At 38.3% G+C, this 61,702-nt stretch overlaps 2 protein-coding genes across 5 annotated transcripts; both read left to right on the forward strand.

Moving 5' to 3' along the window:
* The first annotated feature begins 12,673 nt into the window (after window positions 1-12,673).
* Window positions 12,674-18,631, forward strand: tmem209 (transmembrane protein 209). 3 transcript variants are annotated; one of them, XM_081364281.1, is made up of 15 exons: window positions 12,674-12,712; window positions 13,023-13,192; window positions 13,283-13,341; window positions 13,494-13,625; window positions 14,397-14,617; window positions 14,718-14,916; window positions 15,001-15,176; window positions 15,289-15,360; window positions 15,987-16,083; window positions 16,173-16,298; window positions 16,419-16,516; window positions 16,655-16,769; window positions 17,254-17,351; window positions 17,441-17,514; window positions 17,666-18,631. In XM_081364281.1, exons 2-15 carry the CDS (start codon window positions 13,056-13,058, stop codon window positions 17,718-17,720), a joined length of 1,659 nt encoding a protein of 552 aa, XP_081220407.1. In that variant the 5' UTR covers window positions 12,674-12,712; window positions 13,023-13,055; the 3' UTR covers window positions 17,721-18,631. The 3 variants fall into 3 exon arrangements, with proteins under 3 accessions (XP_081220407.1, XP_081220406.1, XP_081220405.1); XM_081364280.1 differs by having other exon boundaries at window positions 12,706-12,901; XM_081364279.1 differs by having other exon boundaries at window positions 12,706-13,192.
* Window positions 18,632-19,048: 417 nt separating this feature from the next.
* ahcyl2b (adenosylhomocysteinase like 2b) lies at window positions 19,049-59,079 on the forward strand. Of its 2 annotated transcripts, XM_081364284.1 has the most exons (18): window positions 19,150-19,225; window positions 19,310-19,473; window positions 44,084-44,192; window positions 44,421-44,564; window positions 44,962-45,062; window positions 48,323-48,425; window positions 48,514-48,608; window positions 48,695-48,801; window positions 49,548-49,664; window positions 50,168-50,231; window positions 50,774-50,862; window positions 51,860-51,930; window positions 52,486-52,580; window positions 52,711-52,809; window positions 53,355-53,423; window positions 53,647-53,725; window positions 56,981-57,101; window positions 57,802-59,079. In XM_081364284.1, exons 1-18 carry the CDS (start codon window positions 19,168-19,170, stop codon window positions 57,806-57,808), a joined length of 1,692 nt encoding a protein of 563 aa, XP_081220410.1. In that variant the 5' UTR covers window positions 19,150-19,167; the 3' UTR covers window positions 57,809-59,079. The 2 variants fall into 2 exon arrangements, with proteins under 2 accessions (XP_081220409.1, XP_081220410.1); XM_081364283.1 differs by having other exon boundaries at window positions 19,049-19,473.
* The last annotated feature ends 2,623 nt before the right edge of the window (window positions 59,080-61,702 follow it).

The raw sequence follows: 61,702 nt of genomic DNA on the forward strand, positions 1-61,702 counted from the left end.
GTCTCCGTGACATTTTTGAACATCCAGTGGGTACTGGTACTATTAGATTAGGATTTTGAACATTAGTGTGGAGGATCGTCTCTTTTCCATTAAACAAGGTGCTGACACTCCAGCTGATTATGCTCTTGCATTTAGAACTCTGGCCGCACAGAGTGGCTGGCCTGACACTCCGCTTAAAACTCTCAATTGGCACGGGTTGTCGCACTCTCTTCAGAGTGAGCTTGCCAGTCGCAATGAACAATTGTCTTTCCATTTGCATTGACAATCTGATACGAACCCGAAGCCCTATTTCCCTGCCATCGGAGCCTTGCACTCACAGTGGAAGTGATCTCTCAGCTCAACGCCATTACTTTTAAATTTACGTATCCCCTTCCGTTGGTCCCTTCCGCTCTAGAGTAAATGCGAGAAGCTCAGGTATTCACCAAGTTAGACTTGCGCAGTGCTTACAATCTCATTCGTGTTCGTGACAAAAGAAAGACTGCCTTCGTCACCAACACAGGCCATTATGAGTATCTGGTCATGCCTTTTAGGCTTTCTAATGCACCTGCAGTATTCCAGTCCTTCATGAATGAGATGTTCAAGGACATGATTGATGCACTGATACATTGATGACATTCTGATTTATTCCCCATCTTTAGAGAGAGACTCATGTAGAACATGTCAAACAAGTGCTGCAGTGACTGGCTGATCATCATCTTTTTGTCAAGGCAGAGAAATGCGCCCCTATTTTGAAACACCCAGACCCAGCTCTTCCTTTTGTGGTAGAGGTAGATACTGTACATCAGACACTGGAGTGGAAGCAGGTCTCTGTCAGCGCCATGGTTCCCCAACTAAGTTGTTTCTTCGTGCCTTCTTTTCCAGAAAGCTTTCCGCAGCCGAGAGAAATTATAATGTAGGAAATCGTAAACTGTTGTCCATGAAGGTTGCATTTGAGGAATGGCGGCACTGGTTGGAGGGAGCCCAACATCCATTTGTAGTACTCACCGACCATAAAAACCTGCGTACATTCAAGGTGCTAAAAGACTGAACCCTCATCAGGTTAGGTGGGCACTCTTCTTCTCTAGATTTCACTTCTCAGTAATCTACCGCCCGGGTCCAAGAATGTCAAGGCGGATGCGCTCTCTCGCATGTATTCTGGTATTGCTCTTGCTCTGAAACCCCTACTAGCATCCTAGCCCCATCCCTTGTGGTAGCACCAGTTCATTGAAACATCTTTAATAAAATTTCTCAGGCACAGCAGGCTGACCCCACCCCTCCCACTAGCCCAGAAGGACGTATTTATGTTCCTCAAGTTCTTCGCAACAGAGTCGTGCAGTGGGTATATACTTCGCTTAGCTCCGGTCATCGAGGAGAGAGTTGCACTTTTGATGGCCCTCCCTTGCATCTGATGTGACAACCATTGTAAAGAACTGTGCCATGTGCTCAAGTAAAGACTTCTTGTCTGCGTCAGGCAAGCTTACTTCATCCATGACCCATTCCCCATCGTACTTGGTCTCATTTGGGTGTGGACTTCCTCGCTGATCTCCCTCCATCTCAGGGAAACACCACAATACTTGTTATTGTCTGTCGATTTTCGAATGACTGTCATCTAGTGCCTCTCAAAAAGCAACCCTCAGCCCTTGAGACTTCAGAGGCACTGTCTGCCTGAGGATATTGTTTCGGATCATGGACCTCAGTTTACCTCTGTGGAGGTGTGGAGAGCCTTCTGTGAGTTACTAAACATTAATGTGAGTCTCACTTCGGACTATCACCCGCAGGCCAATGGCCAGGTGGAGCGCCTCACCTCGGTTCCAACCACAATCTTTCCTTGGTCTGGTGAGCCTTCTGAACTTCCGGCTGTGGATCATTGGCTTTGGCGCAGCGAACAGGTCTGGGACGCCACACATGTACACCTTCAGCGGGCTATCCGTCAGCAAAAGATCCAGGCTGACCGTCATCGTCGTCCATTTCCCACCCTCCGCCCTGGACAGTGGGTCTGGCTGTCTACCCGAGACCTCCGACTCCCATGCCGAAAACTGAGTCGCAGGTATGTCGGCCCTTTCAAAATTGTCAAACAAGTTAATGCTGTTTCTTAAAAGCTATTGCTGCCATCTCATTATCGTATTTCTCCCACCTTCCATGTTTCCTTGTTGAAACCGGCGGGAGGGCCTGGTCGGGGCGTTGGAGGATCCTGTTCCACCACCTCCTCTTGAGCTAGATGGCCAGACAGCATCAGGTCCACTCTCTGCTGGATTCACGTTTAAGGAGCTGACACATGTACTACTTGTGAGACTGGGAGGGTTACGGACTAGAGGAGTGTTCTTGGGTAGCAGTCAATGACATCCTGGACCCTGCCCTCATCGCTGATTTCCACGCCTGCCATCCGGATCGCACACGTCCCAGACCTCGTAGCCGTCCATGACACAACTCTGAGCGTTTTACCTTGTATTGGATTTCTCTGTGTTTTAAACTGTGTTTTCTGTGATTTAAACACTCTGCACATGGATCCGCATGAGCTATCTGAGTCTTCATCATTACGTGATGAAGGTGAAAGTCAGTTATGAAATGGTGTCTTGAGTAACGCCCTCATTATTCTGATGAATAGCAAATAAAGGTGTCTTTTGTGTTTATGTTTATAGGTTAAATGTGTGTTTTAAATGGAGCACAACCTCCTGTATCTCTGAAAAGAGACATAATGGTGCTCAGATGCAGAGATAACTGTTGTCTGGCATAGTCCATTCATGAAAACAAGATACACTTAAATAAAAGTTCCAAAAATAGGTGTAGAACCATTTTGGGTTCCCCCCCAAAAAAGCATTCTGTAAACGGTTCTTAAAAGAATTACCTTTTTTTGTTTTCCTTAGTAGAATATTTTAATAATCTGAAGAACCTCAACCTTTGTCCACTATAAAGAACCTTTTGTGCAATGAAAAGTTTAGATGTAAAATATTCTTGGAAACATCAATGCCAAAAAAAGAAACTTTATTTTCACACAAACTGCAAATTGTACAATTAGAGAAATATAGACAAAATAAGTAACTCTATAGCTCTAATGGATGCAGTTGATAAATGATTGAAACATTCATCAAGAATGTCAAGAACTAACATGGTAACTGAATGAGTCACAAATTGAATTTATTAAAGATGCTATTCAGTAGCATTATTCAAGACATATAGGCAGAGAGAGGGATGCTTGGCATTAGTTATCTGACTCAGTATCAGAGTAAGAGTAATTTATCACTTTTTTTGAAAATGCTTTAAACTACAACAGTGTGAGATCAGATTCGATAAGAAACCTGTCTCAACGAATGCAGATCTAATGCGGGGAAAAAAACTTCATAGAACATTCTAGGGGTCCTTTTTTTAAATGAATTAAACCGCTCGTAAACATACTTTATCACAAACAAACATAAACCCCATTAAACATCAAAGTATTTTGCCATCATTTAAGACATTTCTCCTTATATAGAACCTTTTTTGGTATAAGGGTTCATTAAAATTGAGTGTATGTGTGTGTGTGTGTGTGTTCATGTATGTCTGTGTCTTATGACAACATGTCAACCCACATCACACTTCACAATGGCACAAAGGTAAAGGAATGCTCAGCTGCCTGGGAAAATGTGTAGAAGCATGAAATTACCTTGATCCAAAGATTCCTGTTGCATGCCGGTTCTGCTGCCAGTAGACCACAGAGAGAGACAGACTGTTTGTCTCTTGTCTGAGACAGGTTAAATGTAATGTAGATCTTACTTTTATTATGGTCTTATTGCATCAGCAGTTGGCAAATTCGGACTGTATGTTGATGTTTTAAAGGAAGATACCTACTATAAGACAGAAACAATGCAGCAGCAGCCAGAAACAGTGAAATACACAGTTCAGTGAAGACATCTAGCTATTCAATTAACCTAATTCAATAGGCTGCAGTACTGATTGCAGTGTGTAGTACTGTATGTTACTCTAAAAAAGTTATTAATTACTATCTACTAATTACATCTTCAACAGTGTAATTACTAATTACTCTCTCTAAAAAGTGTTACTTATTACTAGTTACTTTCTAAATCCCATATCAACCTCGATCAGTTGAACAATACAAGGATAGACATGAAACGTTTAATTCTTTCAAATATAAATTGCATAAATTATTCTTAAACTGACCAAAGTATTTAAAGGGAGAAGGTTACATTAAAACTTTAGATGTTAAATCCACTATTGTTTTATATAGAATCGTTCTATAGTTTTCTATAGTATAATATTATATATGCTCTTAATGCAATTATATTAGAAGTAACTGTATTAAATTACAGAAAAAAATAAAAGTAATCCCTTTCTTTAAGATTTCAAGGGAAAAGTAATGAAATTACAGTAGCTAATTAATTACTTAGTAATGCATTACAGGTACTGACTGATTGTGTATCGGGTTAAGTTATTAATCTTTTACATAAAACTCACCCTTCATTCGACCAGGCTTCCTACAAGAATATCTCGAACATGACATGACATGTAGCTGTGCCAAGCATGTACTGAATGCATTTTTATGCAACTGTACGTTTTTTTGCACAATCAGGTTCGAGACAGGTGACTGAGTGAGTGAGTCATTGAATAATTCACTCAACACGATTCGTTTAAAGACGTTGGACGTTCGTCTAATGTTTTTTTTAAATGTTACTACTCGTACTACATTATAACTTAATGGGAACATTAGCAAAACGTTCTTAGAACATGTTTTTGTTTGCTGGGTATCTTTTATTTAACATTATTTATTTTTGATTTGCAAAATAAAAATATAACCATAATATTAATACATTTTATTGACATTTGGTCTAAAATATTGTTACATCTGTTGTATGAATAAAATCATTAGTTTTAGGAGATCAATGAAAGCAATATTTAAGGTCGTCCATCTTGAGTATATGGACATTACACGCCTCTACTGGTTTCTCCTTCTTGATAAGAGAGAGAGAGAGAGAGAGAGAGAGAGAGAGAGAGAGAGAGAGAGAGAGAGAGAGAACAACAGGGTGGGGTGTCCATACAGTATAAAGGGAAGCCTGGCTTCAGTCATAAGCAAAGAGTCACATAGGCTGGATTTCTGGAGAATGAGATCACATCCTGAATCTCCAAACAGAGGAAGATCAGTAGAAACTCACACGTGTTTTGAGGAAACACTACAATGTGAACTAGATCGCACTTGTGTGTGTGTATTTTAACAGTTTGGCTTAAGCCTAGTCCCAGACTAAAATGCATGTTTGAGCTGTCTTAACTGAAAGTAACTTGTACTGATATCAGTGCAAGTTACTTTCAGTTTAGACAGCTCAAACATGCATTTTAGTCTGGGACTAGGCTTAAGCCAAACTGTTAAAATATCTTAAAATATGTCAGTGCTTTTGTTTTGTCTCAAGATGCACCAGTAATGTTTTCTTCTAAGGTACATTTATAAAAGCTACTTAAAGCAACAACATGGAACTTTTCAACCTTCATAATATATTTCCAAGACCCTTGTGATAGTACATCGACTTACAATAGGTTGAATGAGACGTCTGCCAGAGCCTGACGGGGTCTGTATCGCTTTTACTGGCACTATGTAACTTCGCGGTGCGGGTAGTAACCAGAGCTCAAAAAGAACTACAAAATTCGACTGCTTTACGGCATACGTCACTTCGCCCAACACTTCCTCAAATGTGGCCAACCAGCGCGTTTGTTTTCGTGCGTCTGTTTTCGTCATGGCTGAAGCAGCAGCGAAACGTAAGAAGTCCAAGGTTTTGTCGGAGTAGAGTCGGAAGAGGAAAAGGGAGAGTGATAAACTGAAAGGCAGGACGAGGATCAATATTGGTCGAGCGCTTGCTCGCTGGCGTGAGCTAATGGAGGAGGAGTGTTACCAGACCGATGCTGACTTGGCCGTCATGCTGTTGAACTAGTAAGTAACTGTAAATTGCTTGCATACTATCTTTAGTTTTTCTAATCTGTTGTCTGCCTGGCTACGTTACGGAAACTATCTGGTCCTCCATTTATTTATCTTCATGAATCAGCTAGTAGATGAGCGAATTATCAATCTGGTAGCTAGTAAACACTAACATGCGTTAGTTTTAGATGGTTAGGATGCTATCGCTATTATTCTCGTTCAGATTTGAGCATTGTAATCGACATGCAAATCGCAAATGTTTGAGTTAAAATGTTTAGTCTACTAAATATGTATAAATTATAAAAGGAGGAAGATTAATAATATTATCATTGCCCATATGAAAAAAAGCCTACATGCTTCATATACAGTAACCGTAAATCATTTTACGACAGCGGTAATGGACAATTCCGCTTCCAACCTGTAGGGCGACCGCTGAGGAAAAGTTCCATGTTGTTGCTTTAAATGTCCTAATTGAACTAAGGCCTAATCCTAATAAGCCTTGTCTATGAAACTGGGCCATTATGTCTTTTAGACAATATAATAAGCGTTCAATCTCCATCCAGACCAAACCAATTTAAAACGAACTAAACTAGAGTGTCTGGTTTGCACTCATGTAAAGTTCACTTTCTAAGCAGAGGCCCCACTCGTGTCTGGAACATGAAGGATACAGTACAGCTGGAAAGATTTGATTAGTCACAGACTTCTTTGTGGGTGTGGTCCCATTGTAGCAAGCAAGCTGATTGGTTATAAACACCACTTTGGAATTTAGTCTCACAATAAACAGCACTTGACTCAAGGACAAAAAGGAAATGACCAGGAAGAGACTGACATTCAAACAAAAATCACCAGTTGTTTTCTAAACTGCGCTCAGATCAAAGCAAACCTCTGATTAGTCACAGATATCTCAATGCAAAACAGCAGAGGTTGATACAGAGGGTACATGTTTCTCAGCCCAGCGCTGTGTGTGATGGTGAGGAGGTCCTCCAGCCTTCCTCCACATAAAGGGCCCTCTGTGAGCCCGCTAGAGCTTTAGCTTCTAATTCTCCTGATTGGCTTATTGCTTTATTGAATTCTACTGCAGAATCCTTGAACTTTGCTGACGGCATGCGGCCACAAACCAAGAGGCCTGTCACCACTCCCGGATTCAAGAGAGCATTTTACATGAAGGCATAGCAGAGCGAATTCAGACTTATGTGCTGTTTCATCCAAATAAGGAAGAAGACAGTGTTACTTTTGAACATCTCCACATTGACACTGACTGTATACACTCTCACAAATAAAGGCTTTTTATTGGCATTGATGATTATATGAAGAACCTTTAGAATCCATAGAAACTTTCCATTACACAAAAGGTTCTTTATACACTAGTGGGAAAAGGCTCTTTAGATCAACTTTTTAGACAATTATTTGTATTCATTTTTGTTATACAAAGAAACAACACAAAATACAGAACAATTAAAACGTTCCCCATTCAAACATATTTAATAAAGTTAAATGTATTTACAATAGTAGCCTACATTTATATACAGTATATATTTACAAAAAAATATATTTTGGGGGTCTATTTTGCAGTCTTTTTCCTTTAAAAAATTAAATTTGATGAATTTCATGAATTTGTCTTTCTTATGGATTGAGAACACTCACAATCACCTTTTGTTTATTTATGTTACCTGCCCACATTCCAATTCATATCTCTGTATTGGGGTTTGATGATTACATAATCTCTCATTCTATTTAAACATTCCAGCGTTATCAGCAGGAAAAGGCATTACAAGACCAAGATCAAGATGAGAAGTTGATGACCATATCCTCAGCCTGTGATCTTCATAGGGATTGGTCTTTATTATGTAAATGGCTGGAGGATTCATGTTTTTCCATGGTAAAGATTAAAAATGAACACGTATGCACTAGTCCAGCCTCCAAGTTAAAACTGGAAAGTAAGTTTGTTGGGACAAACTTTTATGTTGGCTTGACAAAGCCTTTTCTGAATGTTGTATAAGCTTCCTAGCATATATTATCATGTTGCTAACAAGTTTTAGTATTATTTTGCCTTTTGCTAACATGTTTGTAGCATGTTTTACTACATTGCTAGCATGAATTAACATGTTGCAAGCATTTTTATTGTGTTGCTATAGAATTAGAATGTTACTAACATGTCTTACCAATTGTGCTAGCATGTTTTAACACATTGTATGTTTGAACTGTTGCTGTTTTAACATGTTGTTAACATGATTTAGCATGTATTAGCACATTGCTAGCATGAATTAGCACATTGCTCTCATGATTTTGCATGCTTCTAGCATGTTTTAGGACAAAAGTGTTGACCCCCTCAATGAAAGTCAATGGGATTCTTCGTGTTTTTGATAGTTTGTTTAATGAAAACCTTAAGTCCGATCCATTAGAAAAGGGATAAGCTAGCAACTCAAGTCAGACCAGTCTGAAGATCTGATCCAAGTTTGGTGGTTGTAGATTTAAAACTCTAGGATACTGACTAAATATTGTCTCATCAGAAGAAGAAAAAGAAGCTTAAATAGTAGGTCAGTATTTTGGCTTTGTATCAAGCCAACATAAGAAATGAAAACAAGAAATCTTGTCCTTTAGTTAACTATAATAACCCAGTCTGGAGCAAGGTCTCTGAGTGTGTGCAAAAACATCCAAAAGTCTCACTTCAAAAACTCATAAAACCAGAAAAATAATGTTATGTTCAAACTGGGTTCCACAGTGCCCATATACTCTCCAAGAATAGAATTCCCATTCCAGCATGGGCAGATCTGATTTTCCCATGATTCAGTGAAAAAATACTGCAGTGTTTTTGGCATAGAGCTATGAGTTATTCTGCATGTGTTATTCCTCCACAACATATTCATATTACAGCACCACTCTCTGATTGCTGAAGAAAATCAGCATTAATGGAGAGCTGATGAGAATGACTGTTTCCTAAGACTCAAATAATTCATTCCCACATAGATTGCTTGAGTTTATCTTCACAGATAGTCTAATAATAACTGATGCCCCTTGGAAAATCTCTTTTGACCTTCTCCGCAGGGTCAAGTCAGAGGAGGTTCTTGACCCTTCCCAGCAGCGACTTATTTTGTGAGGAGCAGCAGAGATGTTCTTCCATTGTTAATACTTGAATGTCTGTGAAAACTGGCCTGCATTGACCTACTCATACTGTATATGAGAGGGAGAGAGGGAAGAATAGCAAAGAAGAGAGATTTCCCTGATCTTGAGACGGCTCTTCCCAGGACTGTGGTGACCTCTCCTGGGATCAAATTCTCCAGCCGGTTCCGGACACAAGTTCCATATCTGGAAATATATAATTGCTTCCTCAACAGATATATTCATCGCTCTCTATAGTGATGATGCCACTTTTTAAAGAAACACATAATACGCATGACATCACCAATTTCACAAATTTGCGTTTTTGTAGTTGAAACGGATAAGATAACGGTGTCGTTCTTTAAAAACGTGCTCTTTGAAACCTATTTTCAAAAGTTTGCATTTTCAGGCTCTCAAAACGCCATTTTCGTGTAAATGAGGTGTTAAAACACATAAAAAAGTTTTCAGTTTTTAGTTGAAAACGACCCCTTAACTTCTGTTGTCTGGATTATCTTGTTCTTTGCCTGGATTTACTTCTGTTATTTTGTTTATATAATCTTTATTAGGCCCCGAGCACCGATGGTGTGAGGACCCTATTGGAATTGCTTCGTTTATACTGCATTTGGATCCCAAGTCCTGTATTTACTAAAACAGCCACGTCGCAATTTCCTACTCTACAAAATCCTTTTTTGAAAGTTGAAGGTAATGTGTTTCATTATATTTGTTATGAAGACGAGATGGAATTTTATTTCAGTAGTTTAAAAAATATTTAAACAAATTAAACTGAAAGTTATATGCATTACTTATAAAAAAAGGAACGTGTAAATTTAAATTTAAAGTAATGCGTTACTTTATCGTTACATCAAAAAAGTAATCAAACGTATTGCACGTTACTTGTAATTCGTTACTCCCAACACTTATTAACAGGTGGATCTGACTGGCTTATTAGAAATCATTTAAACGTATAGGTTGGCAAGTTCTTTGTGCCTCGTTATATCAATTAAGTTTGAACAGTGATGATTCAGCATATTTTTAAAAAGAACTGTGTGAATCACGTCAAGAAGTTTAATGTATAAACACATGTTCATTATTTAGCTGACAACCCTGCCACAGATATTTGGGTAAACAGCACAATATGCATGTGTGCATTATATTTTAGACATGTCAGCATATTCAGTCCCATTCAGAATTTGTCAGTCAGACAACTTTTCGTACGATAAGGGTTAATGGTATGCTCATTTAGATTAGAATCTAATTTTGACTGCATATTCCACAATGGAATTGCATTCATCACATCATCAGTTTCACAGCCAGGATGCCCTGCATGGAATTCTGGGATATGGTTAAAGGGCAAGTTAGTAGCAAAGAACAAGAGTGTTTAGAATTTATGAGCAAATTTGCAAAGCTTACTCTGCTCTTTCCCATGGTAAGCTGAATGACATCACTGGCCAATACATTGTCCATCGGCTGAACAAACCCACAGATGCAGATAAAGACACTGGCAAATTTTGCTACAGTGAGGTAATGTGGTGTTCTGCGATTGCACATTGATTCAGGACAGTGCTGCAGTCAAATCAACGTGAAACATTAACAGCTCTGTGTTACACACGACTCTTTTGGCACAAGTCAGCAATAGTCAGAGCTCCGCTGACTGGATTCATCACAGTGTTGGCATGCAAGACTAATCTTGAGGAAAAAGCACACAGATGCCTTTCAATTATAGGCAGTGAGTGATGCAGCCAGCCATGGTTATTATAGTTAGAAAACTTAAACTAAACAAATATTACGGTCTACTTTAGACATTCTACTAACTATAACTTTGTAACTACATGCCAGCAGTCATAAAAGTATTATTAGACTGCCTGCTTAATATCTGCTAACACTTTATTCTGATGCTCCCCAACAGACTAAGCTAAGCTACTGCATGTCAACTTATTCTACTAACCCTAACCTAACAGATATAAAATAAAAACTAAAATAACACTGGTGACAGCTCTATAAAGACAAATGATCATTGAAACATAGTTTAGACCTCAGTGTTCCATCATGCAAATCATTATAGTCTGCAAAAGACATCCCTTGAAAGGCTCCAGATTATCATGCCAAACATCTTAAGGATGTACTATATATTAACTTAATAAGGCCCATTTTAAAAGCATTGGCTTCTGTTGAGAAATTAGCATTAGGCTGCTGATTAATTGGATCATCGTGTCAGGAAGCGCCAGCAAGACCTTCAAAACACACACACACAAGCAAACAAAACAGAGCAGCTCTTTACATAATGTGAAAATAGTTCTGATAATGTCAGAACATGGAGATGGTGTAACGTTTGTTGTCTTGGCTGTTGGAGGTGGAATGTGAAGCAGATCAAACGGCTCTGCCCAGGGGCGCACTGGATCAGATTGCATTTTGGGTTGAGGCCCTTCATTCATTTGTGACATTTACAGTCGTTTTCAGCCCTAGCTCCACAGCATCCCTAAAACTGGGCCCCTCGTCTTTCTGGAAAATCCCTGTGAGCATGTGTCTGGCTCCACTTGTGTGTTCCACGCTGGTGGAGGAAACGGGCCAATTACGGAGGCAAGAACTCAGACGTATATGATGTCATCGCTCACACACACACACACACACACACACACACACACACACACACACACACACACACACCCTTCTAACTGTGCTGTAACAAATTGTTTTTTTATTGGCATGGTTCCATGAAAGAGCTTTAACATCCATAGAACCTTTCCTTTGCACAAAAGTTTCTTTAGAATGGAAAAAGTTATTTAGATTATTAAAATGTGCTTTACACTAAGAAAAACACACAAATGATAAAATGAGAGATGTCAGCTCTCCTTTACTCCAGGTAAAGCCTAATGGTCTCCATCTTTATCACAGCTGTGGTATGAAGCAAGACTGAAAGTTGTAGGCTACCCATTTTCATGAGGGCAAAATGGTTTGCACAGTGTCTTGCTGACCTCTGGTGTTTAAAACCGGATTTGCAGGGAGTTTGTTGCATATATATCAAGCAGATTTGCTTTTAAAGGCTTAGTTCACCCAAAAATGTGTAAATACCCTCAAATTGTTCCAAACTTATGTGAATTTATTTCTTCTGTTGAACACAAAAGAAGATATTTTAAATGTTGGTAACTAGACAGTTGACGGCACAAAAAATACCATGGAAGTCAATGTGCCGTCAATTGTCTGGTTACTAACATTCTTTAAAATATCTTATTTTGTGTTCAACAGAGGAAAGAAACTCATACGGGTTTGGAATAACATGAGGGTGAGTAAATGATGACAAAATTTTCATTTTGGGTGAACTATGCCTTTAACGTCTGAATTTATATCATATTGTAAATATTTAAAATAGATACAAATACACTTTTATTATTTAGAACAGCATATGATTTTTTTATAACTTATGCAAATAAAATCAGTTGCTCCTTTCTGACAAATAAATAATAATAAAATAAAGTGTTTTTCAATCATCATATCAATTAACACGAAATTTAAGAAAATCCTCATGTAGATAATATATTAAAGATAATATATTCAAACCATTCTGAGCATATCTGGTTTATCTGATGTCCATTTACAAACTGGTTTGGAGCTGCAAAAGCCTGAGTCCATTTTCTCACGTTAAGAGACTTTTATTTTGAAAGGTTATTCAAAAGTAATTTATTTGCTGCTGTTTTCACTCTTTCTACTTTACCGCGTTCATGCAGGACTGATTTAGAGGAAGTATGTATCAGACACATTTAAATAGAGTTTAGATGCAGTTTACCCATGAAACCTATATATTCTTTCGTGTTTTGTTTATTGTCGCCTGAGTTCTCCAGTGTAGAGTTTGCTAGGGAAGTATTTTAGTGCACATAATGTAACTCAACATTACAGCTCGTTAACATGGACTATGGTGTCACATTCACAATTGTATAGTTTTATTTTCCTTCAGACACAAAACAGTGCAGTCTTATTTGAGTCGTTCAGATGCCTTGATATTTATTATGTGCCTTTTGTTATAGTCTGTTTATATTATCTGTTTTATTACAAGAACTTATGGTGTAGTGGAGGTTCTGGTGCAGATATGACCCCATCAAAGGAAGGCATGATCTCCCTCATCGACAAGACCATGAAGCTTAGGAAGGAGGAACAGGCACGGCAGGTTGTCCTGGCATGGGCTGTGCTAAATATGTCTCTGGCTGGGATGATCTATACAGAGATGTGAGTTCATAGTCATACGTGTTAAAAATTATTGTCCCTAATCTGATAAGTCTTCTGAACCACATGTAACCAAGTCACCTTGTCTTTTAGGTCTGGAAAGCTTCTTAGTAGATACTATAACATAACTTACTGGCCCATCTGGTATATTGGTAAGTATATAATAATATCTCAAGGGTGTCAGTGATCTAGTACAAGAGTTTTCAATCCTTTAGATGCCACACACACCCAAATATGATCATCCTCATTGATGGACTATCATTTAGTATATTTAGTATAATCTAACTATGGTTTTCTTGGACAGAACTTGCCATGGCTTCCCTGTTCAGTCTCAGTGCGCTTTTTGACTTTTGGAAGTATTTCAAGTACACTATGGCCCCAACCACGATCGCCGTTAGTCCAGAACAGCATCAACTTCTTGGACTCCGGGGCTCAGGTGAGTTATTGGGCATCTGTAAGAATGTGTTTAGGGTAAAAACAATCATTCATAATGCTTATTTCTCATATCAATGCAAAGACAACAGATATAGTTAATTCTTGCATACGTTTATAATGAATTGAATTAAAGTTGAGATGGAACGGAAGTTGCAATAGTCTTCTCTTTCCTATCGAGACACAAGTGACCGAGTGAAACGGCTTCTCGAAGAAGAATAAATGTTGGACGGGACTTGATTTTGTTCATTGGTAATTGATTGGATGGTTGTGGTTTGCTATTGGTCGATCTCATGTGAGTGACCGGTTGTCCCACCCTCATGCCAGTAAACACATCATCAGAGAAGAGATGTCGCTGCATAAGGGAGGGGGAAGTTATTTTGATTACAGACTATTAAGGTGATGATACACAGGGCAACTTTTTGAGCAAGTTGCTGGGCAATCTTGCCGAGCGATTGTTGCTTGGGCACTTTCCCATTGAAAATGGGCAATACATTTCTATCTGGATAATTTAGATCAGTCGTGGGCCCTGTGTCTCTTCTGGTTGCCCCTTGACAGCAACATTGCCCAGCAACATTGCTCAAAAATTTGCCCTGTGTATCATCACCTTTAGAGCACATGGAAATTACAAAAAATGGGATGAATATAATAAATCAAAGATACAAATGACAATAACAGTGCTTTAAGTTTTTCAAGTACAGTAGGTCTATTTAACAGTATTATTCAAGTAAGAAATACAATGTTCAAATGCATAATTAAAATGATTTTATAATAGGGATTCAAGCCTCTCCACCTCAGAAACAAGAGAAAAAAGAAGCTCCTGTATCAGTCCAGTCATCGCCCCTGCAGGGACAGAATGTACTCAGTTTTAGTCCTGCACGACCCTCAAGCACCAGCCCCAAGTTTTCCCCCAGCTGTGTCTCTGGGTTCAGTCCACCTCTGAGCAGCCCTTCTTCAGCAGGAGGACCCTTTTCACCCTCCATGGCATTTGGCAAGGTTGAGTACTCTGAAATGCTTCTTTAAAATTGTGTTGTCACAATGTTTTATTCTACTCACGCACCCACTGCATTTCCCTTTTTACTTTTTATGTCTGTAGGTGCTGAACTATAGTCCAAGTTCTTCTCCGTACCCAAGCAACCTCGGGCCGGCAGAAGGCACCAGTCTCCGTGCTCGTTACCGCACATCCCCATCCGTCTTTAATTCACCCGGAGGTAAGGAGGACTACATCGATGACCTAAAGACTTTGGAGAAGTTTTTGCGTATGGAGGAGGAGAAAAGTCACCACAGTCAATTGGGTAAGAGGCCTGGGTGCACATAAAGGTGTTGAATCAAACTTTGGCTGTGCTAAGACTTCGGCATTGCAATATTTTCTTATTTAGGAAGTCCAGAGTCAACATCTCCAAGACACAGTCCATCGTTCTGGAACTACAATCGTTCAGTGGGGGATTACGCACAGAGCCTGAGGAAGTTTCAATACCAGCCGGCCTGCCGTTCACAGGCACCATCTGCCAATAAAGACGACACAGAGCTGGGCTCCAAACAAGCTGCTGAAGAGGTGAGGGTGAAAGGAATAGCACAATTTCAAAGCATCTTTGTTTAATGCTTTTGTTTAGATTCATTTCAAAAACCATTTCTTTAGTGTTTTAAAGTAAAGAGATTTATTACAGGTCTGGGCAAGAATCACGAGAAGTCGTGTGGTGACGGATAATATTGACAGCTGGACTGCTAAGCTGAGAAATGTGAGTCCATCCATCCTAAATTGTCCAAAAATGTTCATCCATCCATCCTAAATTGTCCAAAATTTCCATTCATCTATCCATCCATCCAAAGATTTCCATCCATCCTAAATTGTCCAAAATTTTCATCAATCCATCCATCATAAATTTTCCAAATTTCCATCCATCTGTCCATCATAAATTGTCTAAACTTTCCATCTATCTGTCCATCATAAATTGTCCAAAATTTCTATCCGTCCGTCCATCCTAAATTGTCCAAAATTTCCATCAATCCGTCCATCCTAAATTGTCCAAAATTTCCATCAATCAGTCCATCTTAAATTGTCCAAATTTTCATCCACCATTCATCATAAATTGTCCAAAATATCCATCCTAAATTGTCCAAAATTCCATCCATCCATTCATCATAAATTGTCCAAAATATCCATCCATCCTAAATTGTCCAAAATTTCCATCCATCCATCATAAATTGTCAAAAATTTCCATCCATCCATCCTGAATTGTCAAAAAATTCCATCAATCCGTCCATCATAAATTGTCCAAATTTCCATCCATCCGTCCATCATCAATTGTCCAAAATTTCCATCCATAAATTGTCCATTTTTTTCTCTATCGACTTATTATTGCAGTGGATAAATGACACCATTCTAGTTCATCTGGTCAGAGAGATGGACTCTGTCAACAGTCAGCTCAGGAGGATAGGCTGCCCTGAGCTACAGATCGGAGGTAACCATCTTTTCTTCCAAAGATATTGAATTGTAAATGTTTGAGTTTACTTCATTATGTCTCACTTCTCTTTTCCTTGTTTCGTGAAGAGGCCAGTATCAGCAGCCTCAAACAAGCTGCTGTGGTCAAAGCCTCTGCAATTCCCACCCTCAATGCCATCGTACAGTATCTGGACGTCACACCAAACCAGGAGTATCTTGTGGAGAGAATCAAGGGTGAGCAGAATACACAATTCACTGATATTATCAATTGCGCTTCGACTTGACGGAGTCCATTATCATGAACAGGGATGATGCCCCTGTGTGTTCATTTGTATCACTGCTCTTGTCTTGCAGAACTAGCCCACAGTGGCTGCATGAGCTCTTTCCGCTGGAACGGAGGAGGAGATCTGAAAAACCGCAAATGGGACACGGACCTTCCGACAGACTCTGCTGTGTGTTCTTGCAAACATTTGCAGCATTTCATAATTTGTTGCATTACCAATGTATTACAGTTTAGAGGAGATCCATAATAATGATGCAGTGCATTTATTTTCACTCTACACTTACACAAACACTTCTGTGCTCATCAGATCCTGATGCATGTGCTGTGTACATACCTGGACTCACGGCTCCCGCCACATCCTAAGTATCCTGACGGAAAAACCTTTACGTCCCAGCATTTTATACAGACACCAGATAAACCAGGTATGCTCAGACAATGTGTTGCATTGAGTTTTATACAGCATTTTTAAAGAGTTAAAGTTTTATTATACTTGCTTTAGTGTGCAATGTTGCTGTTTGAACATGAAAAGGTCTGCAAGTTCAAGGTCAAGCACAATGTCCCTCCAAAGGGAGTTCTTCTCTATATCAGTGTGCACTGAACTCCCTGAAACGCCTCTGTTGTAGTATATTAAATCATTCCTGTCCAAGGCATACACAAAAAAAGGTGTGAGGCCAGGTTGAGTTAAGTTAGTTGGAAGTTGAAACTCGCAGTTATGGTGTGAGGTGGGACATTTCTCAAAAATACTCAATCACAACACATTGGTCCAGCCGACCAATCAGAGCACATTGCACTTTTCAGAAGGAGGGGCTTCACAGAGACAGAAACTAAACAGAGCTGTACTGACAGACTGGGAAGAGGTGCTGCAACAATGTCAAATATGACATTTTATGTGTGAATTTCTAACAGATGTGTCCAATGAGAACCTGTTCTGCATCCATCAAAGTAGCACAAACCCTCCTCATTTTCAGCTTGTCTACCAGGGACACGTCTACAGCTTGCCCAAGGTGAGTTGATTCTCTCCAACCATATTTACAGTGAATGAACTCTTCTGTTCTTGTGACTTATTATGCTTTCTTCCCCCCTCCTCTCACAGGGCAGAAATAACTTGTTCCATACCATCCTCATGTTCCTCTACATTATCAAAACCAAGGAGTCTGGCATGCTGGGGTGAGTTTAGATCCATCATGTTATTTGTGATCTGCTTGCTTTTAAGGAATTATATGGCTAAAATAGCTGTTTTTACTTTGATGCTCTCAAATGTTGTTACATTGAAGTGCGAAATGGATGAAACCTTTTCCACACTTTTTTTTTGCAACAGGAGAGTGAATCTTGGTCTTTCAGGAGTGAATGTACTCTGGATCTTTGGGGACTGAGATGGTCATGTTTGCTGCTTGGAGGAAAACACTGCACAAGCCTTGAGATGTGATAGACTTTTTTACCTTTACATTCTTGTGATGTTGAATGTTTTTGAATAGATGCATTGTACTTGCAAACTTGATGCAAATACAGATTAAGCACAGAAAGTCGTTTTAGCTGAAGAAAATGTTTTTTAACTTCAATGCTGAGATATTTATGGCTTGAAACAGTCAAAATAGACCATTGTTCCACTGGATTTTGTATAAATATTTTTTTTTATTTTTTTCATCATACAAGAAAAACAATGTAGTTATACATGAATGTAAATTCTTCCAAGCTAGTCAGAGTGGTTGGCCACTGCAGGAGTTACTGGTAGTTTTTCTTCACACTTTCTTTTCTGTGTGAATGAACACCTGTTACAACCATACAACCATGAACAAGCATAAGACAAATTTACTTTTGGTGTAATGATGTTCATTAACTTGCTCTCAATGAAGGGCTTTTCTTATTTCTCCTCACTATAACTTTTACAATGTACAGAAGAGCTTGGAGGATAGGTGATCCTGATCTTTAGTGCCAAATTACATAAACAACAAGTGTTTATGTTGTTTGTATTTTGTATCGTGTCTGAAGTGAAACTTGAAGTGAAATGAGCTTCCACTTTTGTCTTTGGTTTTCAATTTAATAAATGCCCAGCATTGTTCATTATATTTATAACTCTATTCCTTCGGTTAACCACTGGATGGTAGTGCTGCACTCCGCTGGGTGATTATAAATGATAGGAACACAAGTATGTGCTATTTTTATAGTATTTGCAGCTTCACCAGTTCTACAACTGGAATTTCCTAGAATTCCAATGTGAAATTGCTTTATAATGTTCATGCATAAGGTGTGAGAGAATAAAAAAAAGTATTTTAAGAAGCCTCCCAACAGTGGTCAAACTGTTACAAACCTAGTACCATGCTATTCTTTGAAATTAGTATCATATGGTAATACCAGGGTGCTTAATAATTACCATGTAAGTACCATGGTACATTAACATAGTAATTATTAAGTACCATGGTATTACCATCATGTACTACTATACTTCTACAGTACTTTTGTATGTGCAAAGTAATGTTTGCCAGAGTTTGGTATAAATCTTATAGATAGTATAATAATAAAAATCTATAATAAATGGTAAAAAGGTATAATACGTTTTTAAAGTATAATAATTATATTTATTTTATTATAAGATGATTATATAATGTGGTTTTTGAAAGAAGTCTGTTATCTCATGGATTTTTGTTTATCACTACTACTACCATTCGTTCACTATTATTAACCATGCGTAAGATGATGCGTAGTAGACGCTATGGTAACGTGAACTGCATGTCCCATGGTGCTTAGCGCCGACGTCATCCCACCGTGCGTATCCGTTCGTGTGTCGCTTCTCTCTGTATTGGAAAAAGAAGGTTCGCAGCGATGTCAGTCCAGGCTGTGGCAGCGAAAATGGCCGAGGTCGAATTAAAAGACGTGGCCGGTAAAGACTCTCTCCCCACCATATCTCCACTGACACCCAAGGCAGAGGAGAAGAAGAGTGAAAATAACTCTACTTCGTCACCAGCGGCAGCGGCCGCGGCGGGGGAGTCGAGCCCGATGACCGCCGCTCCGAACCCCGTGAAGATGCCGCAGGCGTCCGCGATGAAGCGGCCGGACCAGCAACAGAACGGCGGCGAGGCGTTTATAAACTGCGATGGAACCGTGGCCGAGGCACCGCGAATGAAAAAGGTAAGTTAACATGAACGGTGATGGAGCTCGTTTTTGTACCGTTCATCCGCTGCCGTGTGTCATTGTGCGGCGATAATTCTGGCCTATCAGACCTATACTAACACCGTAACAGCTGTATATTCACGTCAATTTACCTCCCAGCTGTCAGAGGATGATCGATGACAGATCTACTGAGCACTTTCCCTTGGTTTTTGATCTGATCGCGTTGATTTTGTGCGCGTGAGTGATTGTTTCCAGTGATTGAAAGAGACCCGCAGTGCGCGTGTCGTGGCGCTGCATGCGTTTTATCCGGGGCAAAACATTCATTTCCCAAACATACTGTGTTGTGTATGCAACACTTTTATAACTTAAATAAAAAAATGAGGTCAATTCGCAAACATTGCGTAATGCTTATGTAGCCATTTAATTTTCCATTGCATTTAAATTGTATTGTTTGATTGTACACGATTGAAGCCATATTTAATGTAATGATGATTGTTATGAGTGATTATGAAGTGTAACCCAAGTTCTTTAAGTATACTGTAGTCCCATTTGTGCCATGATCATTTTCTTTTGGATAAAAACACTGAGAAACCTACAGATTTACCTTGTATTTGTAAGTTGTGATTAGCTATGAATTGATTTTGCTGTTGGCAAAATCACTTTCTTTCGTTTCAGTTGCTTTGACATTTTTCTCTTATGCTACATTAGCCAGTGCTTTCTCTGTCGGTGTTTGGCATGTAAACATTAATATCTAGTTTTGCTTTTCACTTTCAAAGAGGAGAAAGGTATTGTTTGTGTGTATGCTAGTCAGTGTTGTGGCATTTGTTGAAGTTAAGAATACTGGAGCAAGGCCATTCAAATGGTTGATGTTTGATTTTTCTGTTATGATTAGGTTGCTTTTGTCCATGTGTCCTCATTGACGATGTGTCACCATGCCCTGTTTAAAAGCAATGTCATGTTATGTGAAGGATACAGACTTTCTCTCTTCAAACATGATGTACTTTGCTTCTCTGTAATTGCATTTTTTTTTAGAAAAAAGTGTGGTATAACTTCAGAAATGTCTCTTCTATTTTGTGTCAGTGGGAATAACACCCTGCCAAGATTGTGACGCCTCTGTCTATCGTATTTGTGTTGCCAGGGATTGATTGTTATTTAGGGAATTTGCCGGTTTGCTTAGATTTGACTCTTATCTGCCTTGGCCGTTCCTTGAAAGGACTTAAAGCAGACCGTTCTCTCAATGAATCTCTTATCAATAAAAGAATATCTTTATTATCTTAGCTTAGCTGACAAACAGAAGATGGTGTACAGTTCAAGGATAAAAGATTTTGATAAAAAAATGATTAGCCAAGGATTTGATGCAGAACGAGTCATAACATGACATAGTAATGGCAAAATCGGGATGTGGTCTTATATATTCATTCTCAACCCCAAGTACTAATGCATCAGAGTGTATATACACTGCCCGGCCAAAAGAAATCCCAAAACCTTTCAATGAATTTAAGGTGTAGTCTCTGTTCTTTCACAATTTGAGCTTGATGAATCTCGACATTGTCATCCTGGAATATGGCCATGATGTGTCTTCCTTCATGGTTGTTTAAGAAATGAAGAGCTACACACTCCAGAAGAAACAAAAATAATCACTGCAATAATGATCCAGTTATAGACTCTTAAGTATTTGCCTATTTAAATCCAAACGGCGACTTTTTGTTATTGACCAGGCAGTGTAGCCTATATAAAGTGCCCACTATGTCTGCTGAATATTCTTAGTAGTGTAACTCTCAACCTTTTCTGTGGACAGTGACAGATGATGAACCATAGTGGATTTAGATGATCTGAAGAGAGACACTTATGCCACTCATTTATCCTAAAGGCGCTGGCGTGATGCTTTCAATGTACTGATTTTATCTGCCCTGTTTCTAAGAAAAAAAAAAACGTCTAGTCAGTTTAACCACCCATAAAGCTTACTACATGCACCACTGTAGCCTGTGTAAAGTGGCGAGAGGAGGGGGAGGGCAGTGACGTGTCTCTCTAATCCATGCCTGTCTGTCACCATATCATGTAGGTGCAAATGGCCTGTAGTTTGACTCAGGATTGTTGTGATCTCAGTATAAATTCACACGACTGGATTTGAGGGTGTAGCGGGGAAACGGGGTGCTAATAGCATGTGTTATTCTGGCATCAGGCGTGAGCTTTGTGCATTCCTTGGCTTGCACTGTTGTGACGTTATGTCACTAAGCTATAGTTCCCAGGATGCTTAGACCTAACAAGCTTTTGACTTGATGCAGATATGGGGGAAGCCCTGTACGTGACTTTAAGTGTGGTACAAACTGGGGGAATGTTCTAGTAAGTTATATATAGGTGATTTATTTATAGTAGAGGATTAGTTACAGTTAATAATATGCAATAGTGTAGCCTAAATAAGGTTTGTGATGAGATTCAGACTGATGAGATCAGGAAAAGTTGTTTTTAGAGCAATATAAATGTGGGCTATTTCCCAATTGACCTGTGATTTTCACAGAAAGTAGGCCTCATGTGTATCATATATAGCCTAGCGGTCAAGATGGGGCTTGTGGAGACCAGCTGCTGTTACTTTCTTCAGCTAAGCAGTGTTACTATTGTTAACCAAAACTATTCAAATAGTTTTTGTTCATTGAAATAAAGCTAAAATAAAATATAAGGGTTATTCTTTATTTTTAGGTATCCATGTAACATTTAAGTTCAGAGTAGGCTCGTGGAAAGAAGGGGTTTAAAGAATCTTCAAATGAAGATTTCACTTTGAGAAATGAGGTGATGTGAAGTGTATATTATGAGAAGATTTAAGTGTTTTTGACCTTGGATGCATGCGAACCTTTAACCAACTGCATTGGTGATATCTTGCTGATATTTGTGAAATCAACCGATGAAGGTCAGATCGACATGCAGACACCACTCGAACAAAATTATTAGTATTAGGGCTGGACGATATGGCCAAAAATTCATATCTCGGTATTGTTTGGTTAAATGGCGATCTATGCGATATATATCTTCTTACTTTCTATGTTTTTCTATTTGGATAAAGAAAATCTGTATTAATTTAAAAATGTTTATATTTCACATCCTGCCCAATGATATCCTACAAACAATGTTGATATTGAAGGATATGGGAACAAATATAGTGAATGTAATATATTGCAATATATTATGTACAAAAAGGTGGGTAAAATCACATTACATTCTAACATTGTAACATTATAATCTTAAAACAAAAATAATGCTTTTGTTTTTAAATTGACTAAAGGCTGAACTAAAAATAAAAACAAAAGCAAAAACTAATGATATTAGCCTGGATTTGATTACCCCATTATAATGGTCACTTTCATAAAAATACACTCTTAGGTTTAAAATTCCACATATAGCACATTTATTGTCTCCAACAACAACATTTTCAGCAATATGTATATTTTAGTCAGAATTATTGCGATGCTATTCTATTGTGCTCCATCTGCTTGTCGCTCATTCACGGAAGCTTGAATTTTAGTGGAGATTCACTTGCAGAAGGCTCGTCCTCTCCTGACAGTGAAATGGACATATTTGTTTGACTTTCTAACATTTACAGATGGATAATATACCTGTGAAATGTAAGTTAAGCATTGAGGAAAGCACCACATCTCAAACGCATTCAACAGCGCAAGTATGTATCTGTCAGTCAGCAACAGTATCTGTCAGAGCATCTGACAGGGAAAGCTGCTTTAAACTTGTTAACTATATCTTACCAGTTATTTTGAAGCCCTTAATATAACATGTTTAGGACAAATTGTACTATGTACTTTCACTGCAGCAGCTCACACTGCATCCTCTGCTATTTTTCAGATGTGCTCGTATCAAACTAATGTATCGATATATACGGTATAGTTTCATTCCATATTGTTCCATATATATATATAGCCTATATATCGTACAAACTCGATATACCGCCCAGCCCTAAACCATAATCATGTTTACTCCTCCACTTTTCTTTCAGAAGGGTTTGGAACATTTTGCTTCGAAATCAGGGTCAAGGAGACCTGCAGCAGATACTGTGATTTGGTCTGTGTCTCTGTTCCAGTTTGCTCTGTACCAAGTTCCTCATCGCTCACATGGCGTGTGCTGAGATTTCAGCGAGCAGTTGACAGGAAAATATTTGTCACTATGGTGTGAAGTTTGGAGACTGATTAATGGTGGAATGGAACCAGGGAGACTGACCTATACGTTGACCCTGCTTGTGTTTATCTGCACTTGTAACTTGGATTCATGTGGGAATGATAGCATGCCTCCAGGAAGGCTTGTGTCACCTTATTCTGTTATGCTATTTATTGTCTTAAGAGCTTAAGAAAAAGCACAACACGTGTGATTAAACAGAACTAGACGCGCTCTTAGATAAGTGGCGTTTACATTGTGGTCATTGAGGCTGAAGCTGTGAACGAGGGAGGGATACATTGAACTACATGTTTTGTACTGAAAACTGATAACAGTGCACTCACTGAATCATCTTCTCTTGCTCTCAAACACTCATCCATGGCTTGGTGTCCTTGGTGGCAACCCTAATGGTGCACTTCAACCGGGACCAGCTAACACTTTTAAAGGGCACAGCTGAGAGTTCTTTCCCTCAGGCTGCCCTAACCACACCGCAGCAGGATTCGTTCACCTGAAATCACCCAGAGTCTTCTCAAGTGCCTTAATGACACTGTGTATTGCGGAGGCAACGTGAGAGCGAGCCAGCCAAACAAACACAACTGTGCCAGCTCTCTGCTGTTTCTGTCACGAGGATGTGTGACAGACTTCTCTCTCCCACTCTTACCTTCTCTGTCTCCTGTTCTTTTTTGTGCATATGCTTGATTTCTTCCTCTACATCTCATCAGAAATTTAGATTTTCACTCAGCACTTGACATATATTACAACTATTCAGTGTTTTTAATCACATAATGTTTATTTCAGGTTTCACCATGAAATCAAAATTGACTTTCTATTTTTTGTAGAATATTTGCCATATTAATTATAGGCCTAAATGAGTTATCCATGCACATCATCATTATTATTATTTTTTTAATTCATGTGCCTCATTTTTCTTTATTCCCTCTTGCAGCAACATCTCTTCTCTGATGAAGTGTTTACTGGCGTGAGGGCGGGGCAACCTGTCACTCACATGAGATCCACCAGTGGCAAACCACAATCATCCAATCAATTTCCCATGCGCAAAATCAAGTCCCGCCCCACATTTTGAGTTTTACTCAAATATAGCCTACATCACAATATTACAATGTAAACACCATATATTAAACATTGTCATAATTCATCAACAGTAGATCATAAGCAATCTATTGGCGTGAATGCGCAGTATTCATTGATTGTGAACTTTTTTTTTTCCATCCCCAAATTTAAGACCTCTTAAAATGAAAATTCAGACATTTGTTATACCATTTAAGATATTTAAAACTTTTAATGACCTTAAATATCATACAAATTAAGCACATTTGCAGGACCCGCTGGGACTTTAAATTCACACGTGCTCCTAAAAACTTTTTACAATTTGCACACACATTTTTATTCACAAATGCGAGTGAAACACTGTCAAGCCTTGCATAAAAACATTTTGTTTTACTTCCTCAGATTGTGCATTTGGAGATATGCTGCCATATGTTGCTTCCATTTCCCAGCAAACCTGCGTAAGAGTGAACAGTTTCTGGCTTAAGCCGATGGAGTGCAATCTGTGATGTTGATGTCACGAGTAAGCCAATAGCAGGGCTAGAAAAGTCAAAATAGGCATCATGGAAGCAAATCTTTTGGAGGCAGCCAGCTGTTGTATCATTGTACGGCTGGCCGTATGAAGCAGGAACACCAGGTCCAAGCTGCGTGCATAGCAGTTGGTTATTTATTCTTGCTCTTTGCTCAACAGTATACGGTAAGCTTTATTTTAGAGAGATTGTGAAATAAAATCCTCTAAAAACGTTTTAATCCCACTGGTTTATACATTTGCTCACTGAATGAATTCAGATTTGTGACATTGTTGAACGAAGGAGTGAATTTGCATCAATTGTGCAAGTGAAACATTAAGCCACCAGTAAGGCATTAGCCAGGAATGGGAATGAATGAACAAAAGCTTCTCCTTTGACAAAATTGGCCTTCCGTTCACAAGTGACGAGGCGACTCAATTGATTCATACTGCTGAAAGTTAAGTAGATGATTTCTGATGGTGTCCGTATTGGCCTGCTGTGCAAAGGGCCTCAGGGTTTTCAATTAGTTGACCATGGAATGGACACACATGCAGGATCTACGGCTAAGGAATGCACCCTAGACCCCTGCACCAGCCCCTCACAAAGAACCTTCATTGTGTTCAAAAACTGCTGCATCACAAAAGACTCTCACAAAAGAGTAAGAAAGGCCACCCTCATCTCTCTTCCTTTTTCTTTCTGCCAGCTCAAAAAATAATACAAACCTCAGACCACAGCTGTTGAAATGCATGGCTTGATTTTGACAGTTACCTTGAGTTTAGTGGTCTGGTTTGCCTTACAACATTGTGTTGCGTTTTTGAGAAGATAACTTGTCAAGTTAACCATCACCACCTGTGCTGTTCTGACATCAGTTTTTGAGTTTAAACATTGAGTTTATTCGTCCATTCGTCCACTAGAGCAGGGGTTCTCAACTCTGGCCCTCAAGGTCCACTTTCCTTCAGAGTTTAGCTTCAGCCCTAATCAAACACACCCAAACAAGCTGATCAAGGTCTTCGGGATTACTAGAAAGAGTAGGAACTAGAAACTCTGCTGGAAAGTGGAGTTTTACATTACAAAATGTAAGTTTTACATTTTTGTGCATTCTTGAAATTGGCCAAGAGGTCAATCAGTGACGTTTGCATCCTCTGTTGGTCAAATGTCGTGCGCTGTGCAAGTCAGAGTTTATTTGAATGTTGATATGCAGCTGAAAACTTCTTTCAGTAAACTTGAGTCTTCCACATTTGTGTGTATACATTGAAGTGAATGGATTGCAAAGCCTTTGACAACTTTAGCACAGACAAATGGTTCCCTCTCTTAATATTTTAAAAGTGAGCCAGAAATGAGACAAACCTAAAAATGACCTTTATTGTGTTCTTAATTACATATTTGGTTGAGTGAAGTATCTATTTGCAGCAGTCTGTCCACACAAACCTACAATTTCAGCATACCCTAGACTTTCTTTGTAGTGGGTAAGTATTCCTAAATTGCAGTCCATCGTTTTTCTTACGGACCACAGCCACCTCTGCAGATCAAAGCAGTGAAGGCCAGTTAATGCCTCTGATCTTGTACTGGGTTGAAAATTCTTTGTTGCTGTGGCTTGCTACTCCTCTTTAAGGAGGTTGCACATTTGTTACCGTACATCTCTGAACAGAAAGTTCTGGACGTTGCGGTCAGTCTGATTGCACAGTGTTTTGAGCAGAGTTTCATTAATAGAAGAGTGTGTGGCTTCATTGACCTCAATCAGCCAATGACCCAGAGCTGACATTACCTCTGAGCTGAATTTGTGGGTCGATTGAGTAGTTCATTGTTGATTTGCTTTCAATGAACGTCAAAGCACACAATGTCATCGTTTCCCATGCCTCCTCCCTATTCCCTAGGAAATGTGTCAGAGGTGCAGTGCATCATGGGAAAAACTGCAATGAGATTTCCAGACTCAGCATACAGGTAACAAGCTTAATGCTAAAATGGTTCTCTTCATGCCAATAACTGCATCAGGCCCATTTGTTCTGCATATTAAATGCTAGCAGTTGCAGTTAGCCAAGACCCATAATTGTTGCATGTACTACTCGTATGCCAAAGTCGGTAAATCAGTGCAGCAGGACATTGCTTTCCGAGTATTTCTGCTCGAGGGTCTTGTTGCACTTTCACACTCGTCTTGGACCCCAGTAGCTCCATTGGCCAACATAAAACTGTATGAGGTTCTTCCTCTTCTGCATCACTGCAGATTAGATGCTTTCTTCCTCTTCTAAGAGGATGAGATTAGATAATACCGTGGATAGATCTGAATGAAATTCAGGCTTTTGTAAACATTTATGCCGAATCTAAGCACGCCTTTTGCATATGTCTGTGCTTTTTTTTTTTTTTTTTGCTATATTTGGCTTGTCTTGCTGTCTTATGAATTATGAATCAGTAACTGGTTTGAGTAATTCATTTTGAGTAATTTCCTCATTTTCTTCTCTCGCTCTCTATGCTGAACTGCTGTTTGTTCCTAACGTGGAGCAGCAGGAATGATTGAGCTCCAGACACATTGATGATCCCAAAAAGGCCGCCACCATCTGCTCTCAAGCCAAAATTAGCGAGGCGGAAGCCCTGATACGCTGAGAGCTTTGGCTGAATACATTTAATAGAGGCTGTTGCATTGGCTACTAGTCACCATTAGGCTGCAGTTATTACTTGTTTCATCCTAAAATTACTACTGGATGTGATTTTAAAATGGACCCTAAATGTATCCTGATCAAAAGTTTAGCCTTCGTATGTTCCCTTTTTTCTTGTACAGTTTTATCTCCATTATCATGTGTTATGCCTATTATTCCATTTCCTCATGGAAAAAGTTGCTCTGTGCAATTTGGCCCTAGCTATAACATTGTCTCTTTTGATAAAAGCAATTATAAGGGTTTCTTGTATCTTATATTGCAGTGTTGTCGGCATAGATTCCATAAACCATTTTAGTTCCTTATAATATTGCTAAATAATGCATGGCAAGTAAGTCTTGAAACATTGTTTTTCCTGCAACTGCTGTAGTTAATGATGCACTCATTTAAAGATAAGTTTAACAGGATAAGTGGAATATCTAACAAGCTCAGAATGGATTTGTGCATCTGTGTACGTGTTCACCAAACTCAAACTGTTTTCCTTTATTGGTTAGAGTGAAGTCAGATGGGTGGTGTTGTTTGCTAGGGGACCTTTATTTATTGAATTCATGGTTGTTGGTGAACAGTACAGACAGGCAGATGTTATCTCATCAGTAAATTGCTTGTTTCTTTGTCTTGCTCTTTATCAATGCATAACAGATGACAATAAGATAATGGTGTGTATGGTTAAATATCGTGTTATACATTATCAGACCACTGCTGCAACATTATTAAATTCAGTGATAAAAGATAAATTTGCCATTGAAAACCCATTACTCAGCTTGTAGCAAGCAGGTCTACAATGGCTGGAGAAAGGTAGCATCCATTCATTTCAGTGGCAGCTGCTAGTGGATGACCCTCCTGGAAATATTTGATTTGAAATCTGCCATTCTTGCTTTAGAGATCAGAAAACTTTTATACTATATTTTTATACGCTCTGTTCTCCGAAGCTCTTGAGCTGGAAAGCAGAAGCAGGCTAGTTGTCATGGCAACCGAATAAACAAAAATGACCGCGCCTGGTCAAAATTCATTCGTCAAGTGCAAGTCAGACAGAAACCAAAAGGAGAAGGAAGGACAATGCTATATTTATTTTTTATTCAAATTTAACAAAAGCATATTTTAAAATTATGTGCGATCTACCAGCATTGTCTTTGCGATCGACTGGTAGATCGCGATCGACCTATTGGACACCCCTGCTCTAGAGCCTTTATGGAGCCATATTATGCAGGATGATTTTCTATTTTCTTCTTTTGCCTCATCTTTTCAAAATAAGCACACTGTGAAAGAACATGATGACAGTCTGCATTTAACCCAAATACGAAGAGAACGGAGAGAACATCGCACTCACTCTCTCTGTTTGTGCTTGAGTCAGAACACCACCATCTGGCACATAAATAGAAGCCTTTTATCCAAGGACCTCTAGACAATCATTGCCGCTCGTCACTGCTCGTGAAACAGGGAAATTTCCAGAGTGGGCTTGCGGGAACAGGTTCATACTGGTGGGAGAACACTCAGAGAGAGCAACTGCTTCAATTAAAGTCCAAAGGATCATCTATGTCGGCTGTGCCTGAATACGAGCCCTTCAAGTGGACAACCTGTGCTTTTGATATGATCTCCTTTCATGATCTACTTTGGTGTTCCTGTAGACCAGGGGTCGGCAAATAACTATGGCCGCGGGCCAATATTTTTTTTAGCCAGTAGGTGGCGGGCCAGCTACACGTAGCTACACAAATTAAACCGCTTAAAATACACTCTGTATTCACCCGCTTTATATTCCGACCCGACGGTCCGCAAAATTTAGATCTCACTTCCAGAATCTTACATTAAAATGTCTCTAACGGAAAGAGAGAGATTAAGTAGCCTATAACAATTATAAATGCTATACAAATATTGTGTTCGTGTCAATATAAATATTAGGCTATTTTAACATTGTAGCCTACTGTCAGCAGAGAAAAAATTTCACAGAAAAAAAATAATGAAATATAAATAACAAATAAATAAATAAAAAAAACATAAATAAAAACCATATTGCCCTACTGACAAATGAAGAAGGCTATTTTCTGCCAAACTATTTCAAACATCCTTGCAAAAAAAAAAGAATGTTGTTGACTGACAATGGTTTCAGTACCAAACAGCTCCTCAGATTTAGGTGTAAGCTACAGGTGGTCAGAATGAAGTGCGAATGCGCTGTCAAAACATATCGGGAGTGGGCTATTGTCAGTCAGACGACCACCCGCTCCGTCCAAACTACACCAGAGTTCTGACCGCTACTTAGGCTATACTTTAAAATAGAGTCCTGCACGGGTTCGGGTAGCCGACGGGTAACCCGCAAATTTTGCTCAAACGGGTGAAAAATATCCAACTGTGTCGGATACGGGATTTTAAAACAATCACATTCAAACGTAAAAATATATGCATATTTTTAGAAACACATCTACAAAAAAAGGCTATGCCTGTATTTCAAGTTTATAAAATAATTTAAAATCCACATCAGTTTATTTGTACCCACGCGCCACGCCTTCCCAGCGTTACCTACTTTCAGTTTTAAAAATTCCTCATACCGCTCGCGCGATCTGCTTGCACTGCAGTCGTCGAGATGGATGCTGAGGAGTTGAAGAAAAGAATAGCTAGTGGAGATTGTAAAGTTGTCGACAATAGTCGTCAAAAATCAAGTCCAGTGTGTGGGAGAAATTTGGAGTTATCTGAAGAAAACAATATTGTGAAAGGCTTTGCTGCATTTTCGTGTTGGATAGCCGCAAATGTGGAACTTCATCGCAGGAAGCACGCAGATAAGTGAACAAAGCAGTTCTATCGAACAGTATTTTTCAAATTTAACACTGTTAAGTACTATGTGTGGTGTGCAGCGGCGCGTGTTTAAACCCAAAATATAATATTCAGAAGTAAACAGTGTAGCTGACTGAGTGTTTTATGTCAGAATGTTTATTTTTAAACCACAACCAAGAAAACAATTGTCAGATGTAGGCGCGCGGCCACGGCTTTTCTCAAGTATTGGAAGAGTTTTGTGCAGCAGCATAGTGCAAATATTTTTTATCAGGTAATACACATTATTTATCAGTGTGTTATACCCGAATAATTGATCTGTTTAAAATGATTGGTATATCTGCTAGGTGTTAAATTAAAATTCAACATTAAAATTCGTCTAAACCTGTTATTTATTTTTTCTATTTTTGATCTGAACGCACAATCAGAAAATCGGAAAACGAGTCGTTATTCGTTTTTTCATTTTAGTTCAGGAAATAAATAATGGAAAAACAAGTTGTTTTTCATTTTTTTTATTTTTGGTTTTAATTTGAAAAAAAAAAAAAAAACGATCGAACGAATGATATGCGGGGCCTATTTGTAAACCGTTATTGTAAAATAAAAATAGGCTGAAAAAAAAAAAAACGGACTTCCAAAATAATCCGGCGGGCCAAAAAATATTGCTGGTGGGCCAGTTTTGGCCCGCGGGCCGCCTATTGCCGACCCCTGCTGTAGACAGTCTAATTTACACATCAGTTTGTATATATATATATATATATATATATATATATATATATATATATACACACAGTATATACACATATACATATACATTTACATTTAGTCAGAGACGTGCATGTTTGGTTTGTCAAAAATGTTTGGCCTACATTCCGCTGTCGAAAATCCATTGTACCAGGAAAGGAGTGGTTTTGATGCACAAAGTTGTTTTTTTGTCTCTTATATGTGTGCCTACACCATTCCCAGTTCCAATATATATATATATATTTTAAAGGAGTTGAGAAAATGTTCTGTTTAAAAAAAATCTGTTTTTGGTCCACACATTATAGGGTTTTTATTACCTTAGCATGTCTGTGAGGGTGTGTTCACTGCAGCCACATTTTTGGGTTCATAATTACAACCACAACTTTCACTCTTGGTCTTTTAAGAACCTACTATATAGTAGAGGGCATGAGAACAACACATCATGTAGGCTGGGATTGACATTTCTGCATTTCCTATTTTTCCTCCTCTAGTACAGTTGAATCATCATATCCAGAGGCACTTGTCTCAGAAATCTTTTTTTATATCAGGACGTGGTATCGAATGGCTCCTCCAGAAAGCATCTGAATTTGGCCATGGGGTATCTGACCATCCCCTACCTTTTGCAGCTGAGCTCCTTGCGTAGGTGGATTGCTTTTATGCATTCACAGAACAAGAGTATAGAGACATTTATTAGACCCCTCTTCATTGTTCTGATGTGATGAAACCATGCTTTTGTTTATTAGCCATTAACTTTACAGGAGGTAGAGAGCAAGAAACAACTTTATGAAGAGGTAGACATATGTAGAGAAGTAACTCTAAGTAAGTTCCATTGCAATCCTTTAGAATGACTTTTGTTTACCAATACTGGCAAAGTTCGAACAGACCCTCTTACTAAGGCTAACCTCTGTTCTTCAGAGCGGAAAAATCCACATAAAGTTTATATGGTTTACACTGCTTGAGTGCTTTTCAACACTTCATTGTAAGAAAAGGTCAAACTCCTTGCCAAGCCCAGTGATATATTGCCCTTGTAAGAATACAATCTTATTATTTTGTGGGTGAAGGATACGAAGAAAAAAGGAAGGGCTGAATTTCAAGAAATGGTAATCAAATCTGTCAGGTACATTACATGTTGGACGCCGAACACTTGAGTGCACGTCCCACAATGTGGTTCGTCATCCGAGCAGGAAGCAAATTACCTGTCACACCCTTCCAGTCTTCTTTGCCACACGATTGCTAGTGTTTGATCATTTCTTTGAAAAGTGTTCTCCGAATTATGGCTGGTCTCTGTGTACCTTCTGTTAAGCCAATGCCATTCAATTAAAGCAGACCTATTGTGCCCTCTACAAGAATAGGTCTTCATGCTCGAATGTAAAAACAAACAAAAAACACCTTGTTTTTCAGGTTTTACATTGTTGCAGTACCTCTCTTCCCAGTCTGTGTTTCTCAAAAGCATCATAAGCTGTAATAGATCTTAGAACCATTTGCACCAATGGTCTCTATAATCAACTTTGCTCACGATGCTTTTGAGAAATGCTGCCCTGTTTAGTTCCTCTCTCTATGAAGCCCCTCCTTCTGAAAAGCACCTGATTGGTTAGCTTGGACCAGTGTGTTGTGATTGGTCAAGTCCTTTGAGCATATTTGGGAAATGTCCCACCCCTTACCATAATTGTGAGTTTCAATACACTACTAATTAAGGGGCCGTTAACAGAGAACGCATTTTTCCATTCTAATGCACTACTTCTTCACTGTTTTTCAATTTAAACACATCCTAGACGGACGTATTTAACTGTTGCGCTTGCATCTCACATCTTTTGCAGAGTCTAGCGCATGACACGGCACTCTATAAACACTGCACTCAAGTTAAAAGTTCAACTTTAAAAAAACACACTTCTAGACCTGGGGCCTCATGTACAAAGACTTGCGTTGAATTCATACTAAAACATTGCGTAAGGACAAAGCTGTAAATGTGCGTACGCACAAAAAAATCCAGATGTATGAATCTCTGCGTACGAAGGATCCCACGCATATTCTCTTTGTACATCCCAATTAACGTAAATTTGAGCGCACATGCACGAGCACAACGCCCCACCCAGTCTCCTCCCTTAATTAAACCAATTTAAATATGGTAATGAGTCCACTTTGGCAAAAGAAAACAGTAAGAAAATGACGGCAAGAAATGAAACTTTACAGAAAGTGAATTGGAAGTGCTACTATCGGAGGTAGAAACGAAAAAAAAAAATTGGAAAAGTTTGGAACTTTGTCCTCCGGAATTAATAACAAAAGGAAAAAAATATGAGTGGGAGAGTTTGGCTGATGCCGTCAATGCGGTGGGATCATCGTACTGTAGAGTAGACTGAGTACAGTTGAGACACTTTTTGCGTTTTGATTTTTCACACAAAAATAGACATTGAAAAGAAGTGAATTTCCACATGACATGCCACATGATTACATTAGCTTGTAGACTAAGATGTTATCAATCAATAATACCCACAAGTAGTTTTTATTTTAAATATAAGGTGCTTTTTGTCTCAACTTTGTCTCAACTGTACCCATGTAGTACACTTGAGACAGTGCATGGTACAGTTGAGAGACCCATTTCTAATGTCGTGAAGGTAACTAACCATTCATGGTAAATGTAAATATAAAAAATAAAGACAAATAGAAAAGAAAATAACAACTGGGCAACATTTTTGTTTATTCATCCATTTATATGCATTCATTTTATTTAAATTAGCACTGGTTAAAATGTATAAAGCAGGAACAAGATATGTAGAATCACACATATCAAATTGTATTTTCATTTGCGTCCTATACTGGCTACATGATTGCTGGCTGAACAACTAAACAGTGTGTTTCCTAATAGAACTCTATCGGGGTACAGTTGGTACATGTGTGTCTCAACTATACCCCGCTGGCCACCTCGCACATTTCTCTAGATTTTGCAATTACCTTGCATGACACAATACCATGAAATATGCCCGTTTTTAGGGCACAGAATAACGTTTGTGGTGATACCAGTTACGTTTAACAGTCACATAAGGATAATAAGCTAGTCATTGTGGAGAGTGCATGGTGAAGTGAACATCATATCTTAGAAAAAAAAAGTTTTTCCGATTTCTTCGGATCGGAGATGTGTCCGTTGTTCAAATTTCCCACGATCAAAGAGGACACTAATACGCACGTGCACAGCAAAAATACAACTTGTTATTTAAGCAAGTTATTTAAGGTGTCTCAACTGTACACAGTCTACTCTAAATTACCTTAAAAAGAAATGGTCTGATATAAAGGTGGACATTAAAACCAAAGCTGCCATAGAATAAGGGCTGTATCATTTTGCATAATATGCTTTTATATGTTCTTACTTAATTGCATAATTGATAGAATATTTTCATAAGGCTCGTGTGACAATATATGTCATTTATTTTATAAATTGCAAATTAATAGCAATGTTTCCCACAGGTGGTGGTGCGATAGACTTGTAGAACAATTTGTTGTGTAATGTTTGCAACTTCACTTCATTGCCTGTAAGAGTCGCCAACGGACAAAAACAGTGAGAAATATACGTACGCCAGACATGAAATTGGCGTGGAGGAACGCACATTCTCGCGTTAATTTCACTGTTAGTACATACGACCGTGAGCGTGAAAGCTGCCGTACGCAAAGTTTTTGTGCGTACGCAAGATTGATACATGAGGCCCCTGCTCTTTTTTCGTTCCACTGACCGGCATCTCAAGTTTTTAACAGCAAAAACAAGCTCTGTGTAAACCGGCCCTAACTTAACCAGGCCCCAAGACATTTGAATATGTCTTGTGCAGGAATTATTTAAATAAAGAATATTGTGACATGTTCATTCCTGGACAGTGCACTTCAGAAACAGTGTGCTTTGTAACTTTACAGACCTTTTTCATGCTCAAACAGTAACATTATTACACACTAAAGAAAGTTGAACATGTAAACAATGCATAATAGGTCCTAAAACATTTAGTTGGAAGAACATTCCCAAGTGGCTGTACTTATCAATTTAGACTTTTGCCTAGAGCTAATTTGTCTGATTTACTATTTGAGTCATGTGAATGGTCGTCGCAAAAACTCTTCTCAGGTTAAGTGCCCTGAGATGATCCTCGGTGTCTGTTGCATTAGGCTCTCTCATTTCTGGTGGCGTCATCAGTCAGAGCGGGCTGCCATGTTGTATCACATTACCCATGAGATCCTTCATACTCCAATCCCTGTCTGTTATGACTGTGAAGTGTAGTTGCTATGGGAGTCACTTAAATGGCTTGTAAAGTTTGTGGCTTAAGAGTGAACGTGTGAGGATGAAGACTGTGTGAAGTGAGAAAGCACAGTCGCAGATCAGTGTTTGTCACAGCAAAGGTATTAAACTTTAAACAATTGAAGCATATGCAAAGAACAAGTGACTTAAGTTCTTAAGATCTTAGTTTTTATGATGCAGTGGTGCATGACAGCAACAAATGTTAGTTAACAACACATTTATCGACATATGTTTGTACTTTTTGAATCTTTTTTTTAATGTACAATATGTAAGAATTTTGTAATAAAATATCCAAAAATCAATTGTACTGTGTGATATATTTCCTGCAGTTGTGTACTTAAAATATCCCAAAAGTTCCCAAAGATTTTTAATTTCAGAGAAATTCCAATTTTATATAATGGCTCATCTATGTCGCCCTGTCCCACTTGTCGCCCGTCAATGACGTAATATCCGCGTTATCCCTGGTTTCCGCTCGTACTGCCATAGTAACCATGGCGACAGACAGACATGTGTTAAGTCTAGTGGCACGCTCACGTTGTTGTTGTTTCGTTCAAACATTATGGACCATGGCAAGCAGACTTTGGGACAAAAGGAGAAATAAAACGAGGATCAATATCAGCATGCCGTTTTCGAGATGCCGAGAGCTCCGCGTCCGCGACAAACTTCGACTTGACAGAGACACTGCTCTTGCTTGCACTTTATTATACAGGTGAGCAAATGTACATAAAACTAATCAATGTTATAAAGCTCAACATGATGAAATGTTAGATTATGATCTGTATGTTATTCTAATGTTGATCTATCTTACTGCTAGTCTCATACAGCCAAACTAATACATAGAATAACATTATAACATTCAAGTCACTCAAATACTGTTTAGTGTGATAGTGTAGACCAAGTGAAACAGCGCTGCGTTACCTCACAAGTTTCATTCGTCTAATAAACTGATCTGTGTGAGTATTAATTCAGCACTTGTGGGTAGTTCGGTAGAATGAAATGTCCTCATTCCTTTATATCCAAGGAACTCGCGTGTGGCGCTGATATCTGTCTCTCATTATTAGCAATCGCACCCTGTTAAAAACATCAGTGTAGTCACTCATCCATAAACATTATTAGATCAATCGGCATGACGACAAGTTCTGCTTATGCTTCGTCAACCTACGCCTTTGTTATTGTAAGAGGTTAGCGACTAGTGGCGAAAAATATTACATATTGTAGCTTTAACCAAACAGAAATGCAATTTTTGCTACTCGTCTAAATCAGAGATGCTGGAGTAGACCTATATAATGTTGCCAAAATTAATGTTGCTGATATAAAATTATAAAAAAAAATTAAAAAAAAACATACTTTTTATTATTACATTTATGCATTTGGCAGACTTTAAAATGCATTCAGCCAGGTACACATCTTTCAGTTCATGCATGTTAGGTTATTATGTTTTAAAATGTATATTGTTACATTTTCCAGTTCATGCATGTTAAATTATGTTAACTATTATGTTATTATTAACCATTATGTTCTGTTTTGTTATGAGTTCTATTCTTCAGGCTGCAGCACTCGACAAAACAAATGAAAAAAAAATGACTTGTGAATTTCTGTACGCACATCTTTCCACAGTGAACAAAGTTAATGATTCTCCAGAGATGTTCCGGACCACAGGCTGACGTTACTGTCGCCCTGTAATTAATGAGAAGCTCAGGGGGTGGAAAAAAGACGATTTTTTTCCCCTCCAGAGAGCTATAACTCATTGCTCTCTTCTGCAGGAAAAGCTTTCAATCAATTTTCGATTTTTTGACACTCAAGTGACACCATTATTGTGTGCTCAGGAGCAAAGTATGTCTGGTTGGCTACAAGTATGTGTTACATTTTTCTGCCGTTTGGCCTAGTCAGAGAGCACTACAGTTTTGGATGGTTCATGTGTTATGGTTTTGGATGGTTCGTCGGTTGTCTTCTTTATTATAAAATTATTCTCCACTTAGCAGGAATACTGGTTTCTTCTCTCCTGTTGGAAATACGTTCTGCACAGAACAAGTCCATCGGTTCTGACATCCCTGGTGATAAACGTCCTTGTTCTGTACTGTGATTATGTAAGAATGTGTGTGCATGTGCAACCTTTTGTCCTGGAGTGAATTCTAGACTATCATATCTCATGAAATTTCCATTACAAGTGTCCTTGTTTATTGTCTCTGAACTCGGCATGACTATAGGGTTTTTTGAACCGTAGTTTGCAGCTCTACCCTGCAGAGAGTTCTGTGTTCAAAGTCTAGGAGATCTACTACACTAATGTAGGCCTAAACTCAAGTCTTATTCTCCTCTCAATAGTTGTGTCTGTAACAATACCGTCTATGTTACTAAGTGAGTGAAAGCATTGCAAAATTATTCTTTTCAGTGCCAAGTGCCACCATTATGCCAGTGCAATTACCAACTTGTACCACAACAGTTTAAATAAACAATTCCCCTGGCACACCAGCCAGCCATGACTTTCATCATTGAGACTGGAATCTAAAAGAGTCACTGCAGGGTCATGGATGAGCTGGCTTCTATTTTGGCTCCTTTTCTGCGTCCACACTTATTCAAGGACTGGAACCGAAAATTTAAGCCGTGACTGCATATCGCATTGCATTCATTATTCAGTTTTTATTTGCTTCAAAGTTAGCACACATCTATAATGTATAGAGCAGTAAGATAAAGCGGATGTTGGGGAGACGATTAGGTTCGTTTGGTATCTGCTGTAGATTTTTTACTTTGTGAAGCATAGTAAATTTTAATTGGTGTAGTGCCACAGAGTCAGTCGATTTGGGGTATGTATGTATATATTTATTTATTTATTTGAAAGAATTTAATAGTTTTATTCATCAAGGGTGCATTAAATAAATTGATCGAACATGACAGTAGTCATTTATAATGTCATTTATTTAAAACAATTCCATTACAATTAAATGCTGTTCTTGTGAACTTTATATTCATCAAATACATATTTTTTCATAGTTTTCACAAAAATACTAAGCAGCAAAACTGTCAGCATTGATAATAAGAAATTATTCTTGAGCAGCAAATCAGCAGATTAGAATGATTTCTGAAGATGTGACACTGAAGACTGGAGTAATGATGCTGAAAATTAAGCTTTGCATCACAGGAATCAGTTACATTTTAAACTTATATTAAAAAAGAAAACAGTTCTTTTAAATTGTACACAATAATTCACAATGTTTTTACTGTAATATAAGAGAGCATTTTAAAGTCCTACTGGCCACACACATGTATTCAGTAGTGTACCAAACCTTCGACAGTAATGAAATAGTCTAGATTGTAATGTTAGCATTAAAAAATTAATTAGGCTCTGTTTACTCTTGGTATTAAGGTGCGTCTTATACCCCGCGTTTTGTCGGCTGGTTTGAAGACGAAAAGCATACCAAGCACAATGTTCTCACCATTCCTGATTTCTAACACACAAACACAGCGTTCGGCGTGGTCTTACGGCTATCAGAGCAGAAAGGAAAGCTGATGCTCTCCTTATGGTTTTCTGTAATCTCCGGTCGCATTCATATATGTAAATTGTGCAAGCTTACATTTACCCGTCCATAGACCTTTCCCTCAAAGAAATCAGGACAGAAGTGTCAGAAAAAGAGATGGATTAAAACACCAGGTATAAACGGGAATGTGTCTCCCTCATGGGCCTTAGTCTAAAGTCTTTTTAGTAATGTTTACTTTTTCTTCTGATGGATCCCTAATGTTATCTCGGCAGGCAACTTACTGGGGTTTAGAACAAAGCCACAGCCTAATGATTATCTTCGAGTAAGTAATTCAGCGTTTTAATAAATGAGCGATGAAGTCATCAGCACCCTGCAGCGCGGCTGTGTTTGCGTTCATTGCGGAAGCTCTCACCATGAAAAATCATGCCAGAGCTGGACTGTGAACACTTGGACATCCATTCACAGGAAACATGACCATTTCCCCCCCACCCTGATCTTTAATCATCAGCTCTCAGCACTGTCACGGAAATGTACCGTTAACGTGATGCGAATGTCTCTCTTTTTCCTCTAGTTCTTTCTCTTTCTTATGTAAGTGATCTTTTTTTCATGGAAGTGCTGCTCATGTGGCCTGAATCTCTCCTCCGGTAACATACAACCTTTGTGTCATTCTCAGAAATTGAGCTTTTTGCCTCCTGTTTATTACATAAACCCATTCATATTACCTCTGAAAGATTAAAATACCTATTTTTTTGGCAAAATATTCAGCATCATTTTAAAAGAGGACATAATGGCACAAAATGCTTTGTTTCAGGATATGATTATCCTAGTCTCTTTTTTGGGGGGGGATAACAACCTTTTTCTATGTCATAAATTTTCTTTTTGCTTTTCTTAGATATTCATGAAACCCTTACCCAAGGACTTTATATTTATTTTTATTTGTTCTCTAAATAAACTAGCTGCCCTTACAGTGAACTTAGACCACAGACAGTGTCATATTAGGAACACGCCTAATGCAAAAGCACAGATCCTTCTCTGCACCCAGTAAGTTTATTTGTACACTTGCAACGTCTTAAGCAGAACTGTGTCTGCTAAGACGGCAGTGTAATGCAATGCAAGTTGTGACATGAGGCGCTGCATAAACATAAACCAATGCATCTTCTATGGACACCTTTTCTTTCAGGTCAATTACATTACTAATCTTTTTAGGTTAGTTAACATTGACATGTTTATAGCAAGCCACTTGATTTTTTTTTACATTTGGTTTAATGCCACAAGTTTGTACAACAGGACCGCACATTTGCTACACACTGACCAAGGATTTGCATCTGTATTTGCTTAACTGTAGTATGTTTCTGGACTTAAAATAATGTACAGTATGGACATTTACATTTATGCATTTGGAATGAGAATTAGGTTTGAGAATTAGCGGCTCCATGTCTACCTTTCTGGCTCATTGTGACAACTAACCTATGCCACTCCCACACCATACGCGCGTAAATCTGGCCGGAGCAACGAGTGACGTGCGCAATTTCTCACGAAAGCTTTATAATATGCTTAGCATATTAAATCAGGGTAAGATAAAAATGTGATTGATGATGTATTGACTCATTTAAATTTAGTTAATTCTGAACATCATAAATTACATTGTGTACTATTAAATTGCATTCAAGGTACACATTTGATCACCCTCCTTCCTTTCCCTGGGAATCGAACCCATGACCTTGCTAGTGTCAAACACTACTGTTTAAGCTTGATTAAGGCTTTAAGTGTATTTAGTCTATTCTGTTGTGCAACTTTTTTCATTGCCAGGGTGCACCAACCCACAAAAGACTGATAATTGTTCTCAAATATTTGACTTTCTAAACTCCCTAGATAAAGCAATGTGTGATCCAGGTCTGTGGGAAAGTTATGAAGTCATACTGGGAAGATGTTTTCAAACCACACTTCTAATACTTCAGTTCACAAAGGAAGAGTGAGGCAAGTGTCATGGTGAGGACATTTTCTTGAGACTGAAAGATGCAAGCGTCTGTTGTCCAACTGAACTTTTTGGTTTTTATTTCTATGAAAAAGCTAAATGACAGTCTGGGCGTTGCTGTGGTGGGCAATAGTGTATTTGGTGTATGGTCGAACACACCAGATTACAGAATGACCTTCAGCTCATCTAAGCCTTCTATTGCCTCCGTTTTCATGAATGGATCATCATAAAACATCTATCAGCAATTTGTCTGCTTAACATTGTTGAAGTGTAAAGTCTTGGCATATTTTACTTGTTAAAGGCCAAGAGTTGATGATCAACAAGCTAAACTTTCGACCATGACGCTGATGTTAGCCATAAAGTTGAAGTTAAAGAACTCAAGAACATGCCAGAGTAATTGTCCCTCCAGTACATCCAATCGGTTTCCTCCTGGTCATATATTTTGTGACCAGGAAAACACAAAGAGCCCTTTGTCAAGGCCAGTGGTGCTGGTGTGTGAGTATGTGTCCTTGGCATTTTTCATTATCTTGAGCATTAGACGCATTAATCACCTCCTAAATCACCACCCCTAAAAGTCTCCACAAACACACACACACACACACACACACACACACACACACACACACACACACACACACACACACACACACACACACTCATTTTGCCAACTATGACCACAATCGTTCCAGCCTCTAAACAAATAACAATTAAAAGAGAGATGCACAAAACCCCCCAAAGGGAAACAGTCTCGCATTGTGCTGCACAGGCCATGGAATCAGTTTAGACTGGCCACGCGTAAAGCTGGTATTAAAGTCCACTTCCTCTGTGCCAGTCCCTTCCTTTTAGCACTCAGTTTCTTCCTGTCGCTCTTCGCTTCCCTCACTGTCATGCTGAAGAAAAAGAAGGATGGTGAGATCTTTGAGCCCTCAGTTAGAAAGGTAAGAGGGGAGAAAGTGAGGCTGGTCTTCAAGGCTTTCCTGGAGGCTGTAAGCTTAACCTTCTGGTATGAAAATAGTCCCGAGCCATCTGTGTGCTCAGTGTGGATTAGCAGGGGGGCAGTGTTTGTCGTCTTTTGAAAGTGACGGGTGGTCCAAACCAATCTCTTCTCAGCATCGTTGAACCTTGTTAGACTTTCCAGTGCAAATGCAAGTTCAGGCCGCTTTCACACCTGGCTTGTTTGTTGCGGAACATGGTGCATTTTTTCTCTTAGTTGGGTTCGTTTAGGCCAGGGGTGTCCAATCCTGCTACTGGAGGGCCACTTTCCTGCTGAGTTTAGCTCCAACACACCTGCCTGGAAGTTTCTAATGATCACGAAGACCTTGATTAGCTGATTCGGTGTGTTTAATTGGGGCTAGAATTAAATTTTGGTGGAAGATGGCCCTCCATGTGTAGGTTTAGAGACCCCTGGTTTAGGCATATGCACACTGCAATCAAGCTCCCATCCGTACCAAAATTGAATTGCTGTCTTTTGTAGAATGCTCCAAGTCAGATATGATGCTCATCAAGTTTTGGAACCGAGGTGTGGCTTAGGATGCACGTATCCTGGAAATGTGGTTTTGCCACATTCCTCACTGAATCCGAGCATCCTGAGCTTTTTCTTATCAGATTAGCATCATGTTTTTCCTACGAGTAATTGATTTGTTTGAGTACTTCCAGTACAGTTCTTTGGCCCTTTGTGCCAAGCGATAAGAGATAAACAGGTGCCAAATTGAACTTCACAGAGTCTGTGGGTGTTCGTTTCTCTGTAGGGCTATTGTTGCTGAACCCCTGCGAGTGACAATTGCGTTGAAGTGCTTTCGGGCACAACGATGTGTTTGTGTGAATCAAGGTTTGTGAGTCACACTTGTCTGCATAACTGTGTTTTAATCATGGTCTAAAAGCCATTCACCCATCCTGAAAACGGCACTTCCTATGGCTTCAACCTAAAGCCTGAAGATTAATCACTGCGATCACTCAGTACATGGTTGATTGAACACCGATATGGCACAGGGTTATGTAATAGTGATGCTTTTAAAAATCTCTTGATGTAGCGGGGGGATTTGAGGCTTGCTTTTGAGTCAGATAATAAAGTCAACATGAGATGACTGCACCACGCCGTAATCCTCTCACGGTTCATGCAGCGCTTTCCTCTCTGCAGGCAACAGCTGCCGGTCCATTAATAGTAGTGCAGTTTATCTACACGTCTACGATAAACTCTCAATGGTTTCCGCTGCCTTTCCAGACTTTCATTGAGAGTAGCTTAGTGGTGGCAGACTACACTGATGAAGGATGCTGGTGCAGTTGTCGAGGTTATGATAATGAAATGATCACTGCCTAACTGTGGGGTAAAAGTAAGTACCTAGTACCTGGCAGGTCAAATTGTGTTAAAGATTAGGACTGGATCTTGATTTATATGATTTACTTCTCACTTTGCGAGGAAAGGCTAATTCCCTGTATTCCGCTTAATATGTGAATTGTAGCATTGTTTTCAGACTGGCCATTGTTTACATAATAATTTGACACTTCCTGTGATAATAGGCACACTGTTAAGCATTATCCAGAGTATTACAGCTCAGAAAACAGTTCAAAGATCAATCGGGGGGTGAAATCCAACCTCAGCAAGTAGGCACTAGTTAGAGTTGTTCTTGTTGTTAAAGTATATTTTAATATTTTTTTGTTTACAAAAAACCGTAGAGTCTCTGTATTTATTTTTTTTATTTATTTTTTTTAATAAAAAGTGACAGTAAGGACACAAATATTAAGCAGCACAACTGTTTTGGACAACATTGATAATAATCAGAAATGTTTCTTGAGCAGCAAATCAACATATTAGAATGATTTCTGAAGGATCAAGTGAGGTAATGATGTTGAAAATTCAAAAAGTCAATTATGTATAAATCTATATAAGAAAATTCAATATATACATAGCGGGTTTTTTTGTATGTATCTATTTTTTTTTTTTTTTTTTTTTACAATTCAGTAGCTTTTTAATATCTCACCCTGAGCTTGTCTCTCTCTCTTGTCCTGACCTCCACCCTTTTTTGTTATGACAGATCCAGTTCGCAGACCAGAAGCAGGAGTTCAACAAACGTCCCACCAAGATCGGCCGCAGGTCTTTGTCTCGCTCCATCTCACAGTCTTCTACAGACAGTTACAGCTCAGGTATGACATTGTACAAGCACCAAAACGCACTATAGACTCAGGCTACTGTGCGTAAAATTAGTTTTTACCACACGTTTGGGGTCGAATGTAGTGAGTCATGTGAACAAAGGAATTCCTGTGTGGCTTCTCAGGCAGGGCTCTTTAGAAGGATTACATTGATAACGCAGAGTAGAGTTTAGGAAGGGACGTCAAATCTACATTCCTTTACATACATATTCCCTTTTTCAGCCGCCTCATACACGGACAGCTCCGATGACGAGACATCTCCCCGCGACAAGCAGCAGAAGAACTCCAAGGGCAATGGAGACTTCTGCATAAAGAACATCAAACAGGCCGACTTCGGACGCAGGGAGATCGAGATCGCAGAGCAAGGTGAGAGGGGCCCTGTGTGCATTAATATTTACATGTGCCGACAAGCTATAACTGTTTTTACGAGCATGACGGCTGATTGTGCAATGCTGTTGTCCGCAGGCCAGCCAGCATATTAAGCTGTTGGTATTTGTTTATGTGCGAAGTCAAAGTGTGTGTTTGTGCGAGATCAAGCGAAGCATGTTTTGATGTTCTTCCTGTGATGGTGAGAGGCCATATGTTCACAGCAGGGCGCCTCTTTCAGCCCCTGTAACCACATGGCCAAATACTCCATTGTGCACTCACACACAGCCTGTCTTCGAGGTTTAAAACTCTTTCTATATAATCAAGGATGTTAGCATGTTTATTTTAATATTATAGGCATGTGTTAATGACTTTTGTGGGTATTTTTGTACTGTAGAGATGCCTGCTCTCATGGCTTTGAGGAAGAGAGCTCAGGGAGAGAAGCCATTGGCTGGAGCAAAAATTGTGGGTTGTACCCACATCACTGCACAGACTGCTGTGAGTGTCTGTACACACACACACACACACACACACACACACACACACACACACACAATTATACACCAAATACTTGAAGACCTCATGTTGACTTAATTTGTTCTTAAATTAAACTGATTATATTTAATTACACTATAATTCCAACACCCTAATCCTAACTCTACCACCTTTTGGGACATTATTTTCCAAATTTAGGAACCTTTTTATTGTCTATAGGAGTAAATTTTAAGAGTTGTTACTGTATTTGTGAAAATGTTTTCAAAATGAATGCTGGTGTTTTTATTTTATTTTATTTTTTTATAGCAAACTGACATTTGTATTTCATAGGGCCCGTTTTATTAAAAAAAATTCAAATTCTGTTTTATTTACCCCATTTTTTTTCTTTTTTTTTTGTTTTCTGGATATGTAGCTTAATAAATTTGTTATCAAAAAACGGTGGCAATTATATTAGTTTTAACATTATTATATTATATTATATTATATTATATTATATTATATTATATTATATTATATTATATTATATTATATTATATTATATTAGTAATATATTTCTGACCATATTTCTTTAAATGGGTCATGACATGAGAAATCATTTTGCCGCCTTATTTCCCACTTGTCTCTGTACAAACTTCAGAAGGATCCCAGTGTCGGCAACAAGTGGCTGTTTTATTTTATTGGCCTCCTGGATTGTGTCGGAGAATTATGTGTGTTTGGAGCATTTTGTGTTTGTAAACTAGGCACAGTGCAATAGAGAGTTTGCAAAGAAACTTTTGATAAAAAATGAAGCAGTCGCAAGTAAATGATTTCATAATGCTTTGTCTGTAAATGGTGGTTCTATGGATGTTTTCAAAACATTTACTTGCGAGTGGGCATTGATACGGTTTCCTATGCATTGGCATTAGCCAATCATAATAGTGGCTGTTTACTGACAAGCCTTAAAGGGACAATAAGTAACTTTTTAGGTATTTTGCCAATGATCTGACTTATCCTCGTAAACGAAGAATTTATTATCTTTATATACATGGGACGGGTAGGTCCACGGAGGCTTCCATGTAGTTCCGCCATCTTGAAAAACTATAATAGCAGAGAGGGACAAAAAGTACTAGGCCAACGCGTTTCCACAACGCGTTTTCGTTCAGAGCCCCCGTCAAGTGACTGAAGCAGAAACGGAGCAGAGCAGTGAGAGGCGCTTTTGTCACTGCCCCGGCAAGTTTAAAAGGCTGCACTGCACGGTTAAGTCAAAGGATAACGAGTCCTCTTAGTCGAAAAACTCCACAATAAGACCGTAAAGGGAAACGTGATCGGAGATTACAAAAACAAGGGTTATTAGCTATAATGTCGGGATAGCTAATGCAGGAGAAAGCTTTCAAAAGAGACGCTGAAGTTGCCTGCTTTCTTCTCGACAGGTAAGTCAATGTTAAGGTCTTAATTACAGGCTTTTTGTTTCTTTATTAGCCTATATAGACCAGCGTTTCCCAGCGGGAAACTGTGTAAAAAAAACAAATCTTTACCATCAATCTCGGATCGTCGGAAGTCTCTAATAACAACAAATAATGCGCACAAATTTATAATACAAATGCAAATCATAAGTTTTTGGCGTTGAATTGCGGAGGTTGCGCTTGCATGTGATTTTATTCCCGTGCCTCATTCCCAGTGCGTCCACATAAAGCTGCCTATTTTTCATTGATGCGCTTACAGTCAAATACACACGAATTGTCACAACGTCCGTCTTGCCGCGTATTCACATCGGTTGTGCTGCTGTCAACGCAACGCGTGCGATTAATATTTTTCAATTTAACACGTTAAAAATATTTAACGCAATTAAAGCAGCATTTTTTTCTGTCATCCTTTGGCTAGCGTTACATTATATAATCACGTTCTTCATGCCATGCAAGCGAGAAAATACAAAAGAGAATGCGCTGTCCTGTGATGCTGACACGACGCGCGCCAGACTCGACTTCTCTTTCGAGCTTTCGCTTTGAGTATCCTCATGAGAGCAGTCTTAAATTAGTTAAATAAAGTCTTAAATGAACGTTAAGAGTTGTGAGAAAATGGGACGCGTGTGGGATCCACGTGACAGTGCAGCAGTGACATCAGAATCAAATAACACTTCATTCATAAAAAGATGCCATTAAACAATTATTTGAAATATACTGTCTTTATGATGTTTCTACATTAATTTGGAGATTTACTGTGAAATTATTAGGCTACATAAAATATAGTAAAAACAAGCTATCTTGTGCAATTATAACAAAATTATATATTATATAAAATTAAAAATGTTTAATTCATTCATTCATTTGTAACATGCATGAACGAAGAAAAAAAAAGGAACAGGAAGAAGAAAATCTTATGGTACTGGTAGCCTACCTGTCATTTATTTGTGCACATCAAAAATAATAATAAAAAACAAAACCAGCACATTTCAAAGTATAGTATCAAAGTAGTATCGTGACAACACTAGTGTAGGGTGCCACACATTTTTTTTAAATTTCAAAGGGTGCCTTGACTGAAAAAAGTTTGGGAAACACTGATATAGACAGTAGAACATAGTTAAAAGTTAAACAGGCTCTTTGATGAATAGCAGCTATTGAGTAAAGTAGAGAAGGTCCTATAAACAAGGTTGTAAGTTTTGTTTGTTCAAAACTGTAACATTCGTTTGTTCGTTGTGTCAAGTTGTAGTTTGTTTGAAATAACAAACCAGTTCACCAGAAGGAAAACTCGACGAGGTGCTATTAGAAGACATCCTGTCAAAGCTTTTTGGTACATATCGCTTACCGTAGATGCAACGCGCATTTGAAAACGCGAGGCGCTGGAGAGCAAAATTAGTTTGATTGCAAAATACAAATTCACCACTAGATGGGAGTAATTCTTACTTACTGCCCCTTTAAAGGAGCCGTGCCTTTTCAGACAGAGGGTCATAATGAGGGTTACAAATTATCGTTTTTCCACAAATGTATTTGTTTTGTTTGTTTTTTTGTGGAAAAAACTTTATTAGCATTATAAGTTAACCTCAAGAAACATATTAAAATAATAATAAAAAAAATCCATGTCATGACTACTTTAAGTTAAACAAAAATTTTATGGCAGGTGATAGTGAAGAAGACCTTTTGCGTTTCTGTGTGTCTGACTATCTGACATTCCACGTTATACTGTAAAAAAAAATTTGTGATTGGATTCCGTCAGCGTTTTCCACATCACAGAAATCCTGAGGCTCTAATTTCACTAATGCGTTGTCGTATGTGTGTGTGTGTTTGCAGGTGCTGATGGAGACCCTCTCTGCTCTGGGTGCTCAGTGCAGGTGGGCCGCCTGTAACATCTACTCCACTCAAAACGAGGTAGCAGCCGCTCTGGCTGAGGGAGGTAAATCTTTTTCCTTTCTTATTCCCTTTCCATTATTCTGTTATATACTTTTCTGTCCTGATTAACTCCTGTGTGTCGTGTCTGGCAGGTTTCTCAGTGTTTGCCTGGAAGGGCGAATCAGAGGATGACTTCTGGTGGTGTATCGATCGCTGTGTTAACGTGGAGGGTTGGCAGCCCAACATGGTAAGTGGTAACTGGACTATATACACCTACAACTGGACTACGAAACATTATGACTGTTCAGTGTCTCAACAGCTTATGCCTTGTAGATTTTAGATGATGGAGGGGATTTGACCCACTGGATTTATAAGAAATATCCCAACATGTTCAAAAAGATCAAAGGCATCGTAGAGGAGAGCGTGACTGGAGTTCACAGGTGATTACATTTGTGAAAAGACTTTGATTTGTTAAATACATTAAAATAGTGTTACATTTCTGACATTCGGTGTGGACTAAGTCAAAACTTCAGATTTAAAATGTAATATATTATGAACAATGTGGGAACCTCAATTGTTTTTCGCATATCAAATAGCGATGTCTCCATCTAGTGGCAAGTAGTGGAACTGGCAGATGTAATGGTGATTGAAGTATAATATTTTAGAGAGGCAAGATATTAAAAACATTAAAACTATCTTTATTCCCAAAGACTCTTAAGCACACTAAAGCTGCATTTATTTAATTCATAAAGAAACTGTAGTATTGCCATAGTTTTCAATTTTAATATATTTTAAAATGTAATTTATTTATTCCTGTGATTTAATATATGCTGATTTGCAGCTCAATAATTATTATTTATATTATTAGTGATCAATTAATAATAATAGTTATTATCATCAGTGCTAAATGCTTTATTTCTGGGTGGAAACGTAATACTTTTTTCACGATTCTTTGATCCTAAATATATATATATTAAAAAAACAAAAGTTATTTTACATCATAGTAATATTTCTTAATATATCTGAAAATATTCATATTAAATCTGAAAATATTAAAAATCATAATTTATTCCAGACTTTTAAACGGCAGTGTTATGTATTATTTATATAATTATTATATATTACCTTATTATATATTTTCTTTTTGTTGTTTTCTTGCTAAGCTGTTCTCATATTCTGTTCCCAGGCTATACCAGCTATCAAAAGCGGGCAAGTTGTGTGTTCCTGCGATGAATGTTAACGATTCAGTCACCAAGCAGAAATTTGACAACCTGTACTGCTGTCGGGAGTCTATCTTGGATGGGTATGTCTCTTGGTGACTTTTCCTAACCCTAAGCCTTAACTAGTCTAACTCAAAATAGTTTTCCCAGTCAATATGGTTAAAGAGGTCCTATTATGCTTTTTTCACATTTTCAACTAACTTTAGTGTGTAATGTTGAGCCTGTAAAGGTCTGCAAAGTTCTGAACTCCCTGAAACTTCCACTGTAGTCTTGAGTTTTCTTCCAGGAACGAACACTCACAATATTCCTCTTTTAAATAATTCCCGCCCAAGGCATACATAAAATAAAGGGACTGGGTCTGTTGAGTTAGTTAGTAGTGTGTAAAAACTTGGGGTTACGGCGTGATATTTCCCAGGCACGCTTGAGCAATCACAACACACTGGTCCAGCCGACCAATCAGAGCACATTGCACTTATTATGCCCTTTTGCAGACTAAATGTGCAGAGTATCAGTTCTGCAGGTTCTGAATTATGTGGTTTATAGTGCTGTATGTTTTTACTGAGCATGTTTGTGTTTTGTGTTCAAGTCTAAAGAGGACCACAGATGTGATGTTTGGAGGGAAGCAGGTGGTGATTTGTGGATATGGAGAGGTGAGATAAATAAACAGCAGTTGTTTCCAGCTAATAACCGTTTCCTATGAGAACCTCTGGAGAGCTGCATTCTGAACTTCAGGATTTTCTTGGCATTATATGTAAAATAATTTAAATCTATTTATTCCAATGACTGGTATCTGACATGTCCAGCCCTGCAAGATCTATAAAATTATTAGCGATTTGCCCAATTATTTAAGCCCCAACCATTTTAAAACCATTCTGCAGGTCTGCCTGCTTATTCAGTTCCTTCTGTCAATCATTTTTGGTGGCCACACCTCCACTGCGCTGCTGCATTACTGCATTATTAAACAGATACCAGATATGGCCACTAGAGGACAAGACCTCTAAATGTGTTTCTTTTGATTTCTAAAAGGAAAGTCAACCTGATTGCTTAATTCAAATGTTTTTCCAGGTGCAACAAAAGATGTTGATCATGTACTGTTTGTGTCAATCACATTGGGTCCATGTGTGCTTTATAAATATTTTCTTTGAACCTTTTTGTTCTGAATAATTACTTTGTTGGTCTTTGTGTGTGTAAGGTGGGAAAAGGCTGCTGTGCTGCTCTCAAAGCAATGGGCTCCATCGTCTACGTCACTGAGATTGACCCCATCTGTGCTCTACAGGCCTGGTGAGTCTGAAGTCACTTTCACTGAATCATGTCTTTTACTAGATGCCATTGAATTACACTTAATGTCATACTAGTGTGTTAAAAGGTTAGTTCACCCAAAAATGAAAATTCTGTCAGTAATTACTCACCCTCATGTTGTTCCAACCCCGTAAGACTTTCGTTCATCTTCGGAACACAAATTAAGATATTTTTGATGAAATCTGAGAGCTGGATCACTCCTCCTGCAGGCTTATGGACACCTTAACTTGCTGGCCCAGAAAATGTATTTAAGACATTGTTAATATAGTCCAAGTGACTCCAGTGGCTCAATCTTAAGTATATAAAGCGACGAGAATACTTTCTGTGCGCAAAAACAAACAAAAATAACGACTTTATTCCACTTTTCATTTCCTTCTCTCTGGACCTTGACTCTTTTTACGTAGTGTTTAAGCGTAGCGCGTCTGTGTTGCACGCCACCACGTAGGCTCACTATTGGGCGACTCTGGTCATGTGTGATATGTGGTGACGTGAAACACAGACGCGCTACGCTTAAACACTACGTAAAAAAAACTCGAGGTCCAGAGAGAAGGAAATGAAAAGTCGTTATTTTTGTTTGTTTTTGCGCACAGAAATTATTCTCGTTGCTTTATAAACTTTGTGTTCCGAAGATGAACGAAAGTCTTACGGGGTTGGAACAACATGAGGGTGAGTAATTACTGACAGAATTTTCATTTTTGCGTGAACTAACCCTTTAATGTGTAAATGCTTGTGAATCAGCAACCAGAATGGCTCTCCAGGACTGTGTGTTCAGCATTATTGCGCACCTGTTTCATATTATCGTAGTACAGTACTTTCCTAAACATTGTAAACGTTTCTTTAATCACTGTTGCCTCACCGGTCAGTTTTCTGTGTTGAATAACAGCAAAGTTCTTATTCAGCATTCAGTCTCATGGTTAGTCTTTATTGTTTTACTCTTTAGAAAGACTACAGTCTTTAATATATATTTGTCATCACACAGCATGGACGGCTTCAGGCTGGTAAAACTCACCGAAGTCATCCGACAAGTCGACATCGTCATCACCTGCACAGGTATTTTTAGATCTGATTTTGATTGTTGTAATCTTTAAATGTTTACATGGTGATTATTATTCTGTTTGACATATTTTTTAAGGAAACAAATTATGAAAAGTTACCCAAAAATGAAAAGTACGGTCTACTTTTTACTTACTTTTGTAATTGCTTGTAAAAATGGACATACCTTACAGATACACTCCTTTCGTGTCCCAAAATAGATTTTTTTTTATTTTACATTACATTATATGGATTCAAGCCTCACCTGTAAGATGTACTGTAGTATGAACAGGACAATTCAAGAGTCAAACCTGAATCACAGTTTAATCTGTAGGCAGCGTGTTGCACTTGTGGATGAAATTACTTTTAATAATTGCATTTTGACTTGGTTCAACTTGATTCTTGGTCCATTTAGTTGTTCTATGGAGGAAAGACAGGTGAAGAACGAGAGACTCCCAGGATTATGTGGCACTTTGAGTCATTTCAGATCAATATCATTCCCAAAGCTCCCTTCATCAACTAAATAAGTTTTTAATTTACATTCATCTCATTCTTATTGTGTGATGTCCATAGGCAATAAAAATGTGGTAGTAAGGGAGTACATGGACCGCATGAAGAACGGCTGTATCGTCTGCAACATGGGCCACTCCAATACTGAGATTGATGTGGTGAGAAACCTGCTCTAACTCAGAGATTTCACATGTTTATTTGATAATGTCTGAGAGTGCACATGGTTACCGAGTAAGTGTTTTTGTATTGTGCACCTTATTCTTTAACACATTTCCTTCAACTTTTCAGGCCAGTCTGCGGACCCCTGAATTGACCTGGGAGCGGGTGAGATCGCAGGTGGACCATGTCATCTGGCCAGATGGAAAGAGAATAGTGTTGCTGGCGGAGGTTTGAGATTGGAATTTTTTATTTAAAGTCCCCCTATTGTGTTTTTCAGGTTTTGCCTTTCATGTAGTTTGTTATAAAGCAGAGTAGGCTCTCAGAAAGGGGGGGTTTAGAGAGACTGAATACTTTACCAAACCGTTTCAGACACTAAGAAAAGAGCTAGAGAAAATTCAGAAAATGAAAGTGGTTTTTGAACTTGGATGCATGTAATTGTATTGTATGAGACTGTGGGGTGTGTACATAGCAGACTTAAGGAACCTTTAACATAATTGGAGCACTTTAAGTACATCTTCATAATGTCTTAAAATCGCAACTACTTTCATTGTAGTAAATGTCTCCTACATATAAATGCATTTACACATTTAGTGTTGCTAAATATCTGGGATGTATGCCTGTGTAGGCAAGTTTATTTATTTTATCGGTGGTAATTCAGAGTGCTTTACACAGGCATTATAAAAAAAAAAAGATAAGATTAAAATGTTACAGAAAACAAAGTTGGTTAGCATTTTAATGTCTTAAATGGTCCAAATATATATGTATATTTCCAGGGTCGCCTCCTAAACCTGAGCTGCTCCACTGTTCCTACCTTTGTGCTGTCCATCACGGCTACTACCCAGGTGAGAAGAGAGAAAACGAGTGAAAATTTACACAAATGACTTCATTAAATGCATAATGTGCTTTTGTGTCCGTGAAAAGAGAATTTGACTCTGATTTCAATCAGAGAATGGGTTTCTCAGTCTGTGTGCAGTGTGAGAGTATGAACCCCAGGCACTTAAAATGTGTGTGTGTCACAGCCTTGCTGTTGTCATGGTGACTGATTTCTTGCTCCTTTTCTCCCAGGCTCTGGCTTTGATAGAGCTGTACAATGCTCCTGAAGGCCGCTACAAACAGGACGTCTACCTGCTGCCTAAGAAAATGGGTATGAATTATAGACGTGCATGGAAAAAATGCCATTTCTAAACCCTTCTAAATGGTTATGCATGACCTGAAACAAACTATTTGAGAGTTCTGAGCTGCTTATCTTCCATTTAAGACGAGTGTCGCATGCAGTAAACCCAGTAATTGAGTGAAATCCTCAAGTGTTGTGTTAATATTATGGCTGTCTAGGCTTGTAATCACTGTAATTGGTTTGGTCTGTGCTGTGCACGGATGTTTTCAGCCTGTTTAGAGATTCAGTGTTTTCTGCGGCACACGGTGTAGAAAGTTAAGCGATTGTAGGATCCTGCATAGACCCTGAGGAGCAGGAGACAGCTGAAAATAGGTCATGCTGTCACAAACGGCTGCTACTTATCACTGCAAACTGCACTGCTCTGTCATTTCCCATCCCTTCTATTGCTCTTCATTCAAACCTGCAGCTCATCCTCACAGAAACACAAATATATGAGATTGTATTTCAAACGGCTTCTTTAACTCTTGTGTTGTGTTCAAAACCCTATAACACTTGTGTTTCCGGTCAAAAATGACTTAAACACAACATGAGGGTTAAGAGGAGGTGGAAAGATATTATATTCAGTTAAATTCGCTTTTCTGAGATTTCCTTGATTCTCTGAGGCTACGACTACATTAATCCGGATACATTTAAAAACTTTTCATTTCAAAATGCTCTGTCCACACTAGCCTTTTTCAAGCGATACTTGTCCACACCAAGCGTGCCGCACATGTCCTTAGTTTGTTATTTGATGTTATAAAAAGGGAATGTGACGTCATGATTGACAGCTTTTCTAAATGAAGTAGTCACCAGTGATCTCTTTTTATTTACATTTCAGACCAACAAAGTATTAACAAAAAGCATGTTTCCTACTTGAACATAATGTTGCTCTCCTTTATACAGACCCTTTCCAAAAATTAGAATATCATGGAAAAGTTTAATTATTTTAGGAATTCTTCAATGTGAAACTAATTTTATAAAAAAGGCTGATTGCTGGCAAAGTGAGATATTATAAGCATTGATTTGTTATAATTTTGATGATTATGGCTTACAGCTTATGGAACCCACGAAATCAAAATTTTTGAAGATTAGAATATTACTTGAAATCACACTGTAGTAGTTACACAGTAATCCCATGGTCATTGAACCAGGTTTTGGTTATTTTGGCAGTGTGGGCAGGTGAAAATCCTGCTGAAAATCATCTTCATCTTCATAAAGCATCTTCATAAAGCTTTTCTGCTGAAGGAAGCCTGACGTGCTCTAAATGTCCTGGTAGACGGCTGCATTGACTCTGGACTTCCAGGACATTAGAGCACTTCATGCTTCCTTCAGCAGAAAAGCTTTATGAATTGCATGGCATCTACTTTGTATTCTTCATAAAGCAATGTTCTATGCATTTGTCCCTGTCAAATAAATATTAAATAAATAAAACTCATGCTAACTTAGTGTTTAGCTAACTTAGTGAAGATTATTAGTACCAGACAAAAAGACGACGTACGTTATATGTAAAAAAACTGCACATTGAAACATATGTTTGCGATGTCTGCCATCATATTCCTGTCTCTCTTCAACGTCTCATAAGTTAGCATTTGTTTGTTGTAACGTGGCTGTTGTACTGCGATGCCCACCGTGTCAGAGCTCATCTGCTGTCAGTCAATCCTGCATCACCATGGCGCAAACACTTAACGTTACCATGCTTCGTCCTCTGTCACTTGCCTGCTGCTGGATGTGTAAATCTGGTTGTTCCGGTCCGAGATCCTTAATCTTTTTTTTTTTCTTCAAGCGAAAGTATTGAGAAAGGGTTTTTTTTGTAAATAAATAACAGAATTTGGATTAACTGCTGCCATTGCGTAATAAAAAGTGATCAGCGTAGTAGCAAGCAAGGTTGGTTATTTTCCGCCGCGTACAGTTGAATGACAGGTGACGAGAACCAATCAGATTGGATAAAATAACATGTATCCAATTATGATTGGCCAGGGACGCAACAACTTGCGCCCCGAGGAGGATCTTTAAGAAACCAATCAGAGACCAGCTTCAGGTCACATGCTGCCCGAGAATTTGTGTACTCACATAGACACCCATGTGTCCGGCGTCCCTCGCCCATGAAACGTATTGAAAAACATAGTAAATAGTTAATCGATTAAAGACAGTTTTTATTACATTCTGAGGCTCTTACTACCAGCCGGCACATGAGTAAACTATTATTTTTTTTTTTTTATTTCATTTTAATATAATGTTTTTACACATGTTAATTTCTGAAATGTTGATGGGGGCGGCGCCCCAGCGCCCCCTATGGACAAGCCGCCACTGGTAGTCACCAAGGCAGACTTTTATTTGGATTTTCGGGAGGAGATTGGAACTTCATCTTTAATTTCTACATGTCCATAACTGTTTATTTCAACCAATAAACTTTGTACTGACCGTTTCTGACGTGTTCACTACTGCGCAGAAGCAGGTCCTAAATCTGCGTAAGATGTCAGCGCCATATTAGGACTTTGGCTTTTCACCAATGGAAGAGAGTGAAGGGGCGTCGTCCATCTTTTTTTTAGTCTCACACAAGCATTTTTCCAAACGCTACTTGTCCACACAGAAACGCTAAAATCATCTTACTTTGCATGTGTGAAATGTAATAAAAGCACACTGTGATGATACAGAGACCAAGCATATTAAAGTTCTCACGCTCTGGCACAACTATTTTATTAGCAAAATATCTCACCGCTTGCATGCGTCCAGGTCGCACTCAACCACCACTCTATGTATTGTCTAAATACAATTTGCCGCAGGACAGCAATTGCGAGTACATTTTCTATCATCTTTGGAGGAATGCAATATGAAGAATGTACGAAGAAACATTTATCTTTAGCAACACTGTAAAAGTGAATGGCGCATAACAGACATAGCAGTATAAACATAGATGTCTGTCAATACAGTATTTGTCACGACTAAACATGCGTCATCATTTTTCACTGTCCACACTACAATGCAGAAATGGCATTATCAAATGTTTCCACGTCTTCAAAAATATTAGTTTTCGCAAGACTAAAATGCTGTATTGGCCAGATTAGTGTAGATGTATACTCAGTCTTTGCATTGGAAGTAAAAAACTGTTTAAATAGCATTTGGTTTTCTGAATGTGATTTTATTTTATTTTTTATGAATAACATAATAGTGAGCATGAAATGCAAGTTATATTGATGTGTCTTTTCTTGATGCACAATTTTAAATACTAAACTGCTGTTTTTGCAGATGAGTATGTGGCCAGCCTTCATCTCCCTACGTTTGATGCACACTTGACTGAACTGTCTGACGAACAGGCCAAATACCTTGGCCTGAACAAGAACGGACCCTTTAAGCCAAACTACTACAGGTCAGCGGCTGCTTGTTAAAATAGTTTGATTTTAAAGTGTCCCTATTATGCTTTTTCAAATATTACCTTTCATGCAGATTTAAAGATCAAAGTGCATGACAAATTAAGTTATTGTCTCCTAAAAGAAAGAACCAATTCTGAACTGCCTGAAACGAGTCGTCAGCAATTCCAGTCTCACTTCCTGTTACATACCTACGCATATTTCTCATTGGCTGCCGGTGAACAAAGTCTACTACGTCTACGAAAGCAAAACCACTTTGCATGCACTTCAAAAGGATGAGATTGATACAGTAAAACCGATGCCATCATTACTGTGTATCAAGTGCTGAGGAAGATCTGGAGCTGAAATTAAGATATAGGATGGGAGATTTGTTTCCTGTAAGCAGTAGACCAATCAAAACAGACTGGGCCATCTGACCAATCAGAACAGACCGGGCCGTTTGACCAATCAGAGCAGAGTAGGCTCTCGGAAAGGAGGGGTTTAGAGAGACCCAATCCTTTATCGAGTGGTTTCAAACACTGAGAAAAGAGCTGAAGCTGTAATGTATATTATGAGAGTGTGTTTCGACCTTGGATGCATGTAAACCTATTGTAGGAGACTCCAAAACAAAATTAGGAACCTTTAAAATAGCATAATAGGGGCACTTTAAAAACTCCTCAACCTGTCTGTTATTAACCATTTGTAATGTTTTATTTTTAGGTACTAGATCCATTTACAGATGGGAAACGAAGACTAAAGAAATTACCAAGACTCCATAAATTCATAAAGACGAAGGCGAGACAGAGCTGTGTGTCACAGCCTGCCTTTGAAGGGGAGGGAGAAGCCCTGATCTGATTGGTTGAGGGTGAAGGGCGTGGCTAATTAGCGCTACGGCAGTATTTATTTATTTTACGCTAGAATAACATGGCTAACCTTTTATGAGCTGCTACTGCCAGTGGTGCAACCTAGCGACGTTTTCATGGAGATTTCACCATTTCATCTTTTCTTCGCTTCATGTGTTAGTTGTACGTAATCCATTTAGAGATCTTTTATTGTTTAAGTTCCGATAAAGAAAAAAAAAAAAAATTGTTCAATTATACCTGATGATTTAGGCATGGACATGCCACTTGCATGTGCCCTGTTCTCTTGTTTTCTACATGATGATTTTTTTCTTTATATAAAATAGGGGGTGGGACAGAATACAGTCAGGCGCAGGGTTTGAAATCGTTTATTTTAGTTGATCACACTATTCTTTTGTTGTTGTTTATTTTTTTAAACTTGTATTACCGTAATTTTTACAGCAGATTTTAACATTTTGCGCTCTCTTGGTTCTAAATAAAATCTGTTGAAATTTAACTGGATTGTGAACGATTCGGGGGAGGGGCTTATCCCCACCGTTCATATAGACTGGAAGCTCATTGGCTGACGCATTAGCATTTCAAATTTCGCTCCCAAAAGCAACACACTCTTTCCACACAGTTTTTAAGAATGTCAGTATTGATGTTTGAGATGGAAATGCTCAAACTGCGCATTCACAAATCTATCCATATTATTGCTGAAACTCGTCAGGCTGTGTAATCACAGGGGTGTATATTAGGATATTTATACTTTTTTTTTTTTTTTTTTTACTTTTCCTTCTTCCATCATCTTTTGTTCCTATGAACTCATCCTCTGTCTATCATTATAAAAATAAGCAATTAAATGTTATAAGATACTCTAGTGTAATATGAAATTTAATGAAACCCTTGTTTTATATACTGTGAAGTAGAGCCTATATCAATGAGATACCAAATGTACAGTAAATCCGGTACTGAGTTTCTTTCCAGGTCCTCAATGGGAGAGAGAGATGTGTGTGTGTTAAATGAAGCCAAGACCAACTGTGTACTCATTTCAGAGGATTGAAGGAAAGCTTTGCTGTTTGCAGGCCTGTAGAGCAAAAGCTGCCTTTGTGTCTGGGATATTCAAATCTAATAAAATTGGGACCTATATTTTACTATACTTCTGAAAATCTTTATGGCAGATATTTATCTCTTTTTTGCCATCTGTGTTTGTCATAAAGGGAATCAAAATTACTTTTTACCTGTTTACTGTTTAATGTGGCGTCACTTTCTTTTACTCTGTCACATGTGTAGGTGTCAATTAGCTGGTACTTTTGTCCTACTTATGTTCCTTGTTGTATGATAAAACACAATGTTACTGTTCCTGGGGCATTTCATAAATTAGGCTGCTTATATCATACTGCAAAAAAATGATTTTCTTATTCTGGATTTTTGATAATGGGATTTTCAACAAATATTGAAACATTCTGAAATCAAGATATATTTACTTGAGAAGCAAAGTGACTTAAGATATTAAGGGCCAGATTTACTAACAGATGTGCTAGCGCAAACCCTCTTTTGGCGTAAAAAAAGAAACTACTGTCAGGATTTACTAAAGACATGCAATGAAAGGGTTATTTTTGCGGCTGACCTTATTGCATATGCATTTGTTTCAGACGCAAAATTTTTGGGTGGGAAATACAGGTATTTAAATGAATCATGCAAGGTGATTTGGTTCATCAATAGGTGGCAGCAGAGTGAAATGTGGACTTTTAAATTTGGACTATTTGGTCTGAACTTTTGATCTAAAACAGACAATTTCAGAATTACTGTGTGTGTGTGTGTGTGTGTGTGTGTGTTCATGCGCAAGCATGTTTAGAAATAAAATGCAGTCCCAGTGGAAAGGAAAAATGTGTTCGTAGAAAAGAGGCTTAATGTATTTTATGGAAATAATTTGAGACAAATCTAATTGATGTAAAAAAAGAAATAAAAAGTGTATCATATCTCTTACATTTTTTATTTAAAATAAAATCTGAAAAATAAAATTAATGTGCACTTTAAAAGTCTTAACACATCCAATTTTCGTACTAAACACTAAAAATAGTTTTTTACGTACTTCCCTCTTCTGGGTCAAAAGGGACCCGGATGCATGGTATGTAAACATGGTAATTTGTTTTAATCAATTTTTTGCTTCTCAATTAAATGTATTTTGATTTAAGAATGATTAGATATTTTACTGGTAAGACAAAAATAGCAGTGCAATTTTACAAAACCCTAAAGGCATATAACAGTGTTACGTTTTCTCCCAAACTTTTGCTTTCTCTACAAACACAAGACGGGTTAAATGATTGTTCATGTGTTGTTAGTATGTGCTGCTCTTCGGTAGTTTGTGTTCAGAGCGTCGTATTAAATATGTAAATGTATCGACACACCATCTTTTCAATAACCATCCTATCACGTTCTTTATCTGGTTAACACACAAACTATGTACTAAAGCAAATCAAGTAGTGTACGTCTTGTTAAAATGTGTTCAACCCATTGTCTTAATTTTTTTTTTTTTTTTGAGGTTACATGTTTGTGTGTGTGTGTGCATTACAATGTTTAAGAGGCTCGTGTGCACAAACCGGGGTCTTTGCTGCAGTGTGGCAGTAGACGGTGGTTCCAGGCCTGGGCTTTGCCAAGGATTTTTCGGGATGGTTTAAAATCACGTGGAGCGCATGGGATCAACACCAGCACCTCTTATGGAGAACGAGCGTTGACGTAAAGACGTTCAAACATCTGTATATTTATTGTTAAATCTTCACTACAAACAAGAAAGTATTTAATGATGAGTTGTCAACAATGTTTAAATATGGCAAGTGATGGTAGATGAGCAATAATCTGTAATCCTGAGGATCAAAAATAAAAATCTAAAAAGTAAAAAAATAACTTTTTTTTTTTTTTTGCAGGTAGCCTATACCGACTGCGGTATTTTTTTGTTTCACGTTACACTGCTTAGCGAAATCCTAATCTTACTCAGTATTTTTTGTCTTGGTTAACAGTATAAATAATCAGTTTTATAATTGTAATTAGCAAATCATTATCAAAAATCAAGTGATTTTTTTTTACATAAAATATTCAAAATATCTGCCAATAGGGTAAGAAATATAATCTTGGGTTTCCCTTTGAATTGAGTAGGCTATTTATACCCGACTGGCAATTTTTTAAGCATAAATTCACTTCATTTTTATCCATTAATCAGAAAATAAGAGCTGATTTTGCTTCTCAAGTCTAAATGTATCTTGATTTAAGGATGTTAAGATATTTGTACTGGAAGACAATATTAAGAAAACTTTTTTTTACTTAGTGTCATATCCATGTTTGACTTGATTGTTCATAGATATTTTTAATACCAGAACTGATTCACAAAGAGCACAAACAAGTCCCTATTTTGTGGAGGTGTTTAAAAAAGTTATGCAAATGCTGACAGCAGTAAAGAATGACCCATTCAGGAACTTTTGCACACATATTTTAGTCTTTGATCTAATCTGACATGTTATTATTGAAAAACCTTTTTTGATATGCTTATGGTTAATTTCAAATGGATTATTTGATTATTGCACACCTCTGAATTCCTTCCCAATGTAAGCTAGACTCGTCCATTAATTTATGTGAAGAGGAGACTGCTTGTTTGTAGACATAAATAAGCGTTCCGCTTCTGCTTTCTTTAATTTCCTGAAAGTGCTCAAGATGGATTGGAGTACTGCTCTGTGCCAGGCCTAAAGAAGGACTATCATTTAGGGGATTTTAAATGCTGTGGGCAT

Source organism: Scardinius erythrophthalmus (genome assembly GCF_964197995.2).
Source record: "Scardinius erythrophthalmus genome assembly, chromosome: 4".
Classification (NCBI taxonomy): Eukaryota; Metazoa; Chordata; class Actinopteri; order Cypriniformes; family Leuciscidae; genus Scardinius; species Scardinius erythrophthalmus.

Coding starts and splice junctions, on each gene's coding strand:
- ahcyl2b (XM_081364283.1), top strand. CDS start 19,168: ATGTCAGTCCAGGCTGTGGCAGCGAAAATGGCCGAGGTCGAATTAAAA. Junction 44,565..44,961: donor GATCGAGATCGCAGAGCAAG/GTGAGAGGGGCC, acceptor TTTGTACTGTAG/AGATGCCTGCTCTCATGGCT. Junction 48,609..48,694: donor AGGGTTGGCAGCCCAACATG/GTAAGTGGTAAC, acceptor TATGCCTTGTAG/ATTTTAGATGATGGAGGGGA.
- tmem209 (XM_081364279.1), top strand. CDS start 12,882: ATGGTGTCACATTCACAATTGTATAGTTTTATTTTCCTTCAGACACAA. Junction 13,193..13,282: donor GGGATGATCTATACAGAGAT/GTGAGTTCATAG, acceptor CTTGTCTTTTAG/GTCTGGAAAGCTTCTTAGTA. Junction 15,361..15,986: donor GGACTGCTAAGCTGAGAAAT/GTGAGTCCATCC, acceptor TTATTATTGCAG/TGGATAAATGACACCATTCT.